This window comes from Kogia breviceps, chromosome 8 (assembly GCF_026419965.1).
Source record: "Kogia breviceps isolate mKogBre1 chromosome 8, mKogBre1 haplotype 1, whole genome shotgun sequence".
NCBI classification, from domain to species: domain Eukaryota; kingdom Metazoa; phylum Chordata; class Mammalia; order Artiodactyla; family Physeteridae; genus Kogia; species Kogia breviceps.
In genome coordinates, this window is record NC_081317.1 from 110,193,732 (window position 1) to 110,254,679 (window position 60,948).

General features: G+C 50.9%; 1 protein-coding gene across 1 annotated transcript; it reads left to right on the top strand.

Annotated features, from left to right (window-relative positions):
• The first annotated feature begins 35,406 nt into the window (after positions 1 to 35,406).
• Positions 35,407 to 59,434, top strand: C8H8orf74 (chromosome 8 C8orf74 homolog). Its single transcript, XM_059070957.1, is given in 4 exon segments — positions 35,407 to 35,475; positions 36,953 to 37,145; positions 56,182 to 56,585; positions 59,183 to 59,434. Coding segments are annotated over 4 exon segments (897 nt in total). The 5' UTR covers positions 35,407 to 35,427.
• Positions 59,435 to 60,948: the final 1,514 nt, after the last annotated feature.

The window sequence follows — 60,948 nt, forward strand, 5'->3', positions numbered from 1 at the left end:
CTTCCTGTCTCATTCTCGTGCTGACTGTATAACTGTCCTGTGTGTGCACAGCTTATTTCTCCTGCTATACTAGGAGATGGTTGGGAGTGAGAACTAGGCCATTTATTCTGGGGTCCCCAGTGCGTGGCGCACTGCAGCACCTTGAGGTGCTCCGGACGCGTGTGTTGAGTGCCTGAATGAATAAACGCATGAACGCTCATTGCGCAGAATGGCCTATGATTCTCCACCTAAGGTTGATATAGGGTCAGTGAGGTCAATGTTAGGATTTTAAAGCATCTGAGGGACCTTTGATGGTTCTGACACTATTTGGAGCCGGGAATGACCTTTGAGACAGCTCGGTCCATCCATCAGAATCATCAGTTTCTACTCACTCCTCCTTGGGCTGAGACTGTGATACATGAGCAGGACCCCAGCCACTGCCCTTGCTTATCTATTATGTTGGACTGGGCCCCCCCGTGAAGCTCAGGGCCTGGAGCCACTGAACCCAGGGTGCCAATCTGAGAGGGAGGGTCAGCATCTGATGTACCTATCTGGGTCAGTCAGGGTCCCTGTGGCAAACACAGGATGCAGTCAAAGGGTTCATTGAAGGGAGTTTAGGGAAAACACATGGGTAGCGTGTCCCACACTCTGTGTCCACCAAGGCACACAAATGTACCTAGGAGACAGTATCAGTGGGAAGCCGATGCTGCCCCTATGTCCGAAGGGGCACAGGAAAGAGATAGAACTGCTGGTCCAGTGAGAGCTGAAGCTACACAGCAGCTGCCCAGTGGCCTGGAGTAGAAGAACGCAGACATTGTCAAAGCTATGACCCGACGGGGAAGGGGGAACCAAATATTCCAGCCTCTCTCTCCTCTTTCCCTCTGATCTCCTGCTGGTGCCTCCCAGTGGCCAAATCCAACCAGAAGCCAGAGGGCCAGGGAGACTGAGAGGTAATCCATAGAGGTCAAACTCCTAGGTCAGAGGACTAAGAATAGATCAGGAAGGACAGATGGAGATTTAACAAGCCAAACACCTCAAAGGACATCAGCTTCCAGCCAAAGGAAACCCTGGGCAGGGTCACCAGTAGCATCCTGGAGACTTTGAGTACATTTTGGCTCCATAAACCCTCTCCACGGCCTTTCTACATGCCGGGCACTGCTGAGAGTCATAAGCCTGCCCAGAGGAATTCACAGTCCTGGGGAGAAGCAAAATGACCTCTTTTTTTAATCCTTCTTGAGTCTGTTATCAACCTAGAGCAACAGGTGGGGCTCCAAGGCTCCAGACGGTTGGGACCCGAGTTACCCTGGAAAGTTCTCCACACCTACATCACGATCTACAGCTACATCAAGACCATATGAACTTCAGTGACCATGAATTCGGGGTGGGTCACAATCTACCAGGCTTTTTCATATTATTGTATATAATCCCCACATAGTCCCATGAGGGATGCAAGAACTAATATCTCTTTCCATCCTCCCTACGTGTTTTCAGATGGGAAAATTGATTGACAGATGAGAGGGGAACCCAGGCTTTAAGACCCTAAAAACCCTGCCCTCTCTCTTCACCCATGAACAAGAGTGTCTGAGGGCCTGACCGTGCTCCCAAATTCACCCTGCTCGTCCTGAGGCAGAGTAGACAGGTCTCAGAGGGTCAGGCTGGACCACACCACAGCCGTCTGAACAGAAAGAGAGGTGATGGGTGCTTGGAACAGGATAGAGTCCTCATGTCACGCAGCACCCGCTGGGAGAAAAGGTTCTTTTGGCTCTTCTCTGACACCACCCCAATCGCTCACCTCCTATGTGAGCTCAACCATGTGTCTACTCCTCTCTTCTGGAAACAGTTCAGAAAACATGCTCTCCCAGGATCCAAGCAAGAGCAGCAACGAGGGCTGGGGACAAGAGCAGGAAGACGCTCAGCACATGGACCCCAGAACAAGATGCACCCTATGGGCCAACCTCATCTTCAACTGGCGTCTCTGAGGCTTCTGCAAACACATGAGCTGACCCTCTGTGACTGTGACAAACTCAGGAAGATCAAATCAAAGAGCGTGAAACAGCCCGAGTGCAGAAGGTGGGTGTTGGGTCCGGTGTTGCTGCATGGGGGAGAACTTGGTTTCCACGACTCTCCAGGGCCACCCCCAAAGTCACTGGCGCTTCTTGGGTACCACTTGCTGGAGCTGAAGGAGGCTCCGGGTTTGGCAGGGCAGCTGGCAGAAGAGTACCAAGTCCCTGGGCTCTTGCTGGATTTGGACGCCATCCAGGAGGCTGTGGGACCTCTCAACAGGAATCGAGTGTACAGGCATGGTGGCAGTTGCTGTAGTTGAACCCACCAGGTCTGGGGACCCCACCCCACCTGTGGGCAGAGCAAATCCACCTCTGGGCATTATGGCTCTTGCACCTGGTATCAGCCCATCCAACCTCAATGGGGATTCCCCCTCCTCAAGGGAGACTATTAGACATGACCTCTCCAGTCTCCTTGGGGCCCTCTTCACCAGGAATTAGGGGCCCACCTCCCTCAGAAATGCAGTACCTGGGGTACCGTTGAGCCTTCTCAGACACTATTTTCCTGAAATGCATCTTGTGAAGGTGTGTAGGGTGATTGTGAGCTTTTTGTCTCCTCTTTGCAACATTAACGTGGGCCAATAATCCATGCACAGAGCAATTGAACTGAGTGGGGAAAACGAGCAAAGGCTTGAGAGTCAGAAGGCGGGGTCTTCATCCTAATTCTGCCACGGACCAATCCTTGCCCTTGAGGAAGTCACTTTACCTCTCTGGGAAAGTCGGGGAGAAGATGGAGGCCCCTACTTGGAGCTTTGCAAGTAACCCTCGAGCCTCAGTAGCCATGACTGCATTACCTCTCCTGTGAGGAGACCCTTCTGGCACCCTGCACCCCACCAAAGCTGATCTCCGGGCCCTCCTGACCTCACACACCTTTCCATCCCCACCCACCCCAGAGACCCAATGTTCTTGTATGAGACCAATTCATTCCTTCATTGGGCAATGACTTTTTGAAGACCTACGAAGTTCTGGGCCTTGTCAAGAAGGAAGACTAGGTAACTTCTCAGGACAGAGGAGTTCTTTAAGGGTCTACTCTCCCAGCAATTGTGAAACTGAAACAGGGAAAACCCTTTGATTTAAGCAGCACAAAGAGCATCTCATCTCCTTTGCTCTTCTCTTCCCTTCCCCTCCTGGCACAGAGCTGTTGGTCAAGCAAATGGTTGGTGAGGGTGATGGGGTATTTGTGGAGAAGGTGGAGGACGTGGGAGTTCTTTGTACTCTTCTTGCAACTTTTCAATAGCTTTGGAACTGCTTCAAAATAAATCTTATTTACTTAAAGAGCACGAATAGTGGAGGCTCGGAATCGGGTGGAGACCAGTGGCTGGAATGCTTAGGGGTAGTAGGCATGAGAAGACCCTATCCCCCCACCCCGGTCAGGCCACTGCACTGACCTATTGAAAACACCATTCCCATTGCAGCGGCCGGCACAGGCTGAGAGAAGCAGGCTGGGGGACGGGCTTGGGCTCCAGTCCGGCTTTGCCACTCACTCCGTCATTTATTCAACAGCTCTCCGTGGCTGACCCGCCTTCTACCAGCTACGGTGTGGAATGCTGTGTGGGTGTGGATGAATTGCTTCCCCTCTCTGGACCTTGGTTTCCTAAACTCTAAAACGAGTTATTTGGACTCAGTGACGCTTATGGGTCCTTCTAATGCTCACCTGTTCTGAGTCCATAACAAAGGCTCTGGGCCATCTCACGTCTGGACCTTGAAAAGGGGTGCTGGAGGCTTTCGGGGTAGGTTAAGACTTGCTTTATCCAGCATACAGAAGGCAAAGGGAAGAGAAGCAGGTTTGGAGTCAGCCAGACCCCCTCGATGTTCCAGGGCTACCCTTTAGCATCTGTAAACCTTGAACTTGGCCTAATGAATGAACCTGTCTGCACCTGGTCACCTCTCCTGTATGAAGTGGTGACATCAACACCTGCCCTCAGGGTTGTGTTGGGGATTCCCTGAGCCCTCCCTGTGCAGCTCAATGCTTTCCCTCTTCCCCTTTCCCCCTCAAATGGCATCTCAGGGCCCTGCCAGCCCCGAGGAGCCCGCTTCGTAATGACCTCTTTGGATGAAAGGCGCTGGGGCAACAGGAAGGACTGTTGTTTTAACTGCTCTGCGTTTCCTCCCTTTGTCTCCAGCATTATAAACAAGCCTATTCCCCAAAGCCACATCTGATAATCCAGCTGCAGGAGGTCAGCGGTCAAGCAATCAGAAATGCTCTTAGCCGGGATTAGGTAATTCAGAGCTGGGCTTGATGCCTGCGGCAGGTTGGAACCAACCCATCCTTGATGACACCAAGGCTGTCTGGGCACAGATGCCCCTTTGGGAAGATGCCAGTTGCCCACACGGAGAAGGAGTGCCCGGGGCAAGGGTCAGCCTGTCCACACGGCTGCCCGAGGCGGCTCCCAAGACAGCCCAGCCTCAGGACCTGAGGCCATGACCAAAGGCCCTGCTTGTGGAGGTCCTCTGCAATACACAAAGCACTTTCACCCATCTCAGTTGATCCCTGCAGCCACCTTGTGAGGGAGATGGACAGGCAGAACGTTGAGAAGGAAAGAACCTGGGCCCAGAGAAGAGACGGGCCTGCTGAGGACCCACAGAGCCGGGGAAGAGAGAGAAGAACCCTCTGGATGAGGTTTCTGGACGCAGACAGTCAGAGACATCAGCCTCCCAGGCTTGCCACAGAATCTGTTGAGTGACAGGGCCTTCCTGCCCCTGAGTGGAGCGAGCCCACAATCTCCTTCAGTATTTCTCCAACGCACTGAAAGCAAGCCAATTAGGTGATGCATGTAAAGAGCACTTACTGTGTGTGGTGTTATGTGGGGACCAGGAGACTCCCCTGCCATTAAATGGAGGAAGAAACATATCCATAACAAATATACTCAAAAGAACTCCCCCTTGAGTCAGGCAACCCATGTGATGTGTACTAGTTGCTCTAGTTAAGTACAGCTCAGCTGAGCTTTCCGGCGGGGAAAGAGTTAATGGAGCTGTTATTTGTGGTCATTTATCTCCCGCATGAGCTCTTATTTCCCTAAATTGATTGAGACAGGAGAGGAAAGAGAAGGGGGGAAATAGGAAGAGAGAGAGAGAGGAAAAATGGATTAGTTTCAAGATCAAAAGATGCTCAGAGATCCCAAAGGAAATACAAGCTCCGGGGGCGGGGGGGATTTTCAGGACTCTGTATCCTCTTGATAAGGAGCTAGTTCTTGGGATGGGCCCGCCCTCCTGTCTACAGCCCCGGGCCGGGTCCCCTCTGCAGTGAGAGCGGGGGACGCACTCACTCCTGGAGCTGGTGAGCAGCTTAGACCCCACAGACCCAGACCCGGGAAAAAGCCCTAAATCCGTGACAAGAAAGAACAACTAGAAAACACCTGCTTTGTTTCAGGTGAGGCTTAGGTCGCTGACAAGTGTGAACGCAAAGATATTGGCTCAGCTCGGCCTGTGCAAAGTCAACACGCATTCGGACACGTTTCCATTTAACCACAGGCACTTGCGATCCTCACCAAGGCCTAACCTAAGAGGAGAGCAGTGTGGTTAGCCTTGAGGATAAAAGTATAAATGGAGCGATAAAGTAGGAGCTTTCCATGGATGCTGGGGACTTAAACAGGAATTTGAGACTGTTTCATGCGGGAAAAAAAAATTGAAGGAAGAACTGCAATAATTCACTGCCTTGATTCTTTTCTCACAAAATTAGATAAAAACTTCTCAAACCGTTCGAGGTTTGGCTTTTTTGGGGACCAGAGCTGAGGACAAATAAGGGAGTTCACCAGATAGAGGGATGCAGATAAAACCCATTAGCTGCTCAACAGATTGATGGAGGAACTACACCTGGGGAGCTGGGACCAGGCATTCTCACCTCTGCTCTCTGATGGAGCAGCCACGTGTTATTTCTGCTGAGGCTCTTTGATCACCCTTCGTTCTGGTCCTTGTAGCCCCATTACCAGCAGGAGAGGTGATGCAGAAGAGAGAGGGAGGGAGAGAGAGAGGGACATTGACAGGACCTACAGATATTTTGCAATCCAGGATTCATGTAATGCAGCCCTATCCCAGGTGTGTCAACCTGTCCCATCTCTTTCCTTTTGCTTCTTGCCGATGTTTTTAATATATTTAGTAAAACATGCTATTTGAGCATCTCATTGTGAGCCTATTTCACGACCCCTCGGAAAACTTGCCTTGGAAAACTTGCCTGAACACTATTTACACTACCAAAGCATCAAAATATCCCCAGACAACAAATCCAAAAGATGAAGGGAATTTACCTTGGCAAAGATAAAACGAAAAGCATTTCAAGTAGAAGGAATGGCATGGGCAAAGGCCCTGGGGCATTTCCCTCCTTTTAGGGGATGGTATTGGTAGAATGTTTCATGGGATGTATTTATTGTAGGTTTCTAAATGGTTAGGGTTTCTTTGTTTGTCTTTTGGTTCTACTCTCTTCTAGTTAAAAACAAAACAAAAAAATAAAGCTACTTTGGAATGATCTGGTCATAGGAAATAAAGTACTGAAAGCGGAAGGTTCTAGACTGAAGTTGACGGGGCCTTGGACAGGTCCAGGATGCAAACCTGCATGACCCAAATGCTTCACTCTGTCCCTTTCGTCTTAACAATGATGCTCTTCTGACAGTGAGGCCTCATCTATCTCACGTAGTTGGAGAAAGAGCCATTTTACAGAAGTCAACTTTGCAGATAACAAAAGTTTATTTGTAAAGCACTAAGTCTTTTTTTTTTTCTGTGCTGTAAGTCATTCTAAACTTTTTTGGAAGAATTTGTAAGTAGGAAAGAGGTTGTGTCATAATATTAACCTATAAAATAAAACATTTTTCATACACTATGTAGCAGCTGCAATGCCACGGCTCACCAAATCCTGTATCATATTCCTTCTTCCTATGTATGACCACACTTTCTGTCCCCTTGCAGGTAGGTGGGCCACGTGACCAGCTCTCACCAATGAAATGTGGACAAACATAATGCATGTCATCACTACGCTGAGGCAGTGAATATGGAGGCCTCAGGTAGGGACAGAAGAGCCAATTAGAGCAGCTTTGATCCCTGAGTCACCACTTATAAGACAATAGTCCCAGAAGGTTGTCCGGATTGACAACAATCCTCTGTGAATAAGAAAGAAACGTCATTGGATTAAACCACCGAGATTTGTTACTGCAGCGTAACCTAGCCTATCCATACTAATACATAATATAAACATGAGAACAACAAAAGTAAAAAAACACATTTTTTTTAAAATGCATGGAGAAAACACTCCAAAATGTTTATAAATCTGTTTTTAGATTATGGTACTTACAGGTAATTAAAAAAAAAAATTTTGTATATTTTCAATATTCTATAATGTAATATATTATTTTAAGTGGAAAAAATAATTTTCTTTTAAAAGTCCCAAAAGTTATGGTTGGAGGCATAGATAGATCGATGAATGGAACAGAATAGAGATCTCAAAATTAGACCCACGGAAATATGTCCAACTGATTTTTGACAAAGATGCAAAGTGAGAAAGAATAGCTTTTCAACAAATGTGCTGGAGTAATCGGACATCTATGGTAAAAAAAAAAAATTAATTAACTTCCACATAAACATCATATCTTATACAAAAATTAACTCAAAATGAATCACAGACTTCAATGTAAAACATAAAACAATAAAACTTTTAGAAAAATATAGGAGAAAATTGTCAGAATCTAAGGCTAGAATAAAGTTCTTAGACACAGGATCCAGAAAAAAAAAAAAACTGATTAAATTGGACCTTATCAAGATCTAAAACTTTTGTTCTGCAAAAGACCCCATTTAGCAGATGAAAAGACAAGCCACAAAAACACATATCCAGCAAAGAAGTCGTATCTAGAATATATAAAGAAATCTCAAGACAAACAGGGCACAAAGGATCCAATTAGAAAATAGGCAAAAGACATGGGCAGACGCTCCATCAAAGAGGAGATATGAATAGCAAATAAGCACATGAAAAGGTATTCAACACCATTAGCCACTGGGAAATGCAAATTAAAACCACAATGAGGTATATTTACCTACCTATCAGAATGGCTAAAATAAAAAATAATGACCCTATCAAATGCTGGTAAGGATGTGGTGGGAACGTAAAATGATTCAGCCACTTCGGAAAACAGTTTGGCAGTTTCTTATAAACTAAACAAGCAACTACCATACGACCCAGCAATTGCACTCTTGCGCATTTATCCCAGAGAAATGAAAACAGGTATACCCTAAAACCTCTATACAAGCGTTCATAGCAGCTTCATTCGTAATAGCCAGACTGGAAACAACCCAGATATTTTTCAGTGAGTGAATGCTTAAATAAACTGTGTACGTCCATACCATGGAGCATTACTCAGCAATAAGAAGGAACAAACTATTGATGCACACAGCACGTTGTGACGTGAAGTATTACGCACTCTATGATGACATTCATATAACAATCTTGAAATGACAAAATCATAGAAATGGAGAAGAGGTGAATGGTTGGTGGGGTTAAGGAGAGAAGAGAGTGTGGCCATAATAGGGTAGAATGAGGGAGTCTTTTGGTGATGCTAAGTTCTGTGCCTCGACTGCATCAGTGTCAATATCTTGGTTGTGACATTGTACTATAGTTCTATGAGATGCTACCTTGGGGGGAAACTGGGTAAAGGGTACGGGAGAGCTCTCTGTGTTATTTCTTACACCTGCATATAGATCTACAGTTAATTCAAAATCAAAGGTTTAATTTTTTAAAGAACGACAGAGATAAAAATTATTACCATGTGTGGCAGGGTTAAATATCTATTCTCCCCTTTTTCCTAGTCACTGAAGTCCTATATATTGGAGCTACAATATATCCAGTTAATAAAACTACATTTCCCAGATTCTTTTTTCAGATGGGAATGCCCAATGAGTTTTAACCAGAAATCATTTGGAGGAGCTTCTAGGAAACTTCTTTCAAGGTTGCTAAAACTCTTTTCCCTCACTCCTTTCTCTTTCCAGATTCCGGGGACATGTACGAGATGGCTGGAGCCACAGACACCATTTTGCCACCACAATGAAATCCAGGACTAAGGATAAAAGACAGAAGGAGGTTAGGTACCAATGGCTGTATCTAAGACACCATACCAGCCCAGGACTGCCTTTGAGTTTCTCATTTAAGAAGAACAAAAATAAATGGGAATTTGAGAGTGAGGGAGAAGAAGAGAGAATAGTGAATTGTACTGGCTAAGATCCAGAGAGAAAATTTTTGAGAAGCGTCTAGGAAAGTCTGGGGGGAAATGATCAATGAAGATCTGTTGGATGTTTTGCTATGAAATAACCTCCTCGGGGCCTTTAGGGAAGTTTTAGTAAAGGTTTGGCTTTTGAAAAATATTTTTAAAATATCAGAACAGTGTTTTCCTGATTGTGACAGCATGCTGAGAGGTGCCACCAGGCAGCCCAAGTGTATCTGGGTTATACCCAAATGGCCTACACGCCCAGAGTGTCCTGAGCTGTACTGTACAGATGCTCGGTAATGTAAGTGAAAGATAAGAAGAAAGCAGGTGATTTTAGGAGACACAGGCAGAAGAACATCTGTTCTAGCAAAACTATGACCAACTTTTTAAAAGTACAAAAAGTAATTTTTAAGAGGAAAGTCAGGGAGGTTCTTTTTCTCCTTTTCTTCACGCAGACCTGACCTTCAGTCAAGGTACAATGAAGCTTAGAGCTACACAGGTGCAATCGAATTTTGTTTTTACCCCCCACTTACTAGTTATGTAATTTTGGGTAAATTAGCCAGTACCGCAAGCCTCAGTTTGCTCATCTGAAAAAGAAAATAAAAATGACCCCTAGTTCTACATGAGAGCATGCATTTGAAGATGCCAGCACACAGTAGGTACTCAGGCCAATTCTGTCCCTCTTCTGACTGTTCCTAATCCAACATCTTCCACAGCATGACCAATCTGCTGCGAGCTGCCTGAAAGACTTGAGGATCAGTGATGAGAGACACGTTCTTAGCTTCCCAGAAAGGAGGAGAAAGCATTTATACTAATGTCTTGCGTGGGGGTGGGGGTGGGGGTCAGACACACTGTCTTCCCATCTGTTTCTCTTGCCAGGTAACAAAGAGTCTGGAAAAGGCTGGAATGTGGTCTCTCCTGCCTGGGAGAGGAAAGCCAATCCTTGCATCAGGAAAGAGAAGATCCTGGTTCAGCCAACAGCCTAATGTGGGCGCTGCAAAAACACTCTTTTCTCGCCCGGGGCTTGCTCACTACCTCTCACCCGGGCAGGTGGGGGTACGAGGCAAAGCCTCCAGTTCCAGGAGAGTGTTGACAGAGCCACGGAAATTCAGAGAATGGAAGCACCTGGAATGTTACAGACAACTGATTTACAAGACCAGAGGGATAAAACTGGATATACACTGTGTGTCACTCTGGCAAACACGGCCAGGCTTGGGTGGAAGGAGGTGGGGAGGTGGTCAGGGAAAGTAGCAGAGTGTTCAACAAGGGCGTGTGTCGCCAGGGACTGGTTTGGGATGTGAGGAGACCCTATTGGGTTCGCAGAGCATCCGGCCCAATTCTGCCCTCTGGGGAAGCTTGCCTGCTCCTGGCTCTCTTCTCCAGGAGGACCAAAGCTCCATTCAAGGACTGGGCAACCGGCGCCATAGAGAGAGTGCTCAGGATCGGGGCTGGGTGACCCGGATGCTGTCTCCCTCGGGCAGTGAGGACTCAGGGACTTCACGTCTCTGGACTTCTTATTTCTTCTCCAAAAAGTGATGGGGTTGGACAAGGTGGTCCCGAAGGACTCTGCCCCATCTTCAAAGTCTGTGATTCTGCAGGAAGCCAGCCGCTCTCCTGAACTGTAGGAAAGCCTATGGCAGTCCATCCTTGCCTCCCCCCTGCCCTTAGAAGGTGCACGAGAGGCCACACGGGTCTGATTCACCCCTGCTCTCAGCTATGCAGAGAGCTGTGAAGACTAAGAGCCGACCAGGTCAAGGTGAGGTTACCACAGCCAAGAAGAGAGACATGGAACCAGCCCTTTCCCTGTCTAGCTTTTGGTTGGTCCGTTCACCTCTCCGGACCTTAGCTTTTTCATCAATAAAACAAAAAACAAGCGCCTGCCTATTTCACAGGCTTTCTGTGAGGGTGCCATGGAGCTGGTGATGCTGGGAGCTCTGTGGATGCCAGGGCAGTGGTTCTCACACTTGGCCGTGTGTTAGAATTCACCCAGAGCCCCCTTCAGAGACCCCTACTGAGCCGGCACTCTTCTAATGTTCCCTGCGGGATTCCAGTGTACAGCCAGGGATAGAAACCTTCTCTCCAACGCTGCATAAATCTGGGGGCCATTATTGCCAATAGAGAATTTCAGTCAAGGAATTATGTAGTTTATACAAAACTAACAACCGGTTTGACCCCTTTCTGTACTAATGGCTGTTCATGTTAACATTGTTCTCCATAATATAACATTGAGTGACCAGACACGGTGCTTGCTTGGCTTTCTATAACACTTCAGAGTCTTGTGGAAACGAGGAAATAAACAAATAGAAAAAATAAAATCTTAAATTAATCTCTGTAAAGGTCTCCAAACCGGTGGTTTCCAATGATCGGTCTTCAAGACCAAATAAGTCCACACCACCAGAGGTTTTGGTCTAAGTTACAAATTTTCCAAACTCCACTCCATAGAGTGAGTGCAAACTTCTAAACGGGGAAAGGGTATGAACCGCCGTTGCAGGTGGTTCCAAAGCACGGCCAGGTTGGAGAATCTCTGCTAATGTCTTGCAGGATGGCCACATCCTCCCAGGAAAGAGGGCCTCCTGGAAGGAAGAGGCGGCACGACCTTGAACCTTCGGGTTCTGCTTGCCGGGCCTTTGTGTTTCCAGCTGTAAAATGGGGCCCCAAAGAGGGAAGAGTTATGGGAACATATGTATATGTATAACTGATTCACTTTGTTGTAAAGGAGAAACTAACACACTATTGTAAAACAGTTATACTCAAATAAAGATGTTAAAAAAATAAATAAAATAAAATAAAATGGGCCCCCGTAAACGATGGGCTCTGGTGATACTTGGGGACCTTAGCCCACAGGCAGTTTGCTGTCACTTGAGGGAGCATGGCCTCTGTCACAACAGAGCCAGGTGGAGGCCACCAGCGAACTCAGAAACTTCCCGGAAATTCCAGGTCCGCAGCGTGTGGTAGGAAGGGAGGGAAGGATATGAGCTCTGGGTGGGGTGCATCTCCTTGTCCCTCTGGACTCCTCATCCCCTAGGGCCGGGTATAGACGGAAGAAGGCCAGAGCCAGCCCCTCAAATGTCCAGGGCCCACGACAGAGCCTCCGTTGCCAGCACCTAAGGGTGGAAGCTGTGGACAGAGCCCTGGAGTCAGACACAAAGGCTGGAGTTCTGAATCCGCTCAGCTACTCCGTAGCTCCTAGCTAACGACTTAACTGTGTGCTGCCTTACATACAAAGCAAGGAGATACTGCTTGCCTCAGAGTGCTACCGTGAACCCAAAAGGATGGGTATTGACACTTTGCATTCATTTTTTTTCAGTCGACAGCTCTCGGCTGTCACCCCCCCAGCCTTAGAGCTTGCTTCAGTGGAAGACAGCCTTGCCCAAGGCCAGAGCCCTGCAAGGCAGCGCACATCCAGTGACACATCCACTCCCAGATCTGCAGGCCTGTCCTCTTGCCCCAAGTTGGGGCTGCAGTTCCACCTTCAGACTCCCTGTGAAAATGAGCTGAGTCTCCATCAAGACTGCATGGCAACCCAGATCGTACGGTAACGCTATGTTTAATTTTCTTGGGAACTGCTTTACTGTCTTCCGTAGCAGCCGTACCATTTTGCGTTTCCACCAGCGGCGCACAGGGTTCCAACCGCTCCACATCCTCACAAACACGCGTCGTTTCCTTAGGCTGTTTTGCTAGTAGCCATCCTAATGGCTGTTGGCTCAATATGGGTTCCCTGGCCCCTGCTAGACGTGCCGTGTTTCTTAGGTGTCCCAGGCAGCTCTGACACACAAACAGGTTTGAGAACGACAGCTCTGAAATCCAGTAATCGCAGCATCCCGTTCCTGCACGGATCGGATACGCATTTCCAAGCTTTCAAAACAAGCATCACAAGAAATGGTGCAACAGGCCTGGGACCCTAATGTCCAGAGCCCTGTGTCCTCTGTCTCCTTTGAAGTGGCCTTCAAAGTGGTCTTTGCCAGTAAAACGGGAGCTTCAAACCAGCAGAGCAATAAGATCTGTTTGACTTTGCTGTTGGCTCCAGCTCTTTCTCTTTTTTTTTTAAACGCCTTTATTGGAGTGTAATTGCTTTACAGTGGTGTGTTAGTTTCTGCTTTATAACAAAGTGAATCAGTTATGCATATACATATATCCCCATATCTCTTCCCCCTTGCATCTCCCTCCCACCCCCACTATCCCACCCCTCTAGGTGGTCACAAAGCACCGAGCTGATCTCCCTGTGCTATGCGGCTGCAACTCTTGTACTGGGTATGAGACTCAGCTAGGACGTCGTTGAGAGAGATCGTTTCTACTGAGCACAGACAGACACTGTACCCACACAGGGGGATCGGACACAGTCTTCCTCCTTCTTGGCATCTATCCTCCTTAATCCTGCATGTACCTCCCCTAGGGACTGCCCCCCCCCCGAGGGTCTCCACCACACAGCTTTCCCACCACCCTTCATAGAAGTTAGGAGGGGGCTCCCGGCCCAAGGACACCCATCCCGCAGGCCTGAGGGCTCAGGGCAGTGAGACTGCGACATTCCCTCCCCTCCCTGCCCGGCTTCCTTTCAGGGCATAGCCATTCCTGAGCCCAGATGGGAGCCTGCTCCTTAGAATAAAAAGCCGGTGGGGTCTCCCCTTCCTACAGAGAACTCCTGGATCCGCCGAGTCTGAGGGGTCCACAAAGCTCTTACGGAGAAGGAAGCCTGAGGTTGGAACCACCCACAGACACGCCTGTCTCAGAGCCAGGAGCCCCTATTCCACATACAAGCCTTCTTCACTCTCCCCACCCCCTCCTGCTGACCAGACCGCTTCAACTGTGGCAGTTCGAGCATCTTATTTTTTTTTTTAATTTTTTTTTAATGTGGACCACTTTTAAAGTCTTTACTGAATTTGTTACAATATTGCTTCTGTTTTATGTTTTGGGGTTTTTTTGGCCGCAAGGCATGTGGGATCCTAGCTCCCTGACCGGGGATCGAACCCACACTCCCTGCAATGGAAGGGAAAGTCTTAACCACTGGACCGCCAGGGAAGTCCCTTGAGCATCTTTCTTAAGCACTTAGGTGTCTGTCAGGCTCCTGCTCTGGTACTAGGCCTACGCTGGATTCAGGAGGAAGCACCACATGCAATAGTGATGCTGTGATGTTGATTTGTAAATCCCCAGGGCCAAGCACGTTACCTGGGAAAGACCCTCTGGACCCTATGGGTCCACAGGCTGTGGTCTTGCCCTGGCCCTCTAGACTGGCAGGACACAGGGCTGCATCATTGCCTCTGCCTCCAGAGAGCTCAGTCCCTCTTGTAAAGGCTCACGAATACCTATTTAAACAGCTTTTTGAGATTCCGCTGGGGGCCCTTCCTAGCTGTGCCCCCAGCTACAGGAAGTTCTCCCCATGTTGTGTGGTAGACGTGCAAGTCAAGCCCTTATGAATATGGTTTTCGTTGGAAAAAGACATGGAGTGCAGCAGACACTGATTGGGTGACCACATGTTTCATAGGCCTCTTCCCAGACACAGGGGTTGAATATTGACTTGTCTAAGCCAATCATGCAATTCCATTTCCTTGTCATAGGGCATGTGATAAAACCTTGGCCAACAAGAGTCTTCTGAGAAAGTTTTTATCCATTAAAAGGAATACAAGTCAGGGATTCATCTCTTCCTGCTTTTTTTTTTTTTTTTTTTTTTTTTTGCGGTATACGCAGGCCTCTCACTGTTGTGGCCTCTCCCATTGCGGAGCACAGGCTCCGGACGCACAGGCTCAGCGGCCATGGCTCACGGGCCCAGCCGCTCCACGGCATGTGGGGTCTTCCCGGACCGGGGCACGAACCCGCGTCCCCTGCATCGGCAGGCAGACTCTCAACCGCTGCGCCACCAGGGAAGCCCTCTTCCTGCTTTTGATTGTTGCCAAATGTGGATGTGATGCTTGGCACCACTGCAGCCACCATGTGACCATGAGGAAAAAGCCCAGAGAATTCCAGAGTCTTAACTTGGTCAGGTCATTGAATTAACCAACTTTGAAACCACCCTCCTTCTGGACTTCTCGTCAGATGAGACAACAAAGCCCATGCCTGAAAGCTACTTTTAGCAGGAAATTCTGTTTCTTGCGGGCAGAAGCATCCTACCTTGCAACAGTGGCCCAACATGCAGCTTTGAGTGAAAGGGCCCAGGGACACAGGGTAGCATCAGCCAGGATATCAATTACAAACTGGCATTATCCACATCTAGAACAGTGCACTGCCATATGATCAACACTGGCGCACAAGATGAACCCAGTGGCCATCCTGTCATATGATGGATAAGGAAATTGAGGGTTAGGGAAGTTATAAGAATAAGACTCCACAGTTCTCTATATTTCACAAATTGCTTTTATATAGATCATCACACTTAAACTTTACAAAAATTCTATTATTATCCCCATTTTACAGGTAAGTAAGCTAAAGCTGATGGGGAATATTAAACTATTAATAATTATGTTGTGTTCTACAGTTTATAAAGTGCTTTGCACATCATACTTTGTCTAATTATTACCTTTAAATCCAGTCTGTAAGGTGGAAGTTTATAGATGAAGAAGCAGGCTCAGAGGGTCAGCTCACTTGGGCAAGCTCCACTAAGCTCCAGAGATGTTCTTACTACACCAGTGGTTCTCACGGAGCAGGCCCCAGACGGGCAGCCTCAGCATCACCAGACAACTTGTGAGAAATGCAAATTACGGGGCTCCACCCAGACTCACTGAATCAGAATCTCCAGGGTGGAGCCCAGCCATCTCTTTTACTAAGACCTCCAGGTGATTCTGATGCACTCACGTTTGAGAAATGTTTGCTTTGCACCACAATTGTCTCTTTGTTGAATAGTCCAAAGTCACCCTGCCCAGTGAGCCAGGGGTTTCCGTCAAGAGCCAAGGGCTCTTTCTAATACAGAAAACTGAGACTAAACCAAAAGAAAAAGAGAATATGGACCCCGAACCATAAAGATAAAGGCGAAGATCACAACTGTTGTCCTAAGACTATATTAATCATGACGCGTACACTGTACTATTGAGAGAAGATTGTCCTTCAACCCTGAAGAAAGTATCTTAGTATCAATAAGCAGAGGCAGTACTAGTGTGCATCTCACATAGTAGACTAACAGAACTTAAGAATCCCAGCTAGTGGAACGGCCAACAATATATACCCACCCAAAAGAGTTGAACATTCTTCAGAAACGGACCCATAATTTGGTGCGGAGAAGAGATAATAAATACGGATAACTTACTATGCACCAGCCATTTACAAATGTGATGTCATCTAAGCTCAAACAATCCTTCCTGGTAGGTATAATCCTGCCACGTTATCTTTAAAGAACCTGGGGCTCAGAAAGCTTAAATAACTCGCTCGAGATTCGCTCGGTTAATGAGTGGTGAAATCACTATTCAAATAAAGGTCTGGTTTTCTCCAAATTCGGAATTCTTTTGGCTGCTTCACTTTACTATTGATCGTGCTACATCTGGGAGAAAGCCTTTCAAAGCAGCTCACACCCAACCCCAATGTCTCGTCTGCAAACTTGAGGTTGGCTAGGTCCCCACTGAGGATCTTCTTAGCCCTCTTTCCTTCCATGTGCCCATGCCCACAACTCTCCACCTTGTGCCCCTGCCTCCCGTCCCAGGACTCAGGGACTGCATCATGACCGTTTTGGGTTTTTTTTTGTCTGTTTGTTTGTTTTGCGGTTCGCGGGCCTCTCACTGTCGCGGCCTCTCCCGTTGCGGAGCACAGGCTCCGGACGCGCAGGCTCAGTGGCCACGGCTCACGGGCCCAGCCGCTCCGCGGCACGTGGGATCCTCCCGGACCGGGGCACGAACCCGCGTCCCCTGCATCGGCAGGCGGACTCTCAACCGCTGCGCCACCAGGGAAGCCCCATGACCGTTTTTGTAACCCTCGCAGCGATTCCTTCAATGATCCCTTAGAGTACTTTTAGGCATTGATGCTGGGGGAAGGCCCTGCTCCTTGGGGGATGCCGGCATTAAAAGGAACAGTGTCCTCCCAGCGTGACCCCCGTGCCTCTGGCCACTGCCGGAAAAATGAACCCATGATCTGAGCCAGAGTGAACATTCTTTGAGTTCCTGTGTAGTTGGCTTGTATCAGCCAAGCACCTCCTGTAAGCCACAGGGTGGTTGCTCAAGAGATATTGTTGACAGATTGATTTACTGACTAATTTATACGACATACTTATCCAATGACATAGGGATCTTGGAGGGAGTTCAGAGGAAAATAACCAATATGATTAAAGGGCTGGAAAATGTGCTTTACAGGAAAAGGTTGTAGCGACTGGGGTTAGTTACCTTGGAGCTCAGGAGCTGCTGGGCGCTGCGTGTACACACCATCTTGCTGGAAAGAAGCGATGGCTGGTCGCATCTAACCAAGTCTTTTCCCACCTGGGAACCAGGGCCAAGAGATCAGGGGTACCACGCGGGCCAGCCAGAGCAGGGCTGGGCATTGTGGTTGCTGGTAGCAACGATCTCTCCCTGACGCCGGGTCTCCCCAGCAGCACATGCACAAACACAAGGACATCCGTGCACATACACGCACGTGCAGGCCCACATACCCCCACAACACACACAGACATGCATTTAAGCACCGAGGTGCTGAAAATAGCAACAAGCTCTTCTTTCCCCCCAAGGTGGGCCGAGGCAAGCTGGCCCATCCCAGGTCTCCGTAACTGATACAGCGGGATTCGGGATGATGTCGACACATCTAAGAGGGCACACAGAGGACAACATGGGCTGCACTTCTCTGGAGGCTGCCCCAAGCGGGGGTGTTTGCACTGTCTGAGGGGCCCTTCTAGAGGAAGGAAGGACCTGATGCCCTCCCAGGGCCCCCTCCACGTTCACACCACAGAGAGGCAGTGGCTTTTGCCCTTCCATTCCTCCTCTCTGGAGGGAGCCGTCAGCAGGGGCGTGGGGAGAGTGCAGACCCGAGGCACAGGGACAGTTAGGGGCAGTCACGCTGGGCTTGGCCCTCACTGGTCGAGGGCCCTCTCCCAATCACCCTACTCCCCTGGCCTTGGTCTCTTTGTCGGCAAACCCAGGACAGGAGGATGGCACTTGCCGCGCCCAGGGGTGAACGTGAAAAGAGCAACGAGGAGGAAAGAGGGTAGAGGCAGACCCGGCTTTGGCTTTGTGGCCTTTACGTAACTTAATCTCTCTGCACCTCCCTACCCTCTTCTGTAGAAGTGGGCGCGGTGACGCTAGCCTTGAGGTCAGAAAATTCAAAGAAGCAATGCCTGGGGACCCTGACCCACTCCTCCCACTCTCTCTGTCGCCCTGGCTCCTGATCCTCTGAGAAGCAAACGCGCCCTGACTGCCGCACGAGGGTTCTCCCCCTGCAGGGGCTGAGGGGCAGCCCCGCTTCTCCAGGAGCCCGAGGAGGGTCCTCGGGAGGGATTTTTCCCTCTCTGGCTCCAGCGACTGCATTGTTCCCCCTCCAGGTCCAGGTGGGAGAACCAGACAGGCTATGATACTAACGTCCCATAAATCAACGTGCAGGAACCTGCATCTCGGCAGCGCCGTGTTTCAACACGACCTGCCAGCACACAGCCCAGCAGGCGGGGGAAGAGACCCAGCCTTGCATCACACGAGCATTGCACTCGGGACGTCTGTCCCGGAGACTCGGGCAGAAGCACCTCCCTATTGGCTGTGACTTCCCAGACCCAGATGCTCTGCCCCTCGGGTGACCCACCCTATGGGACACCAACGGCTACCTACTCACCGTCCTCCGGGGGGCACGAGGGCACGGCCGGCTCTCCTGAGTCCTCTGAGCCCTGGGGAAACGTCCAGCGGAGGGAAGTCAGGCCAGCGTGGGTGCCTCCCCTCTCCCGGCCGTGGTTCAGCCTCCCGGGGCCACGGGGCCGGTGGCCCTCCTCTGGACCATCCTCACGGCCGCTCTCCTTTGGCCCGAGAGCCCAGAGCCCCAGCCCCACAGAGCAGCCGTCCTGCCTACTCTGAGGCCAGACGCCGGCAGCTCTCCCCAGAAGAGTGCTGGATTATGAGAAACCCCGAGAGGATTAGGGGGAGGCCATCTGCAGAGAGAATAATTCGCTTAGTGGGCTACACAGACTTTTCCTGGCCCTCGGCCCAAGGGCACACTCTTCAAGACAGTTCAACACAGCCTGTCGGTTTGCAGAGGAGCCCTCCACGCACCAGGGTGTACCAGGGTCTCCCCCGCTGCCTGATTCCAGCAGCCCGCGTGGGCCACAAGCAGCCTGTGCTGGCAGGGGGCACTGGGGAGAAACCCGGAAACACCAGTCCTGAGTAGAGGACACTCGGGGAAAAAGATAACTGGCTGGTCTCCATAACCCCGAATGAAGCAGAAAAGGAAATATGATGCTGTCGCATGAGACAGGAATTAGGTGCGTGGAGGCCTGAAAGAACCAGCTGACAATCCAACCCATCCGTCAGCTGTCTTCTCTACCAATGCTGAGTAACCCGTTTCCCCTGGGAGGACCGTCCTTCCTAATTTAGACTAAATTGATCATTTTGGCTTTATGTTGGCAACGCTTTCGGGGAAGCCTGGAGTTTTCAAATCCACCCTCTCTGAGGCCAGAAAATGATTCTTTCCTAGGATATCGTGTTTAGGTGGTTCAGGGTTGCCTATAGGCGGGGATGAACTATGTGATCTGAAGCCTGGAAGTTTCCTCACTGGGAATTAATCAGGTTTATGAGCCACCTGTGGAAACTATTGGGCCTGAGAGTTCTGGGCCATCAAGAGGCAAAGACTCAGCCACTGTACGATCAACATCGATATGCCTGACAAATTCTGCAAACAGAATCATTCAAGGCTTGCTTCTGGCTGACAGGTACAGCAATTCAGTCCAAACAACCACATAGGAGTGGATGTGGGTTCCAGGATGATGGAGATCACTCCCTGAGAAACAGAACCAGCAAGATACATATAGACATGCAGAAAGACACACAGAGAGAGAGTTGTAAGGAAGGGTTGTCCCATGCACCTATGGAGGCTGAGAAGTCCCATGATCTGCTCTCGGCCAGCAGGAGAACTGATGGTATAGTCTCAGTCTAAGCCTGAAGGCCTGAGAACGAGGACAGCTGACAGAGTAAGTCTTGGCCTGAGACTGAAGACCCAAGAACCGGAAGCACCAATGTCCAAGATGGATGTCTCAGTTCAAACAGAGAGAACACATTCACCTTTCCACCGCCAGTCTGTTGGGGTCCCCGGCAGACTGGACGGTGCCCACTGCGTTGGTGAGGTCTATCTGCTGTCCTCAGTGTACCGGTTCAAATGCTAATCTCTTCCAGAAACACACCTAGAAATGATGTTTTATCTGGGCACCTCTTACCCAGTCAAGGTGACACATAAAATTAGCCAACACACTGCACTTTCCCAAGTAATTTTAATAAGTTAAAACAAACTCTAGAGTCATTGGCTGAGCTCCAGATTCTTCATGCAAAGTGCAGAATATGGGTGGCACAAAGAAATTTCAGGTGGTGTGTGTTGGCTCGCGTTTATTGAGCACCTGAGAAGTGTACGACACTCATTGGTATTCAATAACTGCCAATTCATCTGAACATATGAATAAGTGCATAAGGATAATCAAACCATTCACTGGCTTTTTTTTCCCCCCAGAGGAATGTGGGAAATCATTGCAAGTGAAAGGAAAATATAATCCGTTCAATGTCCACATTTGGTTCACATATGTGAACCAAGTGGCCTCTAAGTGGAGTGACCATAGTTTATCAGCCAAACCAAGACACTTTGGGGATGGAAAGAGGAAATTATCAATTACTTTGGGACAACAGGAGTGAACAAGGACTGTCCCAGGCAATGTGGACCTAGGGCTGCCCTGCCTAAAAGGACAACCATGTGTAAATATCTATGATTCCATGAGTTGTGTGGTCAAATACATTTTGTCCTACAGAGAACTGATTTAAATTACTCAAAGCTGTAAAAAGGTAACTAGAATTTTGTGCCTGACCCTCAGAAGCCTTTGTATCAAAGGCTTGATATAGTCGTAAGGGATTCACGACTATATAGGTTTCTAAGATACTTACTATATTCCTACTGCCTCTTTAGCCACTATTTAAGGGGCAAAGAAATCTTAGATAAGCTCACATCAAATTGTAGAGACAAGAGATAAGCAAGCAAAGGCCAACTATCAATCCCAGCGTTCGACGACCATTTGATTGGCCCAAAGCAGAGCATGCCAAGTGAGTATTAGACACAGAAAGTGCTAGAAAGACTCCCGTGATTGGAAAGGTTTCACAAAGGAGGATGCCATTCTTGAAACATACAAAAGAGAGGAAATTCTGATCCAGATAGAGCAGTATATGCATGCATGAATTCACATGCTCCCCTCCAAGTTCATAGCCATGAGAGATAAAACGAAAAAAAAACCAAAAAGGTATAGCTGGGCTACGAAAAAAAAAAAAAAAAAAAAAAAAAAGGACAAACATTTCTTTTGCCCCACGTTAGAAGAAAGAAAAACATGAAGCAGTGATTACGCCTGAAACCATAGGCTGGCTGGGCTCACCCACTCTTCCCAGGAAAACAAAGCTATAAAAGGTAATGCTTAGCCCCAGGGTCAGAGTATGACTTTATGACCGTGGATCTCAACTCATAAAGCAGGGGCTGCCCCCAGGGGACATGTGACAATGGTTAGAGACATTCTTGCTGTCACAGCTGGAGGGGAGGTAGCTACTGGCATCTAGTGGGTTAGGCCAGGATGCTGACAAACATCCTACAATGTACAGAATAGTCCCCCGTGACAGAGAATTATCCAGCCCCAAATGTCAGTAGTGTTGGAGTTGAGAAGTGATTGACCTAATAAGTGGAGAGGGGAGGGGCCTCCTTACTGGTGACTGGGTCTGGGATATCCTCAATATCATTGTAGAACAAGAGCTCTAAAAATGTCATGACTGGTTCTGACTGGAGGACCAAGAAGCACATGAAGACAGCCATAAAACTAGTACATGGGGAGGGGCAGCAGCGAGAGAGGGAGACAAAACAAAGCAAAAACAAACCTCCCACCCAAGGTAAACCTGCAAACCCAAATTTAAAAGTGTAAGACAAATACAGTGTAAGGAAAGACACAGATGACAAAATCAGCAATTAGAACATGAATTCACTCCAAATGAAACTAATTCCATGAGACAGTCTAACAAAGACTTTAAAATAGACATTATCTGGGCTTCCCTGGTGACGCAGTGCTTAAGAATCCGCCTGCCAGTGCAGGGGACACGGGATCGAGCCCTGGTCAGGGAAGATCCCACATGCCACGGAGCAACTAAGCCCATGCACCACAACTGCTGAGCCTGTGCTCTAGAGCCGGCATTCCACAACTGCTGAAGCCCGCGTGCCACAACTACTGAAGTCCATGCGCCTACAGCCCGTGCTCTGCCACAAGAGAAACCACCGCAATGAGAAGTCCGTGCATTGCAACGAAGAGCAGCCCCTGCTCGCCACAACTAGGGAAGGCCTGTGCACAGCAACAAAGACCCAACGCAGCCAAAAATAAATAAAATAAAATAGACAAATTAAAAAGAAAAAAGCTTTAAAAAATAGGCATTATCTGGAGCTAAAGCAGTTGATGAGAGAGCTCCAAAGAAGACAGGCTTTGTAATTACTATATAGCAGCCACTGATCCTGAAAAGTTAACTAACTTTGCCAAGGTCATTTGGCAGGTATGCGGCAGAGCCAGAATTTGGATCCAGGCAGTTTGGCATCAGCCTCCCTGGGTCTCACCCCTGTGCTCTGCCTTCTGTAGTATGCCCAAGGAAGGAATGATCTTCTTACAGGAGCAGGAAAGAGAGTGAAGTGTCAAAAGGGAACGAGGAGGGAGGAGTGAAGAAGCAGCAGGGTCCATCATTATGAGAACCAAGAAAAGCACGTTTCAGATGTGAAGGAACAGTAATCCAGTGAAGGCAGTCGGGACGTCCAGGAGAAGGAAGGTGGGGGCACGAGCAGCCCTGGTTGCGGGCAGGCAGCGCAGAGAGCCTCAGCGAACCTCACGAGAGACACCGCGGGTGAGAGCGAGGTGGGAAAATAGAAGCTGGGGCTACAGAGAGTTTCTATTAGGGAGTTTGCCAGTGAAAGGCAAGAAAGGAGAGGGTGGCCAGAGGGGACAGCCTGAAGGCAGAAGGCACCAGCCAATGAAGGGGAAAGACTGAGGAGGCAGGACGGAGGGGACGGTGAGAGGAGGGGTCACCGCTCGCCAGTGGGACCTGGGCCCGGCATGTGAATTCCGCTACAGACCATTCAGACACGTGGGAGAGACCTCCGCGGGTTTCTGTGTCCCCAGAAGTGGGACTGCTGCAGCCTCCTGGCTGCCATTCCTCCAGTGTGCCTGTCCCCATCATGCCAGCACCAGACCAAGCTCGGGGCTCTCTGGGCCACACCCTCCTTCCCTCATGGGCATTGCACACGCTGCCCCACGCGGCCCTTGAGCTCATTCTTCTTTGCACAGAGGATGCTTCCCCGCCCCATGCATGGTGTTCTCTGAGATCACCAGTTCTGCATCACCCACCTTTTCATGCAGTGAAGCTTCCACTTCCTTGCTGTCACTGCAGCCCTGCCCTCCTAATGTCCTCAAGGGGTGCCGCGTCACGCCCCTCGCCCTCCCAGGGACGGGGCTGGACTTCCACAAAACTGTGGCCTCCAGACCACATTTCTCACCATGGTGCAAAGTCCCTTGTCCCCCTGTGGGGCTCGCCACCTGTCCTGTCTGGCCTCGTGCACTGTCTTTCTCAGTCCCCTTAGGCACCTTTGATGGAGACTCTCCCTTCCGTTCCAGTCTAGCCACTATGCCCAGAGACTGGGTTGTCTGTGTGGCACCCAGCCCACAACCTGGCCTCGAATCCCCTTGACTCGATCCCCTGTGTCTACACTCCACCTCGCCAGCTCACTGCCCAGGCCTAGTCCCTCATTCCAGGCTCAGCTCCGGAAAACTCAGGGCTGTGGGGTGAGTCTCGGCCCCGGCCCTCTGGCTCTGGCTCTTCCTCTCTCCCTCTCACCGCCTCTCCTCTTCTGCACCCTCAGCAGACCTTTGCCACCCTCCCCGACCCGGTCACCCCTTCCCAGCTCCACACTGCTTTGCACGCGCCCAGCGTCCTTGGGGCGTGGCTTCAGCCACTCTCTTGCTGATCAGTCCAGCCACCTCTTTCCTCTCTTCTTCCACCTCCAGGCGTTGGAAGCTTCTGGAGGAATTCACTCTTTCCTGTGGATGACTCCAAACCCGAGTCGCTGTGTCCAAGGACCTCTGACCAGGGCAACAGGATCTGGGCTCTTCACTCACAGGGTTGCGTTACTCCTCTGGCTGCTTGCCCCTCCCACCAGCATCTCAGCCTCTGCCCTCCCAGCCAGTCTCCTCTCCAAAAGAGGCCCAGGCAAGCTTCAGACCCCGACTGAGCACGCTCACTCGGAGTGGTAAGGGCTTTGACTGAATTCCATTTTCCAGAGTGCGGGTTGCAGGGATGCAGCGTTATCCGCGTATCCATCACTGTCCTGCTCTCTACAGCTGTTCTCCCAGGTTTCTGCTGATCCCACCAGCCGAACCCCCTCCCTGCTCCTCCCCCTCGGTGATGACATCACCTGTGCCCCGTTATTGTAACGTGAAAACCAGACTGGGGTCACTCTCCTCTCAGAGAAGAAGTTAAGCAAGCTCCAAGCCCATCTCGTGTAGATGGGAGACTCAGCGCCTCTCCCCACGTCTCTGGAGGGATTTGTGGACTAGATCTTTCATCTCGTTGCGCCTGAGCCTCATTTACTGTGGCTAAATTCCCAATATTGCTGAGTGGCTTTTGAGTTGCTACCTGTCTCTGTCCCGGGTTGATCTTGATTTTTCCACAACTGGCTCATCGTGCATAATAGATGTCTGTGGCCTTGGAAAAGGTAAGGAAAGGCAGTCGGATCCCTCGCAACCCAGCGAGGGAGGCCATTCTGAAGTGGCTCTGACACACCCCTTGGTCCTCACTGCCCCCCCCCCACCACTGAGGACATTCCTTGATGACCTCTCTCCAGACCCCAGCTTCCTCCATCGTGTCCTCTGCCCCAACCTTCTGGACCGCCCCCCAGATCCCTCACCTCTCCTACCTCTGAGGTCCTGCCATTCCTTTTTTTCCCAGCCAATGGGCCCTCATCCCAGGCAGAAACGTCTTGTTGCTATGGCAGGAGGGATTGATCGCCTGCTCTCTTCCTTGCCAACAGAAGCCCACTCTTTGGGATTGAATATTGAGAGTCCAGCCACTTTCCATGCAGAGCCATCTAGCGATCATGTAGCCTCTGTCCTCAGCTCCAGTATTCCCCAGGGCCATCTTTCCACAACCAAAGAGGCTCATTAAAAGCTATTAAAAAAATCCCTCCCCAAGAGGTTACCCCTGGCTCTCAGGCTAACTTCCACATTTCTCTTTCCCACGTTGAAATCAGGGCTGTGTGATGTGATGTGGCGTGAAATTAGGGTCTCAGCCTTCCATCGGGACCCCACACCCGCACCTCACCATCTTCTATCTCATCATCCACCCACTTCTTCGGGCTTAGGAGAAGAAGGGCTCTCCCAACCTCCCCTGCCCAGCTAACCTACCGGGCCCCTCCTCTCTCTGCACCGAGCTGCAGTTCCCTGTTATTCCCACTCTGTCTCTGGCAGAGCCATTTCCTCCAGGAAGCTGTTCCCACCTGGACGGGGGTCCCCTCCTCTCTTCCCTCACAGTCCCCTGAGTGCCCTGTCATCCCGTTTAGATGGCACTGCTTGTGACTTGGTCTGCTCCTGCGTGAGACTGGGATCATCTGAGGGCAAGGCGTGTGTCCATCCGTTCAACGAACACGCATGGAGTGTCTGCCTCAAGCCAGATATTGTTCTAGGCCCAGGGTCCCCATGGTGAGCAGAGAGAAGACCCTGTTTTCATGGAGATTATGTTAAACTGATACACGTCAGGAGGTCATTAAGTGCTGTGAAGGAAAAAGCAGAACCAGAGGCTAGAGGGAGAAGGAGGGGAGGCCCTTGGAGAGGCAGGGTGAGGGGAAGCATCTCTGAGGATGTGACCTGTGGTCAAGGCTGGAGTGAAGTGAGCTGGCCAAGCTGGCACCTGGAGGAGAGCCTCCGGGACGGAGGCAAGAATAAGTCTAAAAGCCCTGCGGAGGAGCTTGCCCCGAGGCTTAGAGGATCCAGCAGTACGGATAAAGCAAAGGAGAGTGAGTGCGCTGGGCCGGGTGAGGGAGTCAGGGGCCGTGTCGAGCAGACACTGGAGGCTGTCTCTGCATCGTTTCACACTTTTAGCAGGATGTCTACTCTCCTGCGCTCCATTAACATTGTTTGAGTGAATGAACGAACGAACGCTTAGAACCATGCTGAGGTTTACTAACATGCTGGGGGGGCCCTAAAAATGACCTTTGTCCACTGTGTATCTGCCCACCCCTCTAGGGGTCCTTCCCCCAGGGTAACAAAAGGTTCCCACCTGTCAAAGGGCTGCACGCTCACAAAGGCTAAATCTGCCTTCCGAGAAGTGTCCACAGTAGGGTAGACTCTTGTTTCATCAGGATCATTTGTCCTCAGTGGGGCTCCTTTTATGTTAATGAGCAGACTTCCGGTCCTCCCCAGCCCTGGAAAAATCTCCCAAGATGACTGCCTGACTGTCCCTTTCTCAGGGCCCTGCCAGGAAGTCGGACGTGCAGCTCACACTGGTGACCAGGGGACATATCCTGCAACCTAAACGCCTCCACTTCCTGGTTCTGGCAAATCGCTTTACTTGTGTGAACAAGAACGCTTCACTGCCTGGTGCATCTCATGACCTGAGCTGACCCAACTAGAGGTTCAAAAATTAGTCTCCATATACTGAGAGACTGAGTGTAGCTACACGTAACTCTAAGCCCAAATAACAGTGGCTTCAACAAGATGGGGGTGGTTTTTCCTTTCACATCACAAAAAGTCCAGAGGTCAGTACTCAGCGGCTGGTGCAGTCGACCCTCGGCTATCATCAGGGCCCCGGGATCGGAGTCCCGTTCATATGCTTGCAACACGACTGCTGGTGCTCCAGCAATCATCTCCGCATTCCCAACTGGAAGAAAGAAAGGGGCAAAGGGCAAAAGGGCTTTTCAAACCCTGGAAAACATATGCAGGAGCTGTGTCACATGGCCACTCCAATTTGCAAGGTAGGCAGGGAAATGTTTTTCAGCTGTGTACATTGCTGTCCCTGGGAAAATTGGGCCCCTGTTGGTAAGGCTAGGGGAGAATAAATATCAGACAGACCACAAAGGTTGTCTGCCAGGATCTACCTCTTGAGCTACCCATCAACCATAAATACCCTTCTTCACATTCATATTCATGTCCACTAAGGTCAATGCCCTCCTTTCCATCATGTATAGATGTGGTCCCTGTGGACCAAAGTTCTAAGAACTAAAAGTCAGAGTCTGCCCTGGCACAGAAGGTAACTGTCGTGAAAAGCTCCCATCAAGTACAGAGAATAATGGGAAGCCCACAGCAGTCATTGGTCCATGGCAATTGTGGGAAACTCTGGAACAGAACCAGTGAGGTCTCTTGGCCTTGGCCATGGTCTTTTGTCCTTGGTTAACCAGCCTGGCCATTTGCTTTACCCTCTCCCTCTGGGAGAATCTCCCTTAAACATTTTCCCCATTGTTCTCCCCTCTGGAAGGCTCTTCCTCATCCATGTTTCCCCCCAGCTGCATCTCAGAACAGTGTTTAGGAGGATAACTTTCCATAGAAATTCACAGCCCTTAAATCCCACCTCTTGTTTGGGTTTGGATGCTGAGGAATAGTTTTAGGGATTTAAGAATCATAGGATGTTGCAGGTCAGGTTGGGCTTCCGATGGCAAATGTCTCTCTCAAAACTTAGTTGACTTTGGTTTTAATTGCTTTCAGTCCATTCCATGTACAAGTAACCGCATGGAACCAAAAGTCCTATCAAAACATAATTTTTAGGGCTAAAGCTGCCTTGCCTTTTTTTAAATTGGCCAGTGTGTAATCCCGTAGCCCTTAAAATATGGCTACTGACTGGAGGTGATTTCTAACAATAAACTCCAGCTGGAAGGTTTAATCCTATCTTTACTAGGAGATCACTGCCTTTGCCTGACAGGATAGTAGTCTTATCCCACTGTGGCTGCCATTTTGAATTCGCCACTTATAAATTGTTCGGTTTGAAGTATAGAAGCAGTTGGGTTTTTCTTTTTTTGATCCTGCAAGACTCTAAATTGCAGTGCCCTCATTTGTACACTCACGTTCATAGCAGCATTAGTCTCAAAAGCTAAAAGGTGCAAGCAAGCTGTGTCCATTGATAGATGAAAGTCAAATACGGTATATACATACACTGGACTATTACTCAGCCTTAAGAAGGAATGAAATTCTGACACAGGCCACAACATGGCTGAACCTTGAGGACATTATGCTAAATGAAATAAGCCAGTCACTAAAGGACAGATACTATAGGATTCCAATGATTTATGAGGTACGTAGAGTAGTCAAAATCATAGAGACAGAGAGTAAAATGGGGATTTCCAAGGCTGGGGAGAGGAGGGGTGAGAATGGAGAGTTATTGTTCAATGGGTACATAGTTTCATTTGGGGAAAATGAAACGTTCTGGAGATGGATGGTGGTGATGGTTGTAGAGAAATGTGAATGTACTTCATGTCACTGAACTGTACACTTAAACATGGTTAAAATGGTAAAATTTATGCTGTATGTATTTTGCCACAATTTAAACAAAATCATCTTAAATAAATACATGAACAAAAATGTGCAGTGCTCCCAGCTAACACGGATTCCAGATCACAGGCAGAAGGTATATTTCTTACGAAAGCAGTATTTCCATCCATCTCTGCTTGCAGACTGTCTCGCTCTGATCTGAATTCACCTCTCTCCCTGAACTTTGCTGCCAGCGTCTGGATTCTTCCCAAATTCCCTGATGCTACAGCTTGGTTGGCAGGTGGTATACATTCCAAGGTAACAGGAGACAGTGTTAACAAATGTTTTCAAATGCATCACAAGACCCCCAGCTTTTAGTCTGTAAGGTCTGATATGTTAATATCTCCCCACCTACTTTATTCATTCAGTCTTGTTCAAATATTAGGTTCTCTTACTTAAGTACTCCACTCTTGGTACCATAGTCTGCAGTTAGGAACTGTGAGAGCCATGAGTACCGGAGACCCAGTTATGGTGGCTTAAAAATAAAGGGCTTAATTTTGTTATCTAATGAATAGTCCAGAAGTAGGTAACCGATGATGTCCGTCCGTTCGGTGTGTCAAGGTCAAGACCTCTCTGATTCAACTGGCCTTTTATGCGTGGTCCAAGATGCTTCTGAGGTCTCAGCCATGACTTCCAAGTAGGAAGAAAGAAGGAGAAAACAAGGCAGAAAATGTGTGTTCCAGCTGAGTATGCTCCTCCTAAAACCCTTCCCTGATGTTCCATCTAGAAACTTCCGCTGATATCTTAGTGGGAAAAACTTCATCATATGTCCAGTCCTAGCTGAGTCAGAAGCTGAGAAATGTAGCTTTCAGCTGAGTGCATTGTTGCCCCTTCCCCTGAAACACAAGGGTTCTGATAACAAGGCCAAGGGGGAGAATAAATACTGGATAATGATAAGCATCTCGGAAACTCTACTGAAGAAACTCAAGTTCTCTCAATACCACGAGACAGCATCTCCCAGCCAGTCTGTCAACTGTTCTATTAGCCTGCTTTCACCTTTCCCTTCGGCATTCTTAGTAGGTACAAAGTGGGTTTTTTAGATAGTTTTGTTATTTTGTATATTTACTCTAAATTTATATAAGCTGTATATATGTGAACAAAAAGCTATGTGTGCCACATAAGTCCCTGTAGGGCAGTGCTATCAGTCAGGGGTCTCCAGAGAAATAGAACCAAGAAGATAGATAGATAGATAGATAGATAGATAGATAGATAGATAGATAGATAGATAAGTGATAGATAAAGGAATAGACAGATAGATAGATAGATGATAGGTAGGTGGATAGATAATAGATTGATAGATGATTGAGAGATAAATTGATAGATGTTTGACAGATAATAGCTAAATACATAAGTAAGTAGATAGATAGATAGATAGATAGATAGATATGAAGAGATTTGTTTTTAGGAATCGGCTTATGTGATTACCAGAGCTAGTAAGTCCAAAATCTGTAGGACAGGCTGGCAGCCTAGAAACTCAGGCAGCAGTGGACGATGCAGTCTTGAGGCACAGTTTCTTCATTTTCAGCAAAACTTTGGTTTTTCTCTTAAGACCTTCAACAACACTTAGATTAATGTTTGATTAAAGAACTGGGTACTGCAGCCCAGCCAAGTCAACACAGAAAACTCACCATCACAGGCAGGTAACATGATGTAGATGAAACGGCACTAATATGTGGTCAGAGGCTTGAGTTCCAGTCCAGACTCTGATATCTAACTAGTGATGCCCCCTTTGCTCAAGGTCTCATTCCATTATCGGGGAAGTTTAGGGTTTGGACAAAAATACCTCTGTGTTCCCTTCCAGATGGAGTATTTTTAGATAATGTGACCTTACCATGTACCTTCGTATATTTCTAGCATCCAAACTCATGTCTTAATAGGGGTTCAATTCTGATGATGACGATGATAAAAAATAATGTTGGTGATGAGAAGCAACATCATGGAGTATGGAGATTCCTCCAAAAATTAAAAATGAAACTACCGTATGATCCAGCAATCTCACTTCTGGGTCTGTATCCAGAGGAAATTGAAACAGGATCTTGAAGAGATATCTGCACCGCTATGTTCATTGCAGCATTATTCACAACAGCCAAGATACGGAAACAAAGTGTCCAGCAGTGGTATGTATATATTGATACAATAGAATATTATTCAGCCATTAAGAAGAAGAAAATCCTGCATTTGACAACACGGATAGACCTTGAGGACGTTGTGCTGAGTGAGACAGGGCAGCCAGAGAGAGACAAATACTGCATAGTATTTACTTATATGTGGAATCTAAAAAGAAAATCAAACTCATAGAAAGAGAGAGTAGAAAAGTGGTTGCCAGGGGCTGGGGAGTGGGAGAAATAGGGAGAGGTTGGTAAAAGGGGACAAACTTTCAGCTAAATGATGAGCAAGGGTACTTCCCTGGCGGTCCAGTGGTTAAGACTCTGTGCTTCCAATGCAGGGGGGATGGGGTCGATCCCTGGTTGGGGAACTAAGATCTCACATGCCGTGCGGTGCAACCAAAAAAAAAAGAAAAGAAAAACCAGGATGAGAAAGGTCTGAGAATCTAATGCTGACTATAAAAAAATAATCAGGGCTTCCCTGGTGGCGCAGTGGTTGAGAATCCGCCTGCCGATGCAGGGGACACGGGTTCGTGCCCTGGTCCGGGAAGATCCCACATGCCACGGAGCAACTAAGCCCGTGAGCCATGGCCTCTGAGCCTGCGCATCCGGAGCCTGTGCTCCGCAACGGGAGAGGCCACAACAGTGAGAGGCCCGCATACCGCAAAAAAAAAAAAAAAAAAATCAATGATGATAAAAAGAAAAAGTAACGGCCACAACTGCCCTGAATCATTCAAAGATATACAAAATCTCTAGGTTATCGTGTAGCCTGAAGCAAGCAGTTAAGTCAGCTGTACTCGGGTGTTAACTAGAATCTCTGAAGCCTGAATGTCCTGGACTTGTCTAGGAAACGCTTGAATTCTGCAGTAGCAATTAGTATGGCCAATTGTTAAGACCGGGGTTTCAGCACTAGTTTTGTGATCTTGTGCAAGATACTCCAGGCCTCAGTCTCCTCATAGGTCAACTGGGAATGATTATCATTATATTGATCTCATGGAATTCTTGCAAGGATTGAAAGAGATAATGTATTTAAAGCTCCTGGAATATAACTCCCATTATTTACTAACTAAAAACACTCTTTAGCATTGTTCGGTAATTCTATGAGGTTTTCGTTCTGTTTTGTTTCTATGACTAAACAGGCCTTTAAGGTAAGTAAGCTGAGATACCCATATTCATTCGACAAATGGTAAATAGGAAAGGTCATTAAGTTCAAAGCCAGACTATGTGGCTTTTATATGGATCTCAAGGGAGATTTGAGAATGTCCCTTTTAATGAAAGAACGCTGGGTATATACACGGCCAAAATGAGTCAGGTGCCTAGGAAAGTTCTGTCCATAGCCTGTTTTCATTCTGTCAGTATCACTTCCTGATGCTTCCAGTCATTCAACCGCAAACACCTACTGAGAGCTCCACCATGCAGGCCATACCCCAACCCCCGGGGCCCCAGGGGTGAAGAAGACATTACCCACGCCTTCATGTGATAAGCAGGCTGGATGGGGAGGCAACTGTTCAGCAGAAAGGTGAAAGGCCACATCCTAGGGTCATGACAAAGATAGTCACGGCCATTCAACAGGCCGTGGAGCATACCGTGGCACATAGAGTGGTGAGCAAAAGTCATCGGTAAGAGGAAACGTCCTCACGTCTTACAACCTGGAGGAAACAGGCGCCAAAACAAATCATCAAAATGGTTAAATGAACGCTTATGATGTGCAAAGTGCTGCCGGTAATGCGTTCAGGGCGCCAGGCTTGTCACAGGGACCTGGGAAAGGTTTCCCTGGGAAAGAGATGATTCAACTGATACCCGAGGCACCAGAAGGATGTAGGCAGAGACAGAGTAGAGGAACTTCCAGGAAGAGAAGCAGCATATGCAAAGTTCTGGAAGGAGGGGAAGAAAGGGCTGGGAGAAGAAAGAAAGACCCCGATCCCAGAGGGCCTTGTAAGCCCCATGAAGTTTTGGGGGCTACTCTACAAGCAACCATTGAGGGTTTTGAAGCAAGAAATTGACATAGTCCATTTTGAAGTATCGATGTATCTGTGTGTGCAGAGAGAGGGAACAATATAACCGATATGAAATAAAATTCAGAGATCTTAAGCAAGTCGGTTATAGCAGAGTAACCGACGCCCCAAAGAAGATGCACACCATTATGATCACCCTATAGCAAGTTCCCCCTTGCCAATTTCCGGTCCATAAGCAGATTTGTGTTTGTTTTTGTTTACTCTGGTGACAGTGTGGAGAATCTTTGTTTGGGGTCTAGGTATGACAGTACCTAGGTAAGAAATGATGGAGGACTATCCTTGGGTCATAGTGATGGGGGTGGAGAGAAGAGAAGGGACCTGAAAATATTTAGGAGGTAAAGTCGGTAGAACTTGGAGTGACTGGGAAGGAGGAGTAGGGAGAGGGAAGCAGGTAAGAGGACTCACAGGTTGCTGGTTTGGACAGTTGGAGGAACACTGAATCAGCCTGGGGGAGAAGAGGGTCCAGAAGACTTTCTAGAAGTGCTGACACACAAGTGGAGCTTTGCAGAATCAGTAAGAATTAACTAGGTGATTGGGGGGTTAGAAGTGCATTTCAGGGGCTTCCCTGGGGCTTCCCTGGTGGCTCAGTGGTTAAGAATCTGCCTGCCAATGCAGGGGACACGGGTTCGAGCCCCGATCCGGGAGGATCCCACATGCCGCGGAGCGGCTGGGCCCGTGAGCCATGGCCGCTGAGCCTGTGCATCCGGAGCCTGTGCATCCGGAGCCTGTGCTCCGCAACGGGAGAGGCCACAACAGTGAGAGGCCTGCGCACCACAAAAAAAAAAAAAGAAAAAAAAATGTTTTGAGGGTAGATCTCGTGTTGCGTTTTCACCATTAGAATATTTAAAAAGGATACATGACCTAGAAAGACAGGAGGTTGTGGACAGAACTCTGGATCGTGGCAACATGTAAGGGACCAACGGAGGTAAGGAGGTCTTCACAGAAGGCAGAGAAGGAATGGGTGGAGAGAAATAAGATCATTCAGGAGAGAGTGGCTCGTTAGAAGCCAAGAAACAAACAAATGTTCAACAGAAACGTCAGACAAGGGGCTTCCCTGGTGGCACAGTGGTTGAGAGTCCGCCTGCCGATGCAGGGGACGCGGGTTCGTGCCCCGGTCCGGGAAGATCCCACGTGCCGCGGAGCGGCTGAGCCCGTGAGCCATGGCCGCTGCGCCTGCGCGTCCGGAGCCTGTGCTCTGCGACGGGAGAGGCCACAACGGTGAGAGGCCCGCGTACTGAAAAAAAAAAAGAAAGAAAAGAAACGTCAGACAAGGACAGAAGGGGACAGTGGCATAGCAACTACACATTGCAAAGGGGCCCACTTGGTCCATTCGTTCCCTCCATGAGATAAACAAGAGTGTGAACGTTGCTGAAGAGGGAATGGGTACGTTTTCATGAGGGGCCCTAGGGATCCCCTCCCCCTCCCCTTGTCCCTAGTAATCTGCGGGAGTGAAACAAAGGGACCCTAACCCAGGTCTTCCCAGTGGCAGGAGAGGCAGCGAGGGCCCTGAAGTAACGTGACCAAGGAAGGGGGAGCCCCGTGGCCGACGGGAATTATGGCTCTGAGTGGTTGACGTGGTGCATGCTGGGACCCCCGTGAGCTCTCACTCATGGCCGGGACCCCCGCGGCCAGGCCCGACACCAAAGAGCCTGGGCAGGTACCAGTAGAGGCACCCCCAGGACCAGACAGCTCAGCCGGGGACCCCCCCCCCAGAGCCCCGGGCTTTCCCCCCTGAGGCTCCTGGGCACGGAGGCAGGGGAAGCAGGACTCGCCCCTCAGGTCCCCAGCTGGGCTTCTGGGACAGAGGAGGGCAAGGCTAAGCAGGAGAGCGAGAGCAGCTCCCCACAGACCTTGGCATGCGGGTGTTTGGCCCCTGCACGGGGACACCCCCCAGAGCTGTTTTCTGCACCCAACACAAAACAGGGATGCATGTGGCAGGAAGTGGTGATGCCGCTGGCCAGTGCAGAAGTGGGCGGAAGCCAGATCCCGGGGAGGAGCTGAGGACGGCAAAAGGAGGCCCACCTTTCCACAGAGACAGACCCCTACTGTGCAAGGAAGCAGGGAAGCGGGGCTTGGCTTAGCAGGAGGGGGGTGGGACTTGGGTTGGTAGGATGTAGAGCGTGGGGATCCGTGCGAGCATGCGTGTGTGTGTGTGTGTGTGTGTGTACAGGAAAGCCTGAGAAGGCTCACCGCCTGAAGGAGAACAGTTTATGAGGGGGAGGCTGGAGATAAGAAAGGGTTCCAGGTCGCTGAGCAGGTGTGGGGAGCTGAGACCCAGCGCCAGCTGGAGAGCAGGGGCCAGAGGAAGCAGCCTGGGAGAGCCACCTCTAAGCGGGTCTTCATGACCTCACAAAGCAGGCACCCTCAGCGCAGCAGTTCCTGAAGCTCTGAGTCAGTCCTGGCTACGTCTCCTAGCAACTGGATGTAGAGGCCATGGCACTCCTGACACCCCTGGGAGTGAAACAAGTCTTCCAATTTCAGGTGAAGAGAACACGTGACTTTTCAAAGGACGTGTGCTCGGAGTGATCTAAGAGTGAGATGTGTCCTCCGAGGGACCCCCGGACAGCTCTCCTGTCCCAGCACGCTGGCTCTGAGGCCCGCCCACCACGGGTGTGTGCCCGGGGGATGCCGGGCCAAAGTTTTCCCAGCCCTTGGAGCTTAGGGCTATTTTCCGGGCCCACAATGACAGTCGCTGATGCAGCAGAGCCTGCGTGGAGGGACAGAGGAGGTGGACATGGAGGCACTGTGCCCACCCGCACTCCAAGGAGGGCCCGGGAGGCCCCAGGGGCTCTACACAGGGGTGCCACCTTGACCCGGAGCTCCAGGGCCCTGTGAGCCGCCTGGGATTGTATGCCAACGTGTGGAGGCAGTGTGTGTGTGGTAGAGGGTGGGGTCTGTGTCTCTAGGGCAAAGAAGGGGGCAGATTTTGACGGTTTCTCAGAACCATTTCTGAGGCCGGAACACATGAGCAAGGTAGGTAGGTACCCGCGGAGTGAAGAGAATCCAGCCTGCAGGGCCCGGGCCTCTGAGCTGTCCACAGAGTAGCGTCAGGGCTCTGCTGCAGACCTCAGGCAAACAGACCCCAGGCCAGCTGTGTGCACAGGTCAGCCTCTGACTGGCAGCCTCAAACTGTTGGGGAAGCCCCCGACCCAGGACCTGTGATTTCACCACCTTCCCTGGATCTTCCAGCCAGCTGTCCCATCAGGTGCCAACCTAGGGATCTAAAAGGGCTGCAGGGGAGGAGAGAGGAGTGACCGGGGGCTGAGACAAGGCTCTGGGCCTTACTCGGGCACCGTCTTCCATCAGTTCCACCTCCCCTCACCCCAGGGGAGCTCTGACGTTTGGTGGTTGCCCACTTCATGCCTCACCTTTTCTTACCCCCTCCTTGAAAGGCACTTGATTCTCCTACATGTGTTGGTGATCTCTGAGAACCTTTCTGGAAGGGCCAGGCGAACTCTCAAGTAAAACGAATCCTAACCTATAGAGGGGAATGAGAGGTACCCTGACCAGTCTCTATCGCCTAGCTTCACCAAGCAAGACACATTTCTCTGCTAAAGCATTGCATCTCCAAACCTCTTCTTGGCCAGTCATTTACACTTTAGTATGAATTTCATGACCAGATCGCCATCTCTGGAGCAGTTAGTTGGGAGTCGTCTCAGAGGAATGTCAATTTTTGTTTGAGGGAAGGGGAAGCAAGGATCATAATAATTCAGGACTTGAGGCCTGCCGGAGGTGCACAAACCTGGAACTGCAGCAGCTAGCATGAGAACACCCAGAGGAACGAGCAGTGCTAGAAAGGTGAGGGAAACCTGTCCAGAAATGAAAGATGAATTCTGCCCAAGCATACCCCCCCTCATGGATCACTGGATGCTGGGCCCCCAGTCGTGTTTTGCCCAGTGACGGTGGCATCCTGATTCCTCAGTCTCATCCTCCACCCCTTGTATATCATGCCCTGCAGAAGCCAGAAGGTCGGGAGCACCTACGGAGACTGCTGAACTGGGAAGAGTTCGACGAGCTTAGAGACTCCCGCAGAAGTATCCTGCTGGACACCCTCTACGAAAGTATCATCTTTGCTGTAGGCAAAGGCTTCCCCTGGGTGGAGGTGGCCCAGGTGGTCAAGTTCACAGAAGAGCTGCTCAAGGAAACCAAAGGTACGGGGCATCCAGGGCAGGAGTCAGCGAGGTTGTGGAGGGCACACAACCCCAGGAGCTCTCCGAGGCGCCTGGAGCCCCTTCCTTTTTTCCCCTGGCATTTAGCCTCCTTGTATGCTCACAAAGAGGGTCCCTGTCCAGATTTTCTGGAAAGTGGAGCAAACAGAATGTCCTTGCTGGGTCTTACCCCTGATCTCCCCGGTGGAAACTTTTGCACCACCCCAAGCTGTTCACAAAGCAACCAGGGGTGTCTGCTTTTCAGTCAGTCATTTACACTGTAGTATGAACTTCATCATTAGACCCATACCTCTGGGGCAGCTAGTTGAGAGCAGGCTCAGAGGGTAGTTAATTTTTGTTTTAGAAAAGAGAGAAGGAGGGACCATAATTTTGAATTTTTGTTTTGTTTCTGCTTTACATAAATGTGTCACTATTCTGCTTAAAGCCCTTCATTGACTTTTCACTGTACTCCTGAGAGACTGCAAATTGTTCCCAGAATCAGTTTTTGCTCTGCTGAGTGTCTTGAGGGAATCCTCTACAGGCGTCAGCTTGCTGGCAGGGATGGGGGAACCACAGTCAGGTTATGGAGGGAGCATCTCTCCCACCCCTACCCTGCGTTGGGCTCCAGGAGAAGAGGGTAAGCTTCTCTCCCCATGATCCATGGCACAAGGGGATGTGGCCACATCTGTCCACCCCTTAGGCTCTGGGTTGCCGATTCATCCATTGAGCAAATCCATGGCCACCATCGTAGTTATACTCAGCCAAGAATCATCAGTAGGTGTTAAGACCAGTGGGTGAATGCTTGATGGGAAATAGGATATTTATGCACTTCCCAAGAACCTCCCCACGACAACCTCACTGATTGCAAAGGGGAAAAGAACGCTTTTACAGTGAGGTAGCCTGGCAGACACCTCCTTAATCGAATGATCCATCCGTAAGAGGACACAGAACACTCTGCCGCTTGACGGGATGCAAAAGAATTAGCCAGCCTCCTTCTGTGATGCTTCTAGCAAAGACTCAGAACGTGATGTCATAAAAAAAACCACTCCCAATTAGGGGCACTGCACAAAGCCCCTCTCCTGTAAGCTTCAAAGCATTAAGGTCTTGAGAACCAAGGAAAGGCAGAGGAGCTGTTCCAAACTGAAAGGCGCTGAGGCGACGTGGCCACTAAACACGACAGGTGGTCCCAATTTGGGTCCCTTTGCCGTAAAGAATGTTATTGGGACAGCGGGAGAGACCTGGGTGAGGTCTGGGGATGGGACAGTAGTGCCGTGTCGACGGTGCTCTCCGGATTCTCGTGGTTGCGGTTATGAATGTCCCTGTGTGAGGAAATGCACGCAAAAGGGTCCTGGAGGGTGGGGCATTAGCTGGATCCCTTATTCTTAAAGTAGTTGGGGAAATTTTTCTTCGTACTATTTTTTTCTAGCTTCATTGAGATATAATTGACGTACAATACTGTATAAGTTTAAGGTATGCAGCATGATTTGATATATGAATATATTGCGAAATAATTACCACAGTCAGTTTAACGGGCATCACCTCACCTGGTTACAAATTTTTTTTCTTGTGATGAGAACTTCTGAGACCTACTCTCTTGGCAACTTTCAAATCTACAATACGGGATTGTTCATTATTGTTTGTTTTTGTTGTTTTTTTTTTTGCGGTACGTAGGCCTCTCACTGTCGTGGCCTCTCCCGTTGCGGAGCACAGGCTCCGGACGCGCAGGCTCAGCGGCCATGGCTCACGGGCCCAGCCGCTCCGCGGCACGTGGGATCTTGCCGGACCGGGGCACGAACCCGTGTGCCCTGCATTGGCAGGCGGATTCTTAACCACTGTGCCACCAGGGAAGTCCCTGGGTGCCTTTTTTTTTTTTTTTTTTTGTGGTATGCGGGCCTCTCACTGATGTGGCCTCTCCCGTTGCGGAGCACAGGCTCCGGACGCGCAGGCTCAGTAGTTGTGGCTCACGGGCCCAGCTGCTCCACGGCACGTGGGATCTTCCCGGACCGGGGCACAAACCCGCGTCCCCTGCATCGGCAGGCGGACCCTCAACCACTGCGCCACCAGAGAGGCCCACGGGATTGTTCATTATAATCACCACGCTGTACCTTATATCCCCAGGACTTAATTATCTTATAACTGGAAGTTGGTACCTTTGGCCACCTGCGCCCATTTTACCCACATCCCAACCCATGCTTCTGGCAACCACCTATCTCTCCTCTATTTCCATGAGTTCAGTTTATTTTAGATTCCACATATCAGTGAGATCACACAACAGTTGTCTTTCTCTGACTTTTCTCCCTATCATAATGCCCTCAAAGTTCACCATATTGTCACAAATGGTAGTATTTCCTTCCTTTATGGCTGAATAATATTCCTGTGTGTGTGTGTGTGTGTGTGTGTGTGTGTGTACACATATACATATATATATATATACACACACACATATATATAGTATATATTCACGTTTTCTTTATCCATTTGTCTGTCAGTGGATCCATGGGTTGTTTCCATACCTTGGCTATTGTGAATAATGCTGCAGTGAACGTGGGGGTCAGATATCTCTTCAAGGGTGATTTCATTTCCTTTGAATATATACCCAGAAGTGGGTTTGCTGTATCATGTGGTAGCTCTATTTGTAGTTTTTTAAGGAACCTCCATACTGTTCTCCATAGTGGCTGTATCAACTTACATTCCCACCAGCAGTGCAAGAGGGGTTCCCTTTTCTCCACACCCTCTCCAGGACTTGTTATCTCTTGTTTTTTTGAGGATAACCATTCTAATAGGTATGAGGTGAGATCCCTTTGTGGTTTTGATTTGCATTCCCTTACGATTAGCGATGTCGAGCACATTTTCATGTGCCTGCTGGCCATCTGTATGTCTTCTATGGGAAAATGCGTACTCAGATCCTTTCCCCATTTTTATTATTTTATTTTTAATATTTTACTATTCGGGTGTTTGCTGCTGAGTTGTATGAGTTCTTGACATATTTTGGATGCTAACCCCTTATGGGACATATGGTTCGCAAATATTTCTTCACATTCTGTAGGATGCCTTTGAATCTTGTTGATCATGTCTTTTGCTGTGCAGAAGCTTTAATCTGACGCAGTCCCACCTGTTGATTTTTACTTTTGTTGCCTTTGGTTTTGGTGTCATACCCCCCAAAAACTCATCGTGAAGATCAACGTCAAGGAGATTTCACCGTTTTCTTCTAGGAGTTTTATGGTTTCAGGCTGTTCTGTTTTTTTTTTTTTTTTTTTTTGCGGTATGCGGGCCTCTCACTGTTGTGGCCTCTCCCGTTGCGGAGCACAGGCTCCGGACGCGCAGGCTCAGTAGTTGTGGCTCACGGGCTTAGTTGCTCCACGGCATGTGGGATCTTCCCGGACCAGGGCACGAACCCGTGTTTCCTGCATCGGCAGGCGGATTCTCAACCACTGCGCCACCAGGGAAGCCCTGTTCTGTTTTTTTAATAGACTTTATTTTTTTAGAGCAGTTTTAAGCTCACAGCAAAATAGAGCAAAGGTGCAGAGGTTTCCTCACAGAAACCCTGTCTCTACACACTCACGGGCTCCCCCATTGTCAATAACCCCTCCACAGAGTGGGTACATCTGTTACAGTCCATGATCCTATACAGATACTTGATTATCACTCAAAGTCCATAGTCTACATTAAGGTTCCTGCCTGGTGTTATGCATTCTAAGGGTTTTGACAAATGCATCGTGGTGTGTATCCACCATTAAAATATACAGAATGGTTTCGCTACCCTAGAAATTCTCTGTGCTCTGCCTCTTTATCCTTCCCTCCCCCTCAATGAGCAGAAAGTAGATCTTTCTACTGTCTCTGTAGTATCACCTTTCCAGGATGTCATATAGTTGGAATCATACAGTCTGTAGCCTTTTCAGACTGACTTCTTTCACAAGTAATATGCATTTTAGTTTCCTACATGTCTTAACGAGGCTTGATAGCTACTTTCTTTTAAGGGCTGAAGAATATTCCAATGTCTAGATATATCCCAGCTTGTGTATCCATTCGTCTACTGAAGGATATCTTGGTTACTTCCAACTTTTGGCACTTAGGAATAAAGCTGCAAGAAATATCTGTACGTTTCTGCGTGGACATAAGTTTTCAGCTCCTTAGGTGAAGACCAAGGAGGGTAATTGCTGGATCATATGGTAGGAGTATGTTTAGTTTTGTAAGAAAGCACCAAACTGTCTTCCGAAGTGGCTGCACCATTCTGCGTCCCCCACACCAGCCATGGATGAGAGTTCCTGTGGCTCCACTTCCTTGCCAGGTTTTGGCGTTGTCAGTGTTCTGGATTCTGGCCCTTCCAATAGGCGTGTTGTGGTCTCTCATTGTTTTACTTTACATTTCCCTGGTGACATACGATGTGAAGCATCTTTTCATAAGCTTATTTGCCATCTGTATATCTTCTTCTGTGAGATGTCTGTTAAGATTTTTACCCCTTTTTTTTTTTTTTTTTTTTTTTTCTTGCGGTACGCAGGCCTCTCACTGCTGTGGCCTCTCCCGTTGCGGAGCACAGGCTCCGGATGCGCAGGCCCAGCAGCCACGGCTCACGGGCCCAGCCGCTCCGCGGCATGTGGGATCCTCCCGGATCGGGGCTCGAACCCGTATCCCCTGCATCGGCAGGCGGATTCTCAACCACTGCGCCACCAGGGAAGCCCTACCCTTTTTTTTAGTCAAGTGTTTTTCTTATTGTCGAATTTTAAGTGTTCTTTGTATATTTTGCATAAGAGTCCTTGGTTAGATGTGTCTTTTGCAAGTATTTTCTCCCAGTCTGTGGCTTCTCTTCTCATTCTCTTGACACTGTCTTTTGCAGAGTGGAACTTCTTAATTTTCATGAAGTCCAGATTATCAATTCTTCTTTCATGTATCATGCTTTGGGTGTCGTATATGAAAAGTCATTGCCAGACCTAAAGTCATCTAGATTTCCTCCTGTTATCTTCTAGAAGTTTAATAGTTTTGTATTTTATGTGTAGATCTGTGATCCGTTTTGAGTTAATGATTATGAAGGGTGTAAGGTCTGCGTCGATTCTTTTGTCGTTGCTTGTTTACATGTGGATGTCCACTTGCTCCAGCACCATTTACTGAAGATTGTCTTTATGCCAATGTACTGCCTTCGCGCCTTCGTCAAAGATCAGTCACCTATATTTGCATGGGTCTATTTCTGGGCCCTATTCTGCTCCATTGGTCTATTTGTCTATTGTTTTGCCAATATCACACTGCCTTATGTACTTTTGGGGAAACTTTTCTTTATTTTGAAAAATTGTTTTAGGATGAAAGTTTTGTAATCTGTAAGTTGAGGTCCTCCACTGGCCTTCTGACCAAGATCGTAAACAGCTGCCAAGCAAACAGGACTCACGATGCCTCGTCCCAGATGCACCCAGAGCTCACCCACCTGTCCTATCAGCAGCACCCGAACGTCCAGCCTCACCACTTTTCACCACGTCCTCATCCACCACCACCTCTTAACCAGTCCACTGCTTTCACATCTTGTATCTCTGCACCCATTCACCAAACGGCACCGTGGTTTTTTTTCAGACACAAATAAAATCCCATCACTCCTCTGCTTCAAGACACTCAGTGTTCCTACCACACATATTTCGTGCACTTGCATCAGCCTTTTCTTATTTCTTGAGCTGCCCGGGTGCCCTTCCAGGTCTCTCCTCCAGGCCAGCGTTCCAACCCAGTGGTCCCAGCCTGGAGGCTTAAGCAAGACATGGCAGTGCTCATGGGCTGGTTTCAGAGACCCCTGGGAAATTTCATCCCACCCCAGACACCCCCTCGGGGCCTTCTTGGCGTCCCTCCGGGTCCCGCCCCCACTGCTCACAGCAACGCCTGGCTACCAGAGTTCAGCCCCGCTGTTTGAGCTCCGCAGTGGCTTCTGTCCAGAACAAACACCGAGAGCAGGAGAAAGAACGTCAGCCCCAAGCAGGTGGGAACTCGGACTCTTTCAAGTTTCCATCAGAGCCTTTGCACAGGCTGAGCCCTTGAAAAACAGTTGCTGATGATGCAAACACCGAACTTCACACTGAGGAGATTAGATTGCACTGGCGCTTTCAGTATTTCTGGCTACCACATACCTTACCAGTACAGCAGATCTATGTCTGGTAGACTTAAACCTTAGAGTTGCTAGGAGACTCGGTGATTAGAAAATCTAATTCCCTTTACTGCAGGGACACCCCGCAACCAGCCAGCGAGGTTTTGCCAGCCTTTGCTGGCACTCCAAGTGACGGGGAGCTCCCTCCTTCTGAGGCAATTCATTCCTTTCTACAACCACTCTCATTAGTAGGAACTCCTGCTCATATCTAGTCACACCCGTCGGACCTTCTACTCACACGCCCGAAGTCTGTCCTCTAGAAGCAGTGGGCTGGCCCTGCAGATACTGAATGGGCTTCATACACGCTGACCATTACATCTTCACGTGTCGACCGGACTTCCCCAAGTGCCTTTTATCATTTTTTTTTTTTTTTTAAAGAGTAAGAAGGTTTATTCACAGACAAACACACTCCATAGGGCTTCCCTGGTGGCACAGTGGTTGAGAATCCGCCTGCCGATGCAGGAGACACGGGTTCGTGCCCCGGTCCGGGAAGATCCCACATGCCGCGGAGCGGCTGGGCCCGTGAGCCGTGGCCGCTGAGCCTGCGCGTCCGGAGCCTGTGCTCCGCAACGGGAGAGGCCACAACAGTGAGAGGCCCGCGTACCGCAAAAAAAAAAAAAAAACAAAAAAAAACAAAAAACACTCCATAGACAGAGCGTGGGCCATCTTGGAGGGTGAGAGAAGGACCAAAGCACATTAGCTTCTGACTGGAGATACTGGGCAGCCTCCCTTGCTCAGAATCTTCCCCTGGGCCATTTCCTGTCTTTTTTTTTTTTTTTTTTTAACATCTTTATTGGAGTATAACTGTTTAACAATAGTGTGTTAGTTTCTCGTTTACAACAAAGTGAATCAGTTATACATATACATATGTTCCCATAACTCCATTTCCTGTCTTTATCCTTCTTAACACTGCATCATTTGCATAGACCCCTCCACCCCACCTCCCCACCCCGGCTCCCCTCTCTCTCTGCCCTTCCCCGTTTGTCAATATCATTCTTAACGTACGGCACCCAGACCCACCGCAACACCACCTGCGAATTGATCAATGAAGTAAGTGATCAGGGATTTTACCATCACCCTTGTCCCGGTGATGACGTTCCTATTCATGCAGCCCATGGGTATATTTTCTTTATCAGCATCAACGTCACGATCGTATTGGGCGGGCGGTGCACCACCCCTAGCCATTTTCCCAATCCTGCCCTTGCACGTGGCAATGTTGAATGCATACGCAAGACCTTACAATCATCCCCGGTGACTCTGTCTTGTCAGTGTTGGCCCACTGTTGGCTTGTGAGATCTTAGTTCCCCAACCGGGGATTGGACCCGGGCCCTTGGCAGTGAGAGCGCAGAATCTTAACCAGCGGACCACCAGGGAAGTCCCCTTCTGGCATCTTTTATTTAACTCTGGATCCTGGGACATCCAGCTTACAAGATTTTCCTCTTACTTTGAAATCAGCTCCAAATTTGTGAAACATGGCTGGTACAAACATCAAGGAGGAAGAAGCTCTTGGGTGGGCTCCCAGTGTCTGAAACTGGACTCCCTGAAGATAAGCGTCCATCTGGAGGCTCCAAACCTGGAGAGAAGACTCAAATCCTAGTTCAGTCCCTTGCAGGACATGAGGTCCCGGGCAGCCACACCACCTCTGAGCCTCTAATTACACATCGAGAGAAGGAGAAAAACAAGAGCGCCCACATCATAGGACTGAGGTTATGACAGTGAAGCCCACAGCACAGCGCTGGGTGCCTGGTCAGCGCTCAGAGAGGAGGGACCACAGGGACAAAGACCCGGAGATGTGACGGGGGTGATGATGTGATTCCGAGATGGCCGGATCGATCAGGTGGGGCTGGCCGTGCTTTGTGCAGACCCCACTTCACACCAGCCTCCAAACGTCCAGGAGTCACCTCAGCCCCTTCTCAAGAGCAGCAGAGATGGTCCCGAGGCCCCTTCTCCTCAGATGCGTCGCAGGGAGCGTGTCAGGACAACGGGCAGGGAGCAGGGGGCCTGGAGGTAAAGCAAACTGCAGACTCGTCCCCGAAGTGGGGCTGCAAGAAAAGAGGCAGATGAGACGGTCCCGGCTCCACCTCCCGCTAACGGACCCGCTGTGAGTGCCGACTGCGGCTGACTCTGGGCTTGGAGGGTGCAGAGTGTGGGTGCGGCAGGGGAGAGCCACCCGAGAACCCGGCCTCCTGAGCTAGGCCCACGCACCCCCGGCCGCGCCACGGTGTCATCAGGATGACGCCTGCTGCTCTAGAAAGCGGCCACGCTGGCCCGACGTCGCCCCGCAGAGCCACGCCCACACGGCCTCCCAGAAACCCACCGCTGGAACACTCACAAGAGCGTCAATCCTCAGAGGCAGGGCTGGACTTTCAGCGGGCACCTCCTTTCTCCCCCAGACACTCCCCCTCACCGTGCATCAGCTCCAGGCCCAGGCTGGGCCAGGCTAAAGGCCGCATAGCCGAGCAATCAGGCACCAAACTCTGCAGTCAGTAGACCTGGATTCAAGTCTGCCTCCAACACATTACTGTGCAACCTTGAGAACAGTACTTTACCTCTCTGTGCCTTCCGTTCCTTCCCTCTGAAATAGGGCCATGATAGTTCTAACTCATAGGGCGGTTAGAAAAACTAAAGAGACAGGGCCTGCAGAATATAATAGAGTGGGAGGCACGTAGGAAATGCTCGGCAAAGGTTAGCTCCCACCAGGCGTGGAGGTGAGGCAGCCCGCATGGCAGAGGCCAGAGGGGACCAGAGGTGGCTGCACGCGGCCCCCCCGCCCCCCCACACCGTGGTCTAGCTGTCTGGGCCATTTCTTGTCTCTCCCTCCCCCTGCAGGCAGGACTGCAGATGGGTTCAAGTCATGGGCCCACAGAAGGGAGGTCCAGACCGGCCCTTAATGCAGCTGCCCCGCCCTCGGGCACACTGGTGGGGAGGGCCCAGTGCCTACCGGCATGAGATGTGTCTCTTCATTCCCCCTGTTAGGGGACCCCGGCCGTCAGGGGCAGGAAGGTCAGATCCCAAATGAGCTCTAGTCCTTCTCATCTCGTGTCCCGCCTGCCCCTTCCCCCAGGTGCATCCCACCCATCACAGGTCGTGGGCCGTGGGGTGCAGACAGCCGGGGGTCACACTGGGCGGCCAGCTCACCTTCCAGCTTCTGTTTCGGCTAAAGTCCACAGTGGGCTGTCCCTCTTCTTGGAAGGTAGCTTCTCCAGGGATGAATTTTTTTTTTTTTTTCTTTTTTTGTTGGGGGTGAATCTAGGGCTAGTGATGGTTGAGTTCTGTTTGCATACTAGGTAACAAAGTTGGCAGACAGCCTTTAAGGAGGGTCATGTTTGCACAACAATGATTCAGAGCTTTGCGAGGACGAGGACGGCTGCCAGCTCGGCTTATCTCCCGGCCTAATCGAGTCTCAGAACCGGTAGGGAAAGCGTGGCCCATTATTCAAAAGCATAAGCTGACTCCGTGCTGGCAAATGGCTCACCAGGACGTTCTGGTCTCAGTCCTTTAGTCGGCACCTCCTCTGCCAGCCTCCGGGAAGCCCCAGGCAGATCCCATCCTGCTGCGTCCTTGGGGCCCGGGGTGAAGTCACCAGTCTGGACACAGAGGGACAGAAGGCTGCCAGCTCCATCCCGGTGGGAGGAAATCACAGGAAGCAGCACATCTTGCATAACCTGCCTCGGGTCCCGGAGAGGAGAGGAGAGAGATGCTGGGGCATTTGGGGATCTCGGGGAGCTGCAGAGATTCAGGGGGCCTGGGGAAGCCCCACGATTCTTATCTCCGACGGGCACATTGCAGCAGGGGAAGGGGGTGGGGAGCAGCCTCCCCCCCCCCCCCCGCCTCAGGCTTCACTCAAGGCTGGAGGCACCCGAGCTGGTGCAGATTCTCGCCCGGGGCCTGTGACCACCTGCCCACCCACCACTTCAGCCACCCTGCAGCTTCTGTTTCTTGTCATCCTCGACATCTGGCAGGCCCTGGCTTCTCTCGGGTGCTCTGCCTGGGCATCTGGGCTAGGAAGAACCCCTTTCCTGCTGGCCTGGCCCCCAATTCCTGAGTCTGGGAGGAAGTGGGCCTCAATGGCCGGTGGAGGCACAAGGCGGCCAGGCGAGTGTCCGGTGATGTGCGTCACGGCGCTGGCATCTGCAGTCCTACCCGCGGCCACTCCTGATTCTCCCGGAAATGTCATCCAGGCAGCTGTAGGATGGAAGGCAGCCACCCCAGCCGACCCCGACAGCCCGGGGCTGAAGGGAGGCAATGATTTCCCCAAGCTCCCTGCACGACCTCTCCCTGCCAGCGCGTTCAGGGCCATGCCCGGGGCCACGCCGCCCGCCCCGAGCATCTACCCACGTTGGCGAGCCTCCAGCCACTCGGGAGCGGCCCCGCAGAGAGCAGGGGCCCTTCTGTCTTCCCGAAAGGCTGCCTGTCCAGCGGCCTGAACCGCACGCCTCTCAGACCAAACCTGTAGGAGGGGCCTTTGGAGGCAACCTTGCTGACGGAGAGTGGAAGTTTCCACGGAAACCGCTGACTGAGATCTTAGAGCATCTCTTGGGGCAAAGGTACAGCTCTCATTCCAGACATCCCTCCCTGAGAGGATTTGTTTGCTCGGGCTACCATAACCAAGTTCCCCAGACGGAGCGGTTTCAACTACAGAAATGTGTTTTCTCATCGTTCTGGGGGTTGGAAGTCCAAGATCAAGGTGCGAGCAAGGCTGCTTCCTTCCAAGGCCTCTCTCCTTGGCTTGTGGGTGGCTGTCTCCTCATTCTGTACCTCACATGGCCTTTCGTCTGTGTGTCTTGTCCTAATCTCTTCTTATAAACGCGCGCGTGCGTCAGTCATATTGGATTAGGGCCACCCACATGACCTCATTTCACCTTAATCCCCTCTGTAAAGACGCTGTCTCCAAGTTCAGTCACATGCTGAGGGACCGGGGCTTAGGATTTCAGCATATGAATTGGGCGGAGGTGAGGGGGAGTTGGGGGCACTGTGTTAACACAGCCCCTGACACCGAGTGGGGTCACAGCCCACAGGTGAGAATAAGCCCGTCAATCGGCCAGAAACCAAAACCGTGCCGTGGAACCTTCCCCAACCTTCCCCGAGGGGCTGTCCCTGCTGCGTAGGAGGGCACAGAGATCCTGGCATTTCCGCATGTAGCATCTGTAAGCCTCACTGTGACCGTACGTCATGGGCATTATTTTAAAGATGAAGGAACTGAGGCCCAGAGAGTTTAACTAGCTCGCCCCAGGTCCAAGTGGAGTCAGGATTTGAACCCAGGTCTGTCTGACAGCAGAGCACAGCCCCTACCCCGCCCTCCCGCCTCCACCCCTGGCCGTGCGACCTTCCATCTTGACTTGAGGGATCTGTACACAGGGCACGTAAGAAGCTGAGGCGCCCCCAGCCCTGCGGTGAGCGGGAGGAGGCTGCTGGCGCGCGGGGGGAGCCGGGCACCGGGGGACTGGGTTCCCAGCTCGGTCACCTGGAGCTACTCCCAGCATGAGCCTGGGATCCCGGCCCCCAGCAGGACGGCTCCGATGCGGCAGGTGGCGTAGGCCCAGCCCAGAGGGTGAGCTGTGCCCGTCGGCTAACGTGTTCTTGCATGGATGTGCCCGAGTGTGGGTAGCTGGTACTGGTGCCCCGGGGACCGGAGCTCTGGCCCTTTGGAATGACTCCCTGTCCTCCCTCTAATTGGCCACGTTCTTGCTCGGGCGGCTGGACGCGTCGGTGGGTCTCTGAGTTCCCCAGCAGCAGGGGGGTCAAGGGACAGGTAAGAAGTTGCCAAATTGTAGTCTCAGTACAGTGCCCTGTCCCTGAGACGGTGGGATTACGTGGTCGTTTTCATCTCGAGGATGAGGATGAAATCCAAAGTCAGAGGCCCCTCACCAAACTTGAGATGGCTGCAGAGGGCACCCATGATGCCCTAGATGTGGCTACAGGGGACTGTCAGCTCCGTGGAAATCACCATGGCTTCTTAGAGTCAAAAGGACCTGAGAGGTCACCTGATCCAAGGCTCCTCCCACCACACACACACACACACACACACACACACACACACACACACACACACACATATTGTTCAGGATTTCTCTCCCCAGCTAAATGCCTCCTTACTTCTCCACTGATAAAGCTCTTGCTTCTAGAAATTTCTTCCTGCTTCTGAACTGAAATCTGTCTCTTTGAGCCTTCCGCCTGCTGGCTCCCGTTCTGACCTCCGAACCCTCCCAAATCAGCTTAATCCTGCTCCACTCACTCAGCCGTTCTCCAGCAAGCATTGCCAGAGCACCGCGCCAGGGCGTGGAGAAAAGAGGACATCCACTCAGCAGTCCTGACGTACAAGCCCTCCGCGTGGATCATCTCATTTAATGTTCACACCAAGCTCTGTTGGGTGGGTACTACTGTCCCCATTTAGTGATGATGCAACTGAGGTTCAGAGAGGTTGGGTAACTTGCAAATCGTCACACAGTAAAAGACAAGCCCAGCGTTAACCTTGAGATCATCTGGCCCCAGACTTTTGGCAGTCCTTCTTGCCAAAGCTCTTTAGCATTAGCCAACTTCTTGAGGAATGGGGGTGAGGGGTGCATTTGCTGAGCAGACAAGGCAGGGGACCACTATGGAGAAAGAGAAGAACTTGGGCAAAAGCCCACGACAGTCTTTAAAATACCCGACCCTGTGTTTGCCCTTTGAGTCCCAGGAAAGTGAACAGGGAGGAAATCTCTAAAAGGACAACATAGTCTTTCTAAATCTTAAAGTACGGGTAGATTTTTCCTCTAATGTGACTATTGGTTTATCTTTAAAACAAACACAAAAAACCCAGTGAATGGGAAAACAGCAGGATACTTGCTCAAAAAATTAAACGTACACCTACCCTATGATCCAGCAGTTCCACTTCTGGGTATATACCCGAAAAAAAGTGAAAGCGGGGACTGGAACAGATATTTGTACACCCTTGTTCACGGCAGCATTACTCACAATAGCCTAACAGTAGAAGCAACCCATCAACAGATGAATGGATAACCAAAATACGGTCTGTACATACAATGGAATATTATTCAGCCTTCAAAAGGAAGGAAATGCTGACACAGGCTACAACATGGATGAACCTTGAGGACATTCTGCTAAAGGAAAGAAGCCAGTCACAAAAAAGATAAATACTGCATGATTCCATTTATATGAGGTACCTGGGGTGATCAGATTTGTAGAGACAAAGTAGAACAAGAGTTGTCAGGGGCTGGAAGGAGAAGGTGAATGGGGAGTTAGTGTTTAATGGGGGGAGAGTGTCAGTTTTGCGAGATGAAAAACGTCCTGGAGACGGATGGCGGTGACGGCTGCACAACAAAGCGAATGGACTTAATGCCACTGACCTGTGCACTTCAAAATGGTTAAAATGGTAAATTTTAAGTCGTGTATATCTGACCACAATAAAAATAAAATTAGGGCTTCCCTGGTGGCGCAGTGGTTGAGAGTCCGCCCGCCGATGCAGGGGACGCGGGTTCGTGCCCCGGTCCGGGAAGATCCCACGTGCCGCGGAGCTGCTGGGCCCGTGAGCCATGGCCGCTGAGCCTGCGCGTCCGGAGCCTGTGCTCCGCAACGGGAGAGGCCACAACAGTGAGAGGCCCGCATACCGAAAAAAAAAAAAAAAAAAAAAAAAAAAAAAAAAAATTAAAAAGCCCTAGTGGAAATACTGTAGTTCTGTATATTCCATATCTTCTGTTCGCTCCTCAAAAATACTTCAGTAGCTGAGGTATACGCGCCTTGGAGCTGGCAAATCTGGGTTTGAGTCCTGATTTTGCATAGATACACTAAGCGTCAGCTTCCTCGGGTAGGCTGGTTGTATTATTATTTACTGAGAGCCGAACACTGGGCAACAACTACACGTCCAGAGTTTTGGCGAAAGATCCTCTGGAATTGGGAAATCTGGTCCATTCGAGCAGGCTCCTGCCACCGAGGCGCTCACAGTAGCAGGGAGGGAGAGAAGAGAATGCTCCAGAGTTGTTGGGGAGAGCTATGAACTATTGGGTCACTCAGTAAATGGTCTCACCAGAAGAGTTGCCCCTTCCTCTACCCTCTGAACCCCCTAACTGGGGACAGCCAACTCCCAGCCGTCCTTTGCCCTCAGCAGCCGGTGTGGCCAGGAGAAAAAGCACATCAGCTTCCCATGACCCACCCCCAGCAAGGGAGAGAGAGCTTCCAGGTGAGGACCTAGGAGAGAGTGGATCGAGGAGAACCAAGCTCTAGGAATGCATTGCCCCAGGAGCATGCGGGATCCTCTGGAAAGCCAGATTTATCCCAGAGTAGCTCAGAATCCCCGGGGAGCCGGAGGCCACGCCTAGAATCTTCACGATGACTGAGTGCCCCGTGCACCTGGCGCTTCGAAAAGCTCTGTCACATATGCCCACATCTAACCCTGCGAGGTAGACGGTTTTATTGCCCCCATTGTACAGATGAGAACACTGATGTCCAGGGAGGCAAAATAACTCACGCAAGTGGTTAAGAAGCAGAAGCAAGCTGTGAGCCCACAGCTGTGTGAACCCCCCCGTCTGTGCTCTTAAAACCACACCAAGCTCTAAGGAACGGCCCCGGAGTCAAAGGCCATCTTCAGGCCAGGGGCTGCCCTGTGCGCACCGGGGGCCTCCTCGTGACTGGGAATGTGCCTGAAAACAGCACGTGGCTGGCAAGGTGCGGTACGACCAGATCGTTGGTACTGTGGTCAGAGTGCGGATCAGCCATCAACATCCAGGCAAGACCCTCCACCAGCAAAAAGATTACAACTCGCCGACGGTTCAGACGACGGTTAGCATTTTTTGGAAATAAAATATTTTTAAATTAAGGTATGCACATTGTTTTTTAGACATAGGGCTGTTGCACACGGAAGAGACTACAGTATAGTGTAAATATAACGTTCATAGGCGCTGGGAAAGCAAAAACCTCGGGTGACTCGCTTTATTGCAATATTCGCTTTATTGCAGCGGTCTGCAATTGAATCTGAAATATCTCCGAGGTCTGCCTGTATTTGCCTCAACTAAATCTAAGAAACATTGCATAGGCTCAACCCTTCTGAGCCTGTTAGCATATTTTGCTGAGCTCATTAGCATATTAAGGACATCTGTTTAATTTCCCTGGATCCAACATGTGTTCAAGGCCATGCATTTTTATGCAATACCTGCTGCAAAACAACCTTTGGAGTCGCCGAGAGGGTTGGGGGGCCCTTCCAGTGTCCATCTCCAGGGGCTGCAAAGCAAGCCCAAGCCTCTTGGATCTGGATGCTGAGAGGGACCTTGCCCCCGTCAGGCTGGGGTTGGAACTCCGGCTCTACCACTCACCAGCTGTGTGCCCTGCAGCAAATCCCTTGACCTCTTGGAGCCTCGGTTTCTCTCACAGGTAAAGGGGGGATGGTGGCTACATCTGCTCACCTTGCTGGGAGGAGTTGGGCGGAGCCTGAGATGACCCAGGGCATGCGGGCCACAGAGGGAGCTCCCTGAACAAAAGTCCTCTCCCCGCCAAAGAAAACACACCCCTCCTGAGCTGGCACCGGCGCCGCCGCGGGGCGGATGAGTTTGGCAGAACCTCCTCAAGAGCAGAAAGGCGGGCAGGGAGCAGCATTCAGGACCCCGGATGGGGGTGAAGTGCAGGGTGAGGCGGTGGGCTTTCCTTTCCCACCATCCCGGGCTGCCCTGATGGGTGCTCGGGTATTGAGAAGGGTAAGCCGGGCCAGGCTGCAGCCTGACTGGGTTCCCCTCCTCACAACCAAGGCAAACAAACTGGTTTGTCACGGGGCACCAGTGGCAGCTGGATCCTCCCCCTCCCCCACCCTGAAGGAACAGCCCCTCTTCTCCCTTCCCAGCCTCGCAGGATGCGCCCCTGTGCTTGCCCTCGCCCAGCCCCAGCCCCAGCCCGTGAGGGATGGGAGGGAGGGAGCCCAGAGCGCCCGGTCCAGGCCCAGTGCCTTTTTGCCCTGATTCTGGAGCAACTAGGCTATTCCACCCACGCTCTGCCCGCCCACCCCCACCCCCGCGCTCTCCTCCTCCCCTCCCCTGCGCTAGGTGCAGGTGCTGGCCTCCAGGCCCTTGGGGACCGTCTTCAGGAAGTTCCTAGCAGCCAATGCAAATGAAGGCCACTCCCTGTAATTGAAGAGCAACTTGCAAGGACAGATCTGTCCTCCGGAAGCCAGAGGCTTCTCCCTGAGACTTAATCCTTGGCTTTCTGAGTCAGCAGGGGCTTCTCAGCCCGTGATAAATAGAGGGAGGTCTGGGGGCCAAGTGTGTCTCGTGAGCCAGCTTGGGACAATTTTTGCTGAAAACCAGAACTGGTCCAAAGAGTGTCTTGGGGCTGAAAGTTAGAATTCAGCCCAGGGGTCCTTCCCTGTTTAGAAGACCCGGGACAAAGCCCACACTTGTGTTCTGTGGCTGAGGCCATGGCCCAGCCCGTAGGAGGGCATCTGCCAGGATGACAGGCAGCTGGGATACCCGTGGGTGTTAGCGCGACGGGGCTCGCGCACTCCTTGATTCAAGCCTGGACTCCGTGCATGGCTGCCAGGGCCCAGTGGAGAGGACCAGGGCTGGCCTAGCCGAACGAGGCAGCCGGGGCTGCCCATATCTGCAGGTGACCCCAGCCCCACGCGCTGCCTGGCCAGGTGGGAAGAGGAGCAGGGTGCCTTCCCGCAAATTCAGTTCCTCAGAACCCAAAGAAGTTTCCATGATTCAACTCACCAAGCTCACACAAAGATGCCTCCATACAGGCCTCAAGTGCAGCTTCGATGATCAGAAACCGATGACCTCACACTGCTGCCTGCCCCCTGGGGCACCTTCACTGGCCATCCCCACCGTCCTCCACATACTATCCTACGGAAATACCTGCCTGACATCTCGCTTCTCAGCTTAATGCCCCTGAGTGGTCCGCAGCTCTGAGCCGAGATTCTTAACTTTTCCTTTAGGAATTTGATGATTCTCTCTAATGTGCACTCTCCCCAGAAAAAACGTGCATGCAAAATTCTAGATGCAATTCCGGGGTCCCGGTCAGTCCTGAAGCCCTCCCTTGGATGTCCTTGCGTTTCGTGAATTCCGGTTCAAGAGCCCAGCTTCTGTGATGAAGTCCAGCTCTCTCAATGCAACCTACACAGCTTGCCCTCTGCAGACTGAAGGCCTCAAGCCACCTGTCCCCCAGCCCAGTCCCCAGACTTCAGCCTTGCCTCCCAGAAACTCTGAACCAGGTGTGGATCCCGTTCCTGCCCCTCTGCTTCTACGAGTTCCGCTTTTTTAGATTCCACATGCAAGTAGAATCACACAGTATTTATCTTTCTGTGTCTTGCTTACTTCAATCAGCATAATCTCCTTCAGGTCCATCCATGTTGTTGCCAATGACAGGATTTCCTTCTTTTTTTTAAGGCTGAATAGTATTCTAGTGTGTGTGTGTGTGTGTGTGTGTGTGTGTGTGTGTGTGTGTGTGTATCACAACTTCTTTAACCATTCATTCATCTACAGACATGGCAGACACAGGCTGTTTCCATATCTTGGCTCTTGTAAATAATGCCATGAACATGGGCGTGCAGATATCTCTTCAAGATCCTGATTTCATTTCTTTGGGTATATACTTAGAAGTGGGATTGCTGGATCCTTCTGAGAAGCCATTTTAGATGTTTTTCCCTCACTGCCCACTGCTATCAAATTTTAATATCCTAGGTGTTCTGTATGTCTGATTATATACTGTATGTATATGTGCTTTATACATATAAAGTTTACTCTTTGTATTCGATGCAAGGTTAAAGATGACTAAATGACATTTTAAAGTTAGATTAAAAACTGAAAAGCTGTCAATGTTGAACTTAACTATACTTTCTGAGTAAATTTTAATGTGACTTATTTACATACATAAATTATGTATGCAAAGAAGAATTTATACAGATATATAATGATGAGAGCAATGCAATCAAATTTTAAAATGTCATTCAAAACTGTTATTTTTCTGGCAAAACAATAGACAAAATTAATTTCTTAAAAACTATTTTCAGTAAATTTAACTTTCAACTTTTGCTTAATACAGCAAGGTAACCAGTTGATAAGGGTGTGGTGTGGGGGTGGAGTGGTCTGGGAGGCCCCTGTGAGAACCAGTGGGACCCACCGGATGCTCTCTAGCCTGCCAACCTCCCAACCCCCAGCCTTTCATTTCCTCAAATGGGCCACGCTTTATCCAACCACAGGGCCTTTGCACAGGCTGTTTCCCCTGCCTGCTTTCATTCTTTTCCACCTCTCTTTGCCCAGTAACTCCTCTGACACTCCCCACCTCAGCTCCTTCACCACCTCCTCAGGGAACTGTTCCCCGATTTCCCTGAGAAAGTCACTTCTTTCTACTGTGCACCTGCCCAGCCCTACGTAGCCCTGAGCAGGGTTATGCTATCTGTGTGTTTCCCCCCAGCCTTTCACCACCTTCCTGGACCATAAATGGGTTCTCGACACATGGAAGGAAGGCCCCTAATGAATATTTGTTGAAGGGATAAATGAACAGCTCCTTCACCACACTTCTCATGTCAGAATTTGTTCATTTACTCACTGGATACCTATCGGCCCCTACTGAGCACAGAGCCCTGAGTTGGGGGCTGAGGACAAAGAGGGGATGTCATCTGTTCAACAGTCTCCTCCTCCACAGACTGGGAGGTGTCTGAGGACAGGGGTCACGACAGAGGTAGATGTCCCACGCTTACCATATTCTCTTGGTGTCCCCCGCCCCTGCTCCCCAGGGGTCCCCAGGAAGAGCCTGGGAGCCGGGCAGCCCTCTGTCCCCCTCCACATCCGGCCATCCGTCCTGCCACTCAAATCTGCCCCTTCTGCCCACGCCTGGCACTCCAGTCCGGACTGGGCCGCAGTCTACCCACAGGCGGCCGCGTAACCAGAGTCTCCCTGGGCAAGCCCTGCACTGCCTGGAGTACAAAGCCCTCTGTGCCCACAGGCCGCTCCATCACCGAGGCTGTGACGACCCTGGGGGACAAGCTCAGAGGTTACCAGGGGCAGCTGAGCACCACCCGCCTGACAGCCCAGTGCGACTCCCTCCACGACACGTTCATCCGCCACTACAAACTCTACCAGTAGGTCCCGGGCCAGGACCAGGACGTCAACCTGACCGTCCCTCACCTGGAGGTGTGTGTGCCGCCCCAGGCCCTCCCGCTGGCTGTGGGCCAGGACCAGGCCGTCTGGAAGCACGAGCAGCCGGTGGTGGAGCTCCGTGCAGCCGAGGTGCAGAAGCGGGCCTGCTTGCTGCAGCTGAGGGAGGCCCTGCGGCTAGAGCAGCAGCATCTGCTGCAGGAGACGCTCCCGGAGCCGCGCGGGCGGCAGCACCAGGTCCCGAAGAGAGAGGTGAGGTGGGGGTCCTCGGGGCGGCACGAGGCTCACCTGCCCCCCCGCCAACGTCCCTTCCCACAAAGAGGACGTCCGGGCTGGACCCTGCGGCCCGCAAGAGGTCCACACACCCAGGAGGGGGCAGAAGGGGACAGGCTTTGCGTGCACGTTTCATGAAACATCCCTGAGGTGTATAATTCACGGCCCCATTTCAGCGATGAGACAGCTGAGCCTCGGAGACTTTAAAATCGCCCGGCCCAAGGTCCCCAAGCTAGCCTGGGGTAGAGTTTACATTTTCCTGAGGTCTGGCTCACCCCAAAGTCCAAGTCCTTTCCACGGCAGATGCTGCCGAAAGAGCCCCCAGGCTGCGAGCCAGCATGCATTTCCTCAGTGCCCTTTATCTGCTGCAGAGCCAGCATCCCTGGATGATGCCTGGGCGGGGCGGGGGCGGGGATGAAGGAAGGGCCTTAGGGGACAGACGGCTCAGGGCAGTGATGTGACGGGGTGGGGGAGGGGTGGAGCCAGTGGCCCAGGGGTGTGTGTGGAGCTAGGAAGCTGGCTGCCCTCTCGGCAGGTCTTAAGGACCACTGGGGCTCCGGGAGCCAGAGTCCCTGATGACCAGGTCTTCAAAAAACAGCGACCAGCTCGGTCCCAGGGCAGCCAACCCCTTGAGGGCCTGGCCGAGTCTAATTCATTTTTTAACTGTATGTAGGCACGGATAGCATCACTGTTGCTTGTTTTTGAACACAGAGGCAAGTATGTGCATGTGTGTATATATGTGTACGTGTGTTGGGGAGGTTTGAGCGGGGGTGGGGACGGGGAGTCTCGGGGACTCTGTGTTCCAGACGCGTTCTGGTTCTGAACCGTCCGCCAAAGAGTGGGTGACTTTGGGAAGTGTTCCTTTAAATATGCATAAGACATTGGGGAAATCTCTAAACAACAATTAATACAATGGAACGAATGATGCTCTTCTAAGTTTAAGTCTTCCCGGTAAACAGCGCGTCGGCTGCCCTTCGTGCATTGAGCGGGGACCCAACAGAACACAAGCAGCGGCTCGTCTCCACCTCCTTCAAGGGACCTTCCAGGATCTGTGGGCAAGGCCATGGGTGGAAGGGGCCGCCTCCCCTCCTTCTCCTGTTCCCCCCAGCTCCCCTGCAGGCCTCCATTGCTTGCCTGCTGGTCCCTGCCAGGTGGAGCTTGTAGGCTAGAGTCCCCTCCGCTCTGTGCCCCTGAGCTGGGGACACTCAACACCGCAGGATAAACATAGTGCATCTTCTTGGAGCCCAATCCTCCCCGACGCCCTAGGGGAAGAACACTCTTTTTTTTTTTTTTTTGGTGGTGGTACGAGGGCCTCTCACTGCTGTGGCCTCTCCCGTTGCGGAGCACAGTCTCCGGACGCGCAGGCCCAGTGGCCACGGCTCACGGGCCCAGCCACTCCGCGGCACGTGGGATCTTCCCGGACCGGGGCGCGAACCCGTGTCCCCTGCATCCGCAGGCGGATTCTCAACCACAGCGCCACCAGGGAAGCCCAAGAACACTCTTTTTCTAGGGCAAATGTGAGATTTTGCGTGCGATTCTAAGTTAAAATATGAGATCTCAAAACAATGACTTGTAGGTAACCAGGTACTCAAGGTATGTCCCCTGACACTCCCAGGACAAGCATGACCTCTCCGCTACTGATTGTTGTTTGGGCAGGGAACTTGGAGAAACACAGCTACACGCTCCCGGTCACCAGGATTGTATGATGCCGTGATCCTGATTGCGATGACAGACAGGGTCTCCTGTTTAAGCCGGCGCGTGGTGGCTGAGTTTTCACCCTTCCCCGGTCTGGCTAGCTGGGGGACACACCCACTCTCTGAGCAATTTCCCCTGACCCCTCCGATGAAGCCTGCACCTGGAGCTTTGAGATGTGAGAATGAGATGAGAGCAGAAGAGGAAAGTAGGGGGCTGGCATCCGAATGGAGCTTAACCAGGGGCCCCCCTGGCCCTCCAGTACTTATGACTCTGAGCTTCCACTGCAGGGGGTGCCGTTTGGATCGCCGGTCGGGGACCTAAGATCCCGCATGCCATGCTGTGGGGTCCAAGGAAAATAAAAACTGGAACTTAACCAGAAAGTAGGGGCTATGGGGCTGGCCTCCGAGCCCAGAACGGCGTGAACAATAAGTGACACACTCAGATGGGGTGAGTGACAAAGTACGCCTGAAGGAAGGAGGGAAGAAGCGAAAAGAGAGCTGTAGGAGAGGGCCGCAGGGAGGCAAGTGCAGCTGCAGGTAGAGGACTGTGGCCACGCCCACCCCCGGCTGGCTGGCAGGAAGGTGAGAGACTTCATCCTCTCCCCACCCTCAGATCTCCTGCCAGGGTCTCCCATTGGCTCAACTCAGCCAGCAGCCACAGGTCAAGGGAGCTAGTTGATGCACACCTTGAAAGTCAGCCTCCCAGGGCACAGAGTGGGGTGGAGACAAGAGGAGAGTAGGTCTGTGGGGGAGTGGAAGGTCCCAGCACGCTGGGAAAGGAGGCGGCTGTGTTGAGAAGTGGCAGCTGGGGTGGTACTCTGTCTGCAGACGGCCTGAGCCTTCCCCAGGCCCCGTTCACCAGCCGCATTCCATTTCTTTCAGGAGCTAGAAAATCTCATCGACGAGGCCCTTCACATCCAGATTGAACGCCTGAAGGAGCTGCTGCAGTATGAGATACAGATAACCTTTGATATTTGGGACCTGAAACTGCAGAAGAAGACTCTAAACCTCCACGCTCCTACCCCTTCCCTGCTCCCCGTCACGGGCCAGTCAGGCCAAGATGAAGCTCTTAATTTGTACAGAGCAAACAAAGGAAGGAAAAAGCAAAAGCAAAGAAGTAGAAGGCCCCGGTGACCATGGTCTGCAGACTCTGATTGAGGAAGAGCCACTGACAGATAGAAAAGGATTATGTGCTGTGCCCAGCGCCCAATGGATCAGCGGTTTCTAGCAATTAAAAGAAATAAGACAACACTCATCCTATTTTCTCCATCTTCTTGCTGGAAACCATCTGATACCCCCTGAAAGTCCAACCCAAATGGATTTTCCTTGCGTGGAGGAGAGGGCTGTCCTGTCAGCCCAGGCAAACATCATTGACTGAGCCTGAGCTCAGACACGGGCAGCAGGACAGCCCCCAGAGGGTTTCAGCAGGTAAGAGGGAGGGTAACACCGGATGCCAGGGAGGACCTGCGGCCGGCACAGCGGGTGCAGACAGGTGCCAGGACTCCTTCCTCTCTGAGGTTTGTACAGGGCGATCCGTCACATGCAGCCTGCCCTGCCTGCCGGGTCACCTGCTGGAGGGTGCAGAGCCCGCGCCTCTGCAATACTCTTCCTTCTGTGTAAATCCACATCGTTTAGCTGGAAGCAGAGGAACAGGTGCCATCCTAGACCTCAGAGACCGGGCGTTGAACCCAGCTCTCCCGCTGGTCGGCTGCGTGACCTTGCTCGTGTCCCTTCATCTCTGAGCCCAGGTCTCTCTCCTGTCAAGTGGGAGGCCTGCTGGCTAGTGTGGAAGGCCCCCCTCTCCCACGTTAACATCCTAAGGGAGAGACCAAGCACGGCCAGCTCTTCTCGGTGTTCAAGGGGTTCAAGGTTCGAGGGGGCTGAGTACCTCCTCAAAGCTGTAGAGGGAGGCAGTGAAAGCAGCAGGACTGGAGCTCAGGCCTCGGGACTCTCATCTGTGCTTCTTCGCCTGCAGCACTGGGCCTCGCGCAGAGAGACTCACAAACCCTGTGGATGCTGGCTTCGTAATGCAGCTGTAGAGCTGACAGGTGACTGTGGCCCCCGAGATCAGGGCAGAAAGGATGGTACCACTCGCTGCCTCTCTCCGGGCCAGAGACCCGCTCCGTCTCCTCGGCCGTCTGCTGCGTGGTCCTTGCTCACGCCGGGCCAGGCCGCCGTGCAGGACTCCCATCCGTCACACCCGGCTCTCCAGGGCCACCGCTGCTCCCTGGGACTTGCCCCTAAGGTGTGCCTGGGTTTACACGTTCGCAGGCAGAGTTGGTCTGCTTTGGGAGGCCAGGCTGGATTTAGGTATAGGGAACCCTGGAGTGGGCATGTCAGCAGCCCTGGAGCCGCCGAAAGAAGTCCAGGAGACAGGGGACCCCCGGCTGGGAAGGGGACCCCCCCGGGAGGGCTAATACAGACTCTTCTGCCCCCTCATCTTGCTGCTGCAGAGAGCGTGTTAAGATCCAGGTTTTCCTTCAATGTTTTTATTCATTCATTCATTCATCCATGGATTCATCCTTCACCCCACATCACTCCACACTCAACATCCATGTCTACTGTGTGCCTGAAACCACTACAGCCCCGATGCAAGTGTGAGAGCGGCCATCCTATCCGGCCCAGGCCTGACCGGGACCCCAGCCTGT